We start from the raw sequence: 69563 nt of genomic DNA on the forward strand, positions 1-69563 counted from the left end.
CATGGTCTTCTGGCCTCGTTGCGGCAGGACATGACGTGGTGCTACTATGTCGGCCATGGCGGCACTGTAGCCTCGATGGTGGTTCGTCCGCTGTCCTGTGCAACGCGGTGTCCATCGTGGCCTTCGTCATTGTCTCTAGTTCCTAGGGGCATCGTACCTAAAGTTCATGACCACCCTAGGTCGTCGTTCGCCTGGTGGCTTCGCAGAGCTGAGAGCCACGACCCCGAGCGACGGGGTCGGGGTTCTTTGCTGGTCTAGATGGCCTCTGTGTTGAGACTCTTGCCATGGATCCCATCCCATAGTGGGTGGGATTGTACATGCGTCTGCTCGGCCTATGTTTGGACGGTGGGTATCATACCCATCACCACCGTCGTGTAGTGTTGTCTTGTCGGTGCGATGTGGCACAAGGACGGTGTCTGACTAGACCGAGGTGACTGTTGTCCACTCGGTCCTTGCGGGGTCAGTGCGACATGCTTGCTCTTGTTAGAGCAGGCGCGCCTAGGTGTGCTCGACCTCCCCCCATCCCTTCCGGGGGTTGCGATGGGGAGGGATCGTGCATCTTGCGAGTGTCGTATACTAAGGTGGGTGGAAGAGGTCAAGGATGACCCCGGCCTTGGCGGCTGTCCTGCTCCGCTCGGCTTTCGCTGGGCCTCGATCGTTCGGGTCTTTGTTAGCCATTGTGTTGCGGGCCGCGTGGCCTGTTAGCTAATCGGTGTCTTGAGACACCCCGGGGTTACAACCACGACACCATTACAACCTCGGGGTTCAGACATCCAGATCCAACAATTGCAACATACAAAAGAAGACAGATGAAACACTTGAGACATGCGTGTGAAACACTTACAACATACGTGTACAAAAAAAACAGATAAAACATTAGGGATAGACGCTTGCAACATACGTGTACAACCATTGCAACATATGCAACATCCCGATCTATTTTTGTAACATCCGCATGAAACAATTGAAACATACATATAAAACAACTGAAACACTTGAAATATGGGCTTGCAACATGTCTGAAAAAACATCCAGAAACACTTGAAACACAGCATTGTCGTGCGGCCATGACCTACCTGGTGGGCAATTGCGGTGGCGCAGGCTCGCTGGATGGTGCGCGGTTGCATGCCTGCCATACCCGCTGGCAGCCGAGGGAGAGGTGACACTGCTGGATCTGGGGAGGGCGCCGGCGGCCGGGTAGGGAAGGGTCAGCGGTTTGCTTGGATCTCATCGGGGTGGAGGAGATGGCCACCGGATCCACGGCCGTTAGGGGCTTCCGGTGGATGAGGACGCCGGGGTGGGAGGAGTGGCGCCGCCAGGGTACAGGACGAGGCCACCGGGGTGGGGGAGCGTGCCGCCGCCAGCCAGGGAGGCAACCATGGCCGCGCGTCGGCGTAGGCGCGGGACGCGAGCACAGAAGAAAGGAGGAAGCGAGAGAGTGCGAGAGTCAGTGTTCCGGACGTCTTAACAGGCGTCCCAAACCCGAGTCAGCAATTTTTAGCGGTAGCGGGCCTGTGTTGTTGTTGTAGCCCATCTACACCAATTCAGCTCAAGTCCAGTTAGCCTGCGTTTATCATCAACTCAATCCCGTCTCAGGAACCAGGGAACCCTACCCCTGTCCTATCCTATCCCCATTCATTCGGCCACTCCCCAGGTCCCCAGTCCGCGCAAGGCTGCCGGACGGCGAGGCAAGGGTGCGAGGTGCGAGGCAAGACGGCAACCCCGTCGATTCGAGGCGCGGGCACCGGCAAGTGCCACTCGGCGAGGCACGAACACCGTCAGGGCTGACGCGGTTGCCACAGCCACCCGCGCACCCGCCCGCCCGCCATCATCAGAGTCCAAAATCCAAGCTCTAAACAGGTTCGTCCATGAACAGATAAGCCGCGCCCCACGCCACGCCACGGGCACCACACACGTACATAAGGCGTCAACCCGATCGGCGGGCGGGCATGGGGGCGCTACCCGTCGCCCACAAGCTCGCTCTCACGGCCCCGTTCCTCCCGTGCCACCGCCGGCCCGCGGCCCACGGCCGGCGCGGGCGGCGCCGGCGGTACGGAGCCGTGGTGGCGTACATGGAGCCGAACCCCAACTCGCCGGCGGCCATCGCGGGGCGGCTCATCGGCGCCCTCCCCGTCGTGGGCCTCGTGGCGCGCATCCTCAACGACGAGGGCGGCGTCGGCGGCGACATCATCGACTTCGCCGAGTTCCGCCGCCGCGTCAGCAAGAAGTGCACCGTCATGGACTCCAAGGCCTTCTACGACTTCAACCAGCGCCGCGGAAAGGTACCTTCGCTCTGCTGCTCTGGTATCTATCTATGTGGCTGCGCACAGCTTCTGAATGGAACGGAATGAGAAATCTTTTCGTCGCGTCGTTGGGCAGCCGGGAGATCCCTTCTACGTTCTGCTGTGCTGCTGGCTGGCCGCCATTGGTGCCGGGCTGCTCAAAACAGAGGAGATCTTGGAAGGCGTGGCGCGGCTCCGCATCTCCAACGATATCGAGTTCGAGGAGGAGACGTTCATCGACATGATGAGGGCGGCAAGGGAGGTAATGTTAAGAGCTTTCTGCTCTTGCTCTTGCTGACGGTAACATCATTATGCTATCTGCATTACAACGGCGTATGCTAGAATCAGAGAAGATGAATTGTGTGTGATGACTGATTGATGCAGAAAAGGGCGAAGCTGAAGGCTCCAGCTCCGCAGATACCGATGGAAACGCGGGCGGAGAAGGCCCTGGAAGCCATCTACGTCTGCTGCTTCGGGCAGGACATGGTGGAGGAAGAGGAGGAGAAGTTTCTCCGGACGATACTGAACGCGGTCTTCCCCTCCGTCGGGAGGCCGGCGGTCGAGAGGATGGTGGCGTCCATGGCCAAGCAGGTGGTCTCCGGTGAGAGGAAGCGGGACGAGAGGACCGTGTCCAAGGAAGTGCAGCAGCGGCAGCTCAAGGACCTCGAGTTTCTGAAACAGAATAAGCTGGAGTCGTCGTGAAGCAGCGGCGAGCAGAAACTTGTCGTAGACACTGTAGTCCAAGAAACACAAATCACGCGACGTGCTTCGCCGGTTGCAGGCTTGCTGGGTTGCTTTTGGAACAACGGATTCACGAAGGAATTTTGTAGGGCTAGAACGGATTTCTATATGAATTTGTCCTATGTGTTTTGTGTAGCCCTTTGGAAATTGGAACAAGGAAGTGGCCATACTGAAATCCTACAGCTCCTATGGAATGGCTCAATCCATAGAAATTTCTGAGCTAATCTAACATGACATCCAACCTCCTTTGTGGTTTTGGCTCTCTCCCCTTCTTCTAATTCCTGTATTGTTCTTTTTTCCTATATATTGCTTCCAAACACTATATTAGAAACTTTCCTAGCTTCATAATCTCTGTAGGACAATTGACATTCAACTATAATCCTATGTTTTTCCTATAATATGTTCTATAAATCGTGCGCTCTAATTCATGAGGTGTGCGAAGTGCGATGGGGAAGCGAGTGGAGTCGTCGATGCAGCCATGCCTGGTTGCGAGGTGATGGAGCTCACTGTCACATTGTGAATGTCAATTATAAAAACAAGATCGACCACGGAGCAACAGGCGTTTTCATTAAGAATAAAATGGCCAGCAGTTCCTCTATGAAAGATAATAATATGAGGAACCTTTTTGTTGCCTATGTGGAAAAAAAATAAACAGTACGAATCCATCATAACAAATTGACAATAAATAGCATTGCAAACCGTAGGGTTCATGGGTCAGACGAGTGGCAGCTGACAAGATCATTGCAAGTGGTAAGCATCTTTGGTTAATTTTCCTCGTGGAGGGTTCTGCTGCGACATTTTTCCTGTTAAGAGACCAACATTCAGTGGTTGCAGAGCACAATCTTAGTATGTACAAATCAAGAGCAGGAAAGAAGTGTCGAGCTTCCTAATCGCAGAGAGTGGAGACTGGCGAGTGGTAGAATTTGTGTACGAGTGACGACTGACGAGTGTGTGTTCACGATTGCAACGAGAGAGAGAGAGAGAGAGAGAGAGAGAGAGAGAGAGAGAGAGAGAGAGGAGGAGGAGGAGGAGGAGGGTATGGACTATGAGTATGTATGCGCAGCACACCTGATTGTCGTGTTGGTTGACTGTCTGCACTTCCGATCGATGTGCCCATAGGGAAAGAGTGAAACTGTCACAGCATGATCTAACCATCACTCGCAAGCCTCGCGCAGCAACCCACACCATGACATGTGTGTTTCACTCCATGGTGGATGCTAAGCCAAGCAGCTGTCTTCTCCATGGAGACAAGCACAGGCGCTACACGACGAGCAATGCTGTTGTTAGATCATGCTGGCAGGTTCACTCTTTCTCTTGGGCACTCAACTCACACCATCCCTCCGATCCGGTCGGTTCCATCCGCCGTTCAGAGGGCTCGCGCTCTCGGCCCCCATGGCGCGGCAGCTCAACACACCACACGGCCATCCGCCGCTGCTTATATAGACGGACGGACGGATCGCCGGGCAGAGAGCCAGAGACCGGCCCGGTTGGGGGTCACATGGGGACGGCTGCCGGTCAAGGTGGCGCCCGTGCGTAAACAATCCTCGCCCTGTCGCCGACCCGGCGAGCGCGAAGGGGATCCGATTCCGAGGCCGGCGAACTGCCAATCAGCGCCGAGTCAAACGCGGGGCAGCACATGCACGTCGCGGCGCGTCACGCGGAGGAGGCAAACGTGGCCTCGCTCGCCCTTGCGCTGCCGCCGCGGGAATTAACTGCACGCCCCGCCCTGTCCTCGCCCGCAAACAAATTCCGTCTCGAGAACACAAACCCCCCGACTTTTAAAAACGGGTTTTTTGGACGAAGTAGAAGTGCAGAGGCTGGTCCATTCGGTTCAGAGATGAAGGATAGTCAAACATATCCGAGTGCGTTGCTTAAAATATTCAGCCAAACAAACAAAAATCAGCAGGAGTAATATACACAAAGCTATGTTTTCCAGATCCGTACAGCATGCTACAAGAATCAGCAGGAGATCGAGCATAGCCCAGCTCACATGTGCCTTTGGTCTTTGGAGGAAACATTTACCTCTGGACGATTCCAAAGGGCAAAAGCAACGGTTTAAACACGACAAACAGTGACAATGTAATCACGACACGATTCAGCATAGCCATGGTACAATATTTCTCTCACAACAAAACATCATCAGCCGGCTTATCAGCCGCAAAAACCATCAGCCGAACAGCTGTCAAATTGTTCGGCAGTCTCTGACTGTCAAGAAATGGCACACGATACAGGTTTCAGAAGAGCTCATGCCCAAATAAATAATACAATGCACGTACAGAAGCGAATGCAGCGGTCTAGCAGACAAATGCCTTGGGGCACCAATGACCTAAGTTGATAACTTAAATCCCCATCAAGTGATGATGGCAACAATGCAAAGGGGAAAAGGGGGATGGGGTTACACATACATGATCAGATGACAACTACTACAAGTGGAAGGACCCAGATGCTGTGCCGCTACAAAACTGACTGACTCGGGAGGAGCTCTGGCGACCAAAGCCGCTAGCCTTGGTCCCACTTCTCATGTTCTGCCTGGCTGCACCTGAAGACCAACTTGCTGAGAGCTGTGAAAAGGTCGGGTTAGAGCATCAAACCTCTGAGGCCGGCCAGATGTCATGCCTGCAGAAACCACCTGCCTTGGCCTTCCCCTGCGCTTTACCAATGTCGGTCACGACTTACCACCAAGTTTCTCGTTCATTCAGTATCCAAATGTTCACCTCATGTCGTACCATGTGGGCAAGGAGCACAGTGAGTTGTAAATTTGCTCAGCTTTGGGCCGCTTGGATGCATGTCCTCTGGTACACTGGTAGAAGAGATCTATCAGATGTCTCAGTTTATCTGCATGAGCATCAGATGTGATCCCTAAATTTAGCCTCGTAGCTGGCTCATCCAATGTCCAGAATGCTTCTAATTCCTGAGTTAGCCTTGGCCTCTGTTTCTTCCTCTGAAGAGACGGGATTAGGAAGATGGTTATACATTCATATGTAAACACTAGAGCAACTACAAAAACAGTAATTTGCTTCTGGTATGACAGGGTCTTACCAGTATCAGATCATATATTTCTGAGTCAGGAAGTCCCTGGTAAGGCATCCGAAGAGTAAGCATCTCCAATAGAAAACATCCAAATGACCAGATATCTACTTCCTGCATCCAAGAAACATCTAATCAGCCAACCGAACCTCCTCTTGGGATTTGGTTGGGACAGGGTAGATCTGTAGTAACTAAATAGTTTTGTACAATGTACACAGTTCTTCAGTTCAAATGGATCTCAATTCTAAAATTGAAGTGGATTTGCAATGTGAATCCAACAGACATGCATTCACACAGGTTGCATGATAGTTACAGTGGTCAGAGTAATGTTTTTTTTAAGGTCAGAGTAATGTTTGAAGTACGAATGTCTCCAAAAGATCAGGGCTAAATTTGTTACTGCAAGATGATTGATTCCCAGATCAGAACATAATTTCAAATAGAAGCCACATTCAAAACATTGGTGTATATATATACTTAACGAAACCTTATAATATTTCACAATGCAGGTTGCTGAGAACAAAATAACCACCAAACTCACCAACAAGCATGCACAATAACTCAACAAATATAATGAATAAACAACAAAACCATAATTATCTAACAAATTCTTACCAGCCCATAGTGGTGTTTTTCATGCATGGCCTTAACAATCTCTGGAGCCATCCAACAAGGTGTTCCAACACAAACATTGGGTGGGTGTGTACCAAGGTGAGATATACAGCATGCATGGGATAAAGAATGCAAAGGAACGGATCTGTCAAAATCAGAGAGTTTGACAATGGGTGCACCAGCATTCCTCTTGGAATCCAGATCAATCAAAACATTCTCACTTTTTATGTCCCTGTGAATAACTAGCTTCTTGTGCATCTCCAACAATGCACAAGCAACTTCACGAGCAATGTAAACTGCCAGATCAATGGGGATACACTTCTTGCCCTCCTTCAGTAGCTTTGTCAAATATCCCTGACGAGATATTAACAGGTTCGGTACCAAAAATGAACATCTGAATTAATGTTGAAACAATACAGGAGAAAGTCATAAACATGATAAATGATTTTTACCTTAAGAGAACCTCCATTTACATATTCCATTAAAATTATAGACTGCAATATCCTATATTCTTTATCACCTTCGACTTGAACCCATTTAGATGAAAGTTGGTGTCCATATATGTCCACTATGGATCTGTGCTTCCTTAATGCACCAAGCATTCTTACTTCTCCCAGAAGCTTGTATTCAAAAAGTTTAACTTCATCATTTGAGGCACTGCGAGTATCCAGATATTGTATCTGCAATTGCAACAAAGTCAAGCACACCCAAAAATACCACACAGAAGGCACAAAGAATAAAAGGTAAAAGAACACAAACCTTTGCAGCAGCATCAACAGCACCAATTTTACAGTGATAGACAGAACTAGAATCTGTAACTTCAATTTCTTTGCATGATGAGACAGATGGGAAGGAACACCGAGGAGTATAGCCCTCATCACCGAGTGCAATTTGAAGTCGACTGAGCGGTACATACCTGAAACAGCACGGAGATAATTGGCCAATCAAACATAAGATGATGATCTTGGATTCAGAAAGAAACTGTATGTAGCATGTAATACTTGTGTCAGCGCCTCCCTGAAACAGCAAGACTAATGTGCATGCAACACTAGATCAGCAGACAAGATCCCCTACCATCAGGTGAACAAAATAATAAAGGATTAAAAGAGTATCTACCAGCAATAACTAAATCAAGAATTGAAAATATAAAAATGGGCTCAGTCCCTGCCACAAAGTGACGATATTTTCTTAGCTGTTATAAATTTTCTAAATGAAAATTGTACAGGCAGATGAACAGCTGCACAGGAGAAACTTGTTGGTAGCATCATGGACCATCTCATAAATAGAATGTGACAAAAGGTAGTGAATACAATACAATGTTTTACAATACTGTTCTTTTCAGAATATGATATAAACAGAACCTAAAAACTGGAAATTAGCAGTTTTAGAAATGTGTGATGTGGCATTTTGTAGGTCCTTTATGCCAGACACAATATTAGCATACGCCGAAGCAGTGCTAACGCAATATTGACCATGATAGGGGCAAGCATGGTGCAGTTCTTATTGCAGGTGCTCTCCATGTAAATACAACAGGTAAAAAGAATGGAACAAAAGGGAAGCTACAATGATTTCTGCTTACAAAGAGTATAGGAATATAACATCACAAGCTGCTCACCTGCAAAAGTACTCTGGATCTGTCTCTTCCTTTATGTTGTTGGGGTAACAAGCATCAACAATCATCCTTACCCAGCCATTCCCTTTTCTAACAGGAACAACGTTCCAAGCATGAGGTGTATAGTCAAGATGGCCCCTCACAAGCTCACAAGGAATTGGAGGGTCCGCCCGGTCGCACAAATACTGCAAAGCATATGGTTACAGTGTTCAAACTTCAAAGTGCAAATACAGAATGTCAAAGTACAAATACAGAAAGGAAGCTGGTACAGGGAACAGGGTTACTACCTTCATTAGGACAGCTCGGTGCCTACAAACACCAAATTGCAGTGAACCTATAGGTACAATACCCGAATTTCTTCTTTCCTTGATGAGATGTATTGATCTATTACACAGACCAGTAAAATCAAAGTGCCCAGAAAGAGTATTGGTCTGCTTAGAAGCTTCATTGTTGTCGCCTAAGTTCCCAGCAGAACAAGTACAAACAAAAGGCTGCTCCTTCCTCAAGCTAACAATAGCTCTCCGTGTTCTCCCAAGAGAAGCGCTTCGGTCACAACCACCAAAGCAGTCAGAAACAAACAAAGCGAGCACTGATGCCCTCATTAAATCATGGCCTGCATCTTCCTCCATTTCAAAAGAGCTTGGCCTTGTCAAACTAGATAGCAGCAATTGTGCTGAAGAGGCAATTGTATCCAATTCTTCATCTTGTTCTCTAAGAAAAACAAAAGAATATTAGAACATACAGCATGGAAAAAGAATGTAGATGGCCCCATATGGATAGGAATGGGCACTAACCTGTCCAAGAGAATAACCTCCCGTGCATACAGCCCAAGACTCCTTTCATACTCCTCTAATGACATGAAGGGCATATCTCGGCCTGCGTCATAAAAACCATCTGGTAGATGGTCATCTATGCTGCAAAATGATTCCACACTGTATTTATATGAAAGTTTCGAGCGTTCATCAATTGGTCGAGGGCATTTGCTTGGTTTAGGATTGCTGTCCATATCAGGGTGCCTTTTAGATTTTAAAGCACACTTGGATGTCACTGAAGGATTGTCACGAGCAATCTCACCAACATCATGGGCAGATGAAGCAGTATCATCTAGTTCATTTTCAACGCTGCAGATCCTGCCTCTGCTGAAACAAGCAGGCTCCCCACTGATACAAGAATTGTCATCATCGTAACCTCTCATATTGAATCCAGGTTTCTCCTCGTCATAGTGATCCTGTACCATCATGCCACTATCCTTTGTAAGCCCATCCAAATCATCATCGACTATTGAAGATACATCTTCAGATATAGAACTCGTTTCTTTCAACGAGTCCTGTACTGAGGTTTCTTCGTCAATTGTTCTGATGCCTAGCTTGTTTTCCATATCTTGCAAACTAGAAGGGCAATCATCTTCAGCCATGGTCACAGCCATTTCATCTATGTATTTTTCATTGAGCTTGCTCCTGCTCGACTCCAAACGCTCCTGGCGAGCTCGTTGTTGCAGGCAATCCCGTCTCCTCCAGCCCTTCTTCATTTTCTGTGGGGTATGGTGTTTCAAATTTGGGGAAGCTTCTGGTTGTAAGCATAAAAGGGCAGTGTCGCAAGCACGACTTGAAGTACTAGATTCTGCTAAACTACTCATGTCTGCTACACCTGTGTACTTCAGCTTGCAACCCTTCAAAGCATTTTCAACGTTTCCCCTCATATCACAGCATATCCATGAAGGAATTACATAGGAATGGGAGAGCCTATTAAACTTGAAACAGAAAACAAAAATGTCAATGTATGATATTTATAAATTTATAAACCCAGCATCCACGATATAAAATAAATAGCACCAATTGAGTAATAAGTATATAACATCGTTAGCACAAAACAAGTGACCCCTCCTGCCCCCCATAAAATCAACACATGCTTTATTTTTGGGCTAAATACCTCCTCTAACATATCTGTCCTTAAATTTTCAACACATTTAAATGGATACATATTGTTATATTGAACCACATGAAACAAATATAGCAGAAACACTAGTATAGACAGTGGAATAGATGTTAGAACAATTCGAATATAGCAAATAAAGAAGAAACATGTAATTTTACTCATGAGAAGAGGCATAATAGATAGAGAAAATACCTGAAGGTTTAAATACTGCAGCGTAAGCATAGAAATAAGTTTAACCGAACCAAGAGAAGTCAATCTGTTGTTTGATAAGTCAAGGCTTTCAAGACATCTCAAAGAGGAGATTCCTGAGGGTACATCTACCAACTTATTATTGGTCACTTTGAGGAACTTCAGTGCACTCAACTCAATTATACAGTTAGGCAAGTTCTTCAGTTTGTTGAAAGAGAGGTCAAGCTCTTGGAGCTTCCTGAGGGAACCAATCTCAGGAGGGAGGTACCTGTACATTGTGAGTTTGTGACAAGGATAACAATCAGTCAAAACTCAAAAGAGTAGCTCATACAACAAGGCAATTCAGTTAACTACTCCAATCATTAAAGCAGCACACATCTGACACAATCACGGTCCCCAAAGATCAGCTATGTCCACTGATTTGTAACCTACTAAAACTTTAATGCAGTGGAAGTAATTTCAAATTGAATCTACCTATAAAATTTTCATGTATCCATTCTAAATATTCATAAATGACCAAAGTTTGACTGAAGATATCACAAAATGGCACTATAGAAAGAAAAAAGGGGAAAACCTTAACAAAACTTGGTTCCAACAAAAAAAAAGTATGAGAAAAGCTACATGTAAGTATAATGCATCACAGAATCAAAAGTTTAGCAAAAGCAATTCTACCATTGTGTTCATATCACATAGCACTGGTGCTCATTTAGTAAAGGTGCTGCCTAAACGGCCTAAAACATCAATGTGTTCATAAAACATATCACTGGCATTCAATTAGTAAGGTTGCGTTTGTTTTGGGATGAGGTGGGACAGAATGGTGTCACCCCAGTTTTCTGGGATGGGATGATCTCATCTCTATGTTTGGTTGTGGGGAAGGATTCAACCATGTTTTGTGTTTGGTATGAGGGACAAAAAAGGATAGGGTGGATGGCCGTTTTGCATCTGTTCGCAACTGTCAAGGTGGACCCACGTGTGATACTCATTTTCCCCTTTCTTCCTCCTTTCCTCTCCCAAAACAGAGCACATTCATATATATATAAAAGAACAGAGCAAATCCATGGCCGGATCAGCATCTGTGCCCACCGCTGCCTGCCCTGCTTGGTGAGGCAGCTCCGCCTGGCCCAGCTGCCCTCCCTCACCAGCGCAGAGGCGTGGCTACCACAGAGGCTACCCTCCTTCACAACTGCGGCTCCGCCCGCTGCGTCTGTCCCTGCGCTGTTGTCACAGCGGTGGGGACGTGTGGTGGCATGCGTGCGTGCGCACGTGTGGAGGGGAGCATGGGGGTGGCGCACGGCTGGGCCGCCGATGGCGTGCACGGAGGAAGAACGGCGCGAAGCAGGAGGAAGGAAGGATGCAGTAACGGAGGAGAACAGCGTCGACAGGGAACGGGTTGGTACCTCTGTTTTTGAGTGATGACAGTTGAGGAGAATAGTCTCTCCTGGGGACGGCTCCATTCTATTTCTATCTGTCCCTGAACCAAACACCTGGACTGCCCCGCCCCCACCCCCCAAAAAAAGAACACCAAACACACCCTGGCTAAAAGTTGTACACAACTGGTCTGAAACATCAGCACATCAGTATTTACACTTCAGAAACTAAGAGAACATATGTCCACATCCCACAGATGGATCCAATCCATGGAGCCATTTGATGACCCTAACAGTGATTCCGCAATTTAAAGGTTGCACACCGAACATGGCTGCCATTATATTTTCAGCAATAAGGAAAGTTATAGTTATTCTACAGAAAGCAACGTAATTAAACTCCAACACAAAGCCAATGGGTGCACCACCACCACTGAAGCAATGAAGCGCAATAAATAATGCACATGCATTCTAGTGTATTTGAAATGCGAATAGCAGCTATCCACAATTCAGTAATTTTGTACTGTGATGAATTGAACAGTAAACAAATGGAATTAAAATCATGACAGAAGCAAAGTAAAAAAAAAACACATATGCACGACAACATTCGGTCAACCTACAAGAAATCACGGTTACCAGACGCTACCTAGCACAGAGAAATTCAGTCTAACCAACAGGCATTACTAATCATGGTTACCCATCCAAGCTTAGTCACGCACACCATTTCCCCTACCGTCATGCTACTGAACTGAATTGATCAATTGAATTGAATAATTAGTAGGAAAAAACAGCTGAGAACACAATAAAGCAACCACATTTATGCTTGAAAACGCAAAAAAAAAAGGGGGGGGGGGGGGGGGGGGGGGGGGGGGGGGGGGGGGGGGGGGGGGGGTGGGGGGGCAAGCACAGGGAATTGAATTTGTGGTTTTGCACATACCTTATTGAGAAGTGGCAAATGGTGAGCTTCGTGAGGCACTTGAGCCCGGCAACCTCCGCCAGTATGGAGCACGAGGACGGCCTGGGCGGCACCATTGAGAGCTCGAGCTCCTTGAGAGCCTGCATCCGACGGAGCGGCGCCCCTGAGACCCTGGGCGCGGACACCTTGACCTGGAGGCTCTCGAGCCCGTCCAGCTCGCCCCCGGCATCCGCGGGCAGCACCTCCACATCGTTGCCGAAGAACTTGAGCGACCTGAGGCCGCCGGCTCCGCCGCCGATGGAGCGCGGGACGAGGTTGAACGTGTTGCGGTAGATGTATATCTCGCGGCCGCCGCCGGCGGGGGGCGTGGGGAGGGTCGCGAGGTCCCAGACGTTGCCTGCGACGTCGGAGGCGTCGGATCTGCGGGCCGGGAGGTCTTCTGCGTCAGGGACGGAGAAGGCCGGGGCCATGGGGCGCCGCCGGAGCGGCGCGGCGGCGAGGTTTTGGGCGGCGGAGCCTAGGGTTTCGTACGGGCGAGAGAAAGGGGGGAACGAGCAGGAGAGAGAAAGACAATGGAGGTGGGAATAAAAAGGTTTTGTTTGTAAAAAGAAAAAAAAAAGGAGAGGAGCGCGTGGTGGGACGCGCCGACGCGGAGCCCGAGAAGGGGAAGACGAACCACGAAGACGAGCCTGGCGGGTTCGCACTTCGCAGTCTTCAGACTTGGGACGCGTTTACGTTCGGCACCGCGGTCTGGTGTGCGCTGGACCGCTGGTCCGGTTCGGGAAGTGATACGGGCCGAGCAAACTAGCTGGGCCAGACTCTCAGCCCAAGCCCACTCGTAGGGCTCCACGCTGTTGACACTCAAAATACTCCTATATAAAAAAAGGCACTCAAAATACTCACCTCCCAAAAAAAAAAAGTCAAAACTACTTGTAATTTGGAATAGAGGGAGTAGCTTAGAACAAAACTGAAAGAAGAGAGATAAAGAACTGCTTGAACCAAGAGGATGAAGCCAAACTGTAGATTTGAGTTCACCATGATGGAGCTCTCCACCAAACGATCGAAATAGACATGCATCATGTTCGCTTGATCGTATCAGCCATAATATAGTGTTTTTCTCTCACAATAAAACAGCATCAATCGGCTTATAAGCCACAGAAACGATCAAGCAAACATGGTTGGTCCGATTTAGAGTTCGGATGTGAAAGTTATAGTGGAAATAAAGTAGAATCCATGTCAGACATGTAGATGTTCAGATAGGAGGAATGAAACGGCTTAAAATGATGCATTTCTATACTAGGGTCAAGTGACATGCACCGGCTGACTGAATTTCTATCCCCAATACTTGAGTGTTTGCAACTTAGGGTGAATTTCTACTGTGTCTATGGTTTGTTAGATATCTTTGAGCACATGCACAGTTGCACACATGCAAACAAAACATGTGTAGAGTCCATGCAGTATTGTCCAATGGTTGTCACGGACCGAGCTGGACCCAACAGTCGTATGACCAGTGCCCCAGTTGCCCAACTGCCCCACGGTAACGGTAACCGCCAGGCAGACAGAGCCCAACGTGATCGGGACTATTGGTCGGCGCGCGCGCGCTCGAAGGGTTTCTGACGCGCGCGCACTCAAAAGAATAATACCGCACCCACGTAACCTCAGCTATCATGTTTCTCTCTTCTCATATCTAGTTTTTTTTTACCACTCTAAAATTAGCCCATTAACGTTTCTCCTATCTAGATTATGGGCCAATGGGCCAATTTGAATTCTACGAGCTTTTTATTTCTCTTTCGGGATAGCAGGTATTTGGGAGATGAAAAGGGTGGGGAGATGGTTTGAAAACCAGATAAATACAGAAGTACTACTTTTCAAAATTCATACAATTGTATATAGCCTGTTCGGTTGGCTGGTTCATATCGTTGCTGGTTCGTGAAGAAGTTTGTGTGAGAGAAAAATATTGTTCCGGCTGAAAATTTACGATCGTTTACGACAAGCCACAGCCAAACGAACGGGCTTATTCCATAATACTTCGTCTAGGATTAATGATTCAACTGATATATAAAAATAAAAAAATGATTCATTAAAGACATGCAAGGTTACCGGCACAAAAAAACTAAAAAAAAAGAGTATATCTTATTTATTGAGATATATATATCTTTAAAGATAGCTAATATAAAGCTTGGCTTCTGTTTTCAGTGCTAAATAGTTGCCATTGATACCCTGAAAAAAAAGACAAGGTACTCGGATTAAAAATGCATGAAGTTATGTTAACTTTTACGTTTGTGTATGTAAAAAAATTATGAATACTGCAAAATTGTAAAATTGATTCTAGACTTCCATTATAAACTTTGTATTGTTAGGTTCAAAACTTTAACATGTTATATTATAAACTTTGTACCGCTAGGTTCAAAACTTTACATCTAAAATTTATAAATTTTGAACTATCATATTACAATCTTTATACTGCTAGTTTCAAAACTTTGAACTATCAATTATAAACTTTCTACTAATAGGTTCAAAACTTTACACTCTAAATTTATAAACTTTGAACTATGACATTACAAACTTTGTACTCCTATGTTCAAAACTTTAAACTATCACGTTATAAACACTGTACTAGTTCAAAAATTTACAGTGAGAAATTATAAGCTATGAACTTTCACATTACAAACTTTGTACTGTTAGATTCAATATTTTGATCTGTCACATTATAAACTTTATACTACTAGGTTAAAAACTTTAATCGATAATTTTGTACTACTAGGTCCAAAACTTTACACTTAGAATTTATAAACTTTGAACTATGACATTACAAACTTTATACTATTAGGTTCAAAACTTTGAACTATCACATTATAAACTTTGTACTGCTAGGTTCAAAACTTTATACTCAGAATTTATAAGCTTTGAACTATGATATTACAAACTTTATACTGCTAGGTTCAAAAACTTTGAACTATCACGTTATAAACATTGTATTGCCAGGTTCAAAATTTTACACTCAGAATTTATAAACTTTGAACTATCACATTACAAATTTTGTACTGTTAGATTTAATACTTTGATCTATCACGTTAAAAACTTTATAGTAATAGGTTCATAACTTTACACTCAGAATTTATAAACTTAGAACTATGACATTACAAACTTAGTACTGCTAAGTACAAAACTTTACACTCAGAATTTATAAACTTTAAACTATCAAATTACAAATATTGCATTGCTAGGTTCAAAAAATTGAACTATCACATTATAAACTTTGTACTGTTAGATTCAAAACTTTACACTTAAAATTTATAAACTTTGGACTGTCAATTATAAACTTTGTACTAGCACATTTAAAACTTTATACTATAAGATTTAAAACTTTGTAATTTCAAACTTTATTTTTAAAATTCAAAAACTTTATACTAGCGCACTTAAAAGTGTGTACTTTAAGATTTAAAACTTTATAATTTTAATCTTTATTTTTAAAAATTCAAGAATTTTATACTATCACATTTAAAACTTCGTAATTTCAAACTTTACATTTTAAATTCAGGAACTATATACTATCACGTTTAGAACTTTATAATTTAAGATTCAAAACTTTGTAATGTAAAACATTACTTTTGAAATTCAGAAACTTTATAGTAGCAAATTTAAAACTTTGTACTAGGACATTTGAAACATTGTACTTTAAGATTCACAACTTTGTAATTCTAAACTTTGCACTTCAAGTTTCCGAACTTTGTTGTAACATATTTCTAACTTTATATTACTATATCCAAAACTTTATAATTAGATACTAATAATATGGTATTTAATTGATGTACAAATGCTTGCTTGGTGCAGCCACAAAAGTTCAGTAAGAATAAAAACAAGCTCCACTGCACATCACGAACCCTCCGTATTTTAGGCGTATAACATGTAAAAATGAGCCGACCATACAACAACAACGAGATAATGCATACCTTTGCAAGGAGCTGCTCCATATTTGCCTCCATTCGAACAATGTTAGTCTTCATCATGTGGAAAAAAAAAATCACAGATATATAGCAATACACGTTACAACTATAAAAAAATAATAGCACTTGTACATCAAACTCATTAACAGAAGAAGTCTGAGCTACCAGTAACAAAATAGCGTCACCCTCTTTTTCATAGTGTCAGTTGCACTAATAAACTTGTTATAATTCTCATACACTATAAATCTGTGTCTAGGTTCTTGATCTCAGTAGCCATCTTCACATGCCCTTGTAGAAGACCTTCCAGATTGGATTGTTGCACCTGAAAACCATGTAAGTAGTGAGCATCCTACTCTTAATTATCGGGACTAATAAACTAAACATGTTATTATGTCATACTAATTTACGCTTTCAACAAAGGCTATTTCACTAGCAAATAGCATATTAGGGTATATAGTTTGGGCCCCAAAAAATCTAGCCAATTTTCAGTAAAGGCCTACGTTTAAATGTTTGGAAAGACATTCAAGTGAAAATGGCAAGACATGCAACAATTATATACAGAAAAAAGTCATTCAAGTGATAGGTCATGCTAAAGTTCATATAATCAGAATGCGAGTAAACTATGTACTGAACATAGAAAGTAAAAAGGGCGTACCCAGTGCAAAGAGCTCCCGCTCTGTGCGGGGTCTGGGGAAGGGTGTCAATGGCAAGCCTTACCCTCGCCTGTGCAATGCGAGAAGACCGCGACTTGAACCCGGGACCTTCCGGTCACAGGCGGTAAGACTCTACCACCAGGCCCGCCCTTCATGTACTGAACATAGAAAGTGATAATGTAAAAAGGGAATACTTGTGTAAACTATGTACCATAAGCAAATTGAAACTATAAAAAAGTAATGCTACTACAAGTAGTCTAACTCTAACTACATAAGTAGAATGACAATAAATTTAATCTTCCTGATTCACGTCATTCATGTCTGATCCCAAATTCCAAGGATACTTATGCAGCATAACTAAAATATGCTGCATGGAAATCTCCTAGTTAAAATAAATTTTATTGAGTATTTAATTAAAAACAATCTATGCATGCATGCAAAAGTCAATATTGTAGTTACGCAACAAGGACACTATGTAAATACTGATAGAAGTGCTCTAAGTAAAATGAACAACCATGAACCATAATTTAAATATTTTCCTAAGGTCACCTAGGCATCACCTTCAACTAGTTGCAGGCACCCTACAGGTCAAACATAAGCACATCTAGAAAGTGAACAATAACCCTGACTAGAAGAAGCCAGTGGTCAAGCCACAACTTGTATACCTAAACACACACTGGCACCATTTTCTCTGGTGATCTACACCATCCAAGTAAGTACAAGATGACTTAGGATTAACCATTTTTTTCCTAGCTATAGCACTTGAGGTGCACAGACACATAATGCAACATTCGTGCAAGACTGACCATACTGTTGAAAAAGGAAAACAACATTTCCACCTCGAAATGCCCAAAACAATAAAATAGTGAGATCAATTATGTTTTCCAGTAGAAAGTTCAGTCTATTCTAGCTAGATAGGTAAGCCAAATGAGTCGTCAGGACAACCAGCATGAATATGTGGTGTTCAAGATTCTTGGTGATGATATGATATGATAAATATATATACATGGAATCTGGTTTGGTAGGTTCATTGCCGAAGATAGTTTTCGCAAATGCCCCACCCTCCATCAGGTTGACCCTATTGATAACATCTCCCATAGCCCATATGGAATCAAATACGGTACGAGAATACTCATCAACCTAGCACAAAATTGTTGCAAAAGCACCAAAGATTATAGAGCGACAAACAAAATGTGATAAACTTGCGCCTCTCATCTAGATACAACCGTAGTATTTGTTCATGAACAAACACAAACCAACACCACACACACTCACACACACACCACACTCACACCCTATGTACACAAACAGATCCTACAACTACACCTAGATTTTAAGATCGCGTCCTTGAGGAGATCATCGAAACCATTCAAGGCTCGTAGGCGACGGGCGCGCCGCAATCCCTTTGTGGCTCCACGCGAGAGAGGCTGCACCTGTTAAAATGGGGAAAACCCCACGACCGGCCGCTGCACCACCTGCAGTGTTGCCACTCGAGCTACGGCTCGTTCCCAAAATGTGATAAACCTGGCACCAGTTATTGTAATAACCTACCAATATCGCACCGTTCTTATCCATTTCGACTCCCACCTGTTCCAATCCAAGGTTCTACAAGGATTGAAACTATGTCAGGAATTAGAATATGAGTCACTATGCACAAAATCTCAAGAACTGCAAGTGCTCTGTGTTACTACCTTTGTATTTGGTCTGCAACCTGTTGCAAACATTACATGTGAGAACCCACCAAAAATTTCTTTATTGGTCTTCAGAGATAACAGACCAGCATTTGATTTAGTTATAGCTTGGGGGGTCTATTCTGTATGAAATGTGATGTCCTTAAAGACATTTATTCAGCGATGAAATCTCTAACCTGTGCATCCAAAACAGGACAAAAAATAAACAAAGAAGCAACACATTTTATCTATTACCAACGCTATCTTTGCTCTTCTAAATATATGCTCACATCTTCATAAAATCCCCTTAAAACTTCCTGCTGCTGAATAAACACATGGACCTCACTTTTAAGCTATTGAAAATGGCAGCAAACTCCAAAGCAATATACCCACCTCCCACTATTGCAATTTTCTCGGGTTTTGAAGGCAAATCTAGTGCGACATATGAATGTATAACATGCTCTATACCAGGGAATATCTGGCATCGATGGTCGGCCACCAACACCAACTAGTATGTGCTTAGCAGTGTAGAGGTTACCATTCACACTAACAGTATGAGGATCTACTATCTGCATTAAGAAAAAGAATACATGAGGAAACACACCTTTTTATACAGTATTCATTTTAGAGAACAGTCTTATCCAAAACATAACCTGATATACAAATATCACCCAACCTTTATCCACGGCTTATATTACTGTAAATGCTAACTAGGTGCTGCAACTCTGTATTTTTATTGGCTTGCTCCAATCATGCTTTCGATCAGTCTCGTATGTCCATCCAAAGCCACGATACTCTTCAAACTCGTGAGAGTATTTGGATCCATACACTAGCAATTTCTTTGGAACACATCTACGAAGCACACATCTGTGGTGCGAAAAAAAGTTATTATGCTATATAATCAAAAGTCAACAACTAAAGCATATTTCAAGGCTAAAAACTGCTAAGTACTAAACAGATTTCATGAATAGACAGGCTAAAGCATATTAGTTTGGAATATAAATCAATAGCAGACACAGAATAGACAGGGTAAAGGATATTCATAGACAGATGTTTTCCCATCTTACCGGTAAAAGTTTAGGCTGGTTTTATAAGATTTGAATATAATTTATTTATTTGTCAAAAAATGGGACTCTGAGCAGAACCAAGGAAAGTATCATCAGATTTTTTCCTATCTGAGTCTGAACTCCGTAGCCTGAGCAGACCAGCAGAGGCAGCAGCAGCAGGTCAGAAACGCAATACGCCCCAGCCCCCAACCGCACAACCCCTGGCTCCTCCCGCCACCGCCAAAGCACGTCGAGATGCCAAAGCCAGTGGCCTCCCATCGTCTCCCTCCTCTCGCAGGGCAACGGTGGTCACCAATGGATGCCGTACAGCTCGCACGCAGGCCTAGCGGGAGCAGAGGGGCGAAGAGCGGGGAAGGGCAGGCGGACGAGGCGGCGCGTACATGGAGGAGCTAGAGTCGTCGGAGGCCATCGTCGGTGACAACGTCGACGTCCTGCACCGGTGCGGTCGGCAGTCGCGTCGTAGTAGGGTTTTGTAACACCCCTGGTATTACGAACTCGTTTAGCACCACGATTTAAGCCTAAGTAAAATTTTTGAAACGAGTTTCTCGAATTTTAGATATTTAGCTTATGTTTTAAATGCCATTTTTAGCAAACTATACCGAGCCAAGCAATTAAATAGCGCTTAAATATTTTGTCTCTATGGGTTAGTGCGAAGTACGAACTTTTGCGTGAAATAATTATTAGTGGGAGTTAATCGGATCGGACGATGCATAAACACATAATGTGATGAGACAAAGCACAGTATTCATTTAATTTTTTTACGTGACTTGGTTGGGTCTCTTGAGACGTACTGTCATGCTAGACTAGAAGTGTCTGCACTAGTGTAGTGTAGTACGTGTTCTATATATAATATGTAACTGTACTGTACTCATGTCATTATCACCCTATCTCCGGTCTATCCACCCGGCTCCTTTCCTGGCAGTAAAAATTTTACAAGTGGCGGCAGTGGTTTGCAGCGTCAACAGCCATCACGTCCTCTGCTCATCCTGGCCTTGCCCATCTCTGCTGTTTGCCCCTTGGATGCCCTGATGGCCGACCCGTGTAATGTCGTCGTCCCGCGTTTTCTCTATCTCACTCTCTCGGTGACTGCCCTGTCTTGTCTCTGTCTGTCCTCTATGCTGCTGCCTTTCTTTTAATCAATGTCGCTGTCTATCGTGTCTCCTGCCGTCCTTCTTTGCTTTCCTTTTTCTTCTACCAGGCCAGCAGCCGGAGCCATCCTACCAACCGAGCATCTTGTTTTTCTTCCCTCCTCGGTTCCTGCCTCGCGCCCGCAATCGCTGCGCCCCTAGCCGTAACCGCCCGCGCCTTCCCCACGAGCGAGCCCCGGCCTACGCTGGTCTGCTGCCGCAGCACGCGCCGCCGCCACGCTGGACGCGACCCCAGTCCCTGCGCCTCCCTCCAGCCGGTACCGGCCCTCCCGGCGCGCAGCTTTGCCCGCTGCTCCGCGGCACTTTCCCTCCAGTCGTGCCATGGCTGCGCGCCGAGCCGCCGCGACATCTGCTGCCCCGCTGGGAACCACACCGTCCCGGAGCCGTCCGCGTCGCCCCCATGCGCCGCTCCATTCCCGACCCCGCTCGGCACCCCGGCGTCCACGCCGTCCATCTCCATGCTTGGCCAGCGCCTCTGTCGCTCAGGCCGAGCATCGCCGTGCCTCGTGGCCGTGCCGGTGCTCCGCCCTCGGCGCCCTGGACACCCGCACCCCGCCATGCGCGAGTGCGCGAGCCTCGCCGTGCTGGACCGCTCCACCGCACAGCCGCGCTCCCTCTCCCTCTGCTGGCCATCGCAAGCGCAGGCGCACCCACGCCACCGACGCCTCCTCCGCAGTCACCAGCGCTCCTCGGCGCCAGCACGCGCGTCTCTACCCGCGCTCGGCCATGCCGTAGCGCCCCGGCGTCAGCTGCGCCATGTCCACCGGCGTCGACGGCCCGCCCTCGCCAGCCGTCGCTGCCCCGCGCCGTCTCCCCACCGACCGGCGGAATACATCCCCACGGCGTGCTCTGTTTTGAGGTAGAAGAGGGACCATAACGTAAATAGCACTTGTTACTGTGTTCATTTTGTAATAGTGCGAGACTCAGAGATTCGCAAGTAGGGCCTTAGTTAATTCGCGGATAGTTCACGGGTTTTAGTGCAAAACTGCCTTCGCTTTTGGGCTTGGCTGTGGGCCACACCGCTCTGCTGGGCCACTGCGCCCCGTTGGGCTGGTCGGTCTCTAGCCACCTGGGCCGTTCGCGCGCGTTGGGCCGGCTGTGCCGCCCGCGCTTGCTACCGACGCGCCTGGGCCAGGCGTGCGTGGATTTTCGAGTTGGGCCGAATAGACAGCCGCTGGCCCTTTTCGTTATATAGACATTGTCTAATTAAGTCTCGGAAATAAGCTTGTAAAATTCGTAGAAAATCATAGAAAAATCATAAAAATGCCAAACCAGTTTTGTTAGTCTCCTAAAATCATAACCTACCTATTAGTGTAATTCGTTCACATAGTTTGATGATATTTTTAGGAGCTATATAATTAAAATGGGATACTTAATATTGTAAAATATAAGCTTATAGGGATTGTTGTGATCAATTGGTAATAGTATTGGATCTGAAATCTTTACAGTAGGTTCCTAGCAATATTAGCTGCTCACCATAATTTGTAGCTCTAGAATAATTAGTTGCTAGATAAATAATAATGTCCTATTGCGAATAAAGAAACACCTTGGTTTGTATAACTAAAAACAGTTGTTGGGAAATAACGTCTTGTTCGATAACATGGGTATATAGCCTAAGTACAGTCGTCGTTAGACCTAGCTCGTTAACTTGAGCGGCGTAAAGCGTATTTATACGAGTCACGATTTCAGTTGATTAATTACATCTTTGCATTTCATCGCATGCATAGCATATAGGTACGTCGGTGGATCACGGAGTCATCGGGAGTTGCTGGAGGAATGGTGCTTTTGGAGATCATGTCGCCATGATGGAAAGCTAACTTCTGATTATATTTTCCCAGGCAAGCCCCGGTGCATAACCCCTACTTTCTGCAGTTTAAATTATATTTGTGCATTAAGTTTTAAGGAGTTGAATGGAACCCACTTGCATACACATCTTTATTCCTATGAGTCTTACTAGTATGACAGGATCGTGTAGATTGCTATGCTACAGGACTCCGGTAGAAGTCGAGTGATTGACTGTCACTCGCGAGAGATAGGAAATATATTATTGGATTACTATCACTTGGAAAATATGAAAATGGTGGAAAGGAAAATGGTGACCAGGCAGGGATATGGTTTGGGTATTGGTGGGTGTAAGAAGTTGTGTCGCCGCGGAGGCGGGTCATAGCTTGGTTACACCGTTTCTCCCTGTCTGGTCGATTAAGGACCGATCGTGCATATGACTCTAGGCAGGTCACAGACTTATTATCCCGAGCACATACTTGTGTATGGGCGCTTGGAAAGCTTGTTGCTCTCTTGTCGCGGATCCGGCTCTTTCTGGACCGACTGTTAGGGTTTGTTTTGGTGGAGGAGGTCCTTGCACCGCACTGAGTCCGGGACTCAGGGGCGGGGGCTTGGAGTCGCAGTTTGGACGGGGACCTGGACACCCGGGACAGGAGAGTGACGGGTTGGTCTGGCTTGTGCCTGGGGCACAAGCGGGGCGTGTGTTTTCGGGGTACCCAGCTGGGGGCATTGATTCGCGAATCGCCAGGCTATCCGGTACGGCTTGTCTATGGTTTAGCATCGTAGTAAGAACTGAAGATGAAAGATGGAAGATGGACAAAAGGAAATCTGATTGCTTACCACCTGCTTGAAAGTAGTACAGGTGCTTACATAGAATGGTTAGTTAATGAACCAATGCGGCTATTATTAAAAATCAAAGATAAGGACGCACGCTTAGTAATGCTTCCTGCAAATACAACCCACAAACCAGATAGCCTTGCATATCCTTGGAGTCTTTTCTTTTCTCCTATCGGGTAAGTCTTGCTGAGTACAATTGAGTACTCAGAGTTTTATTCCCCCTGTTGCAGGTGACAGGTTGATGCTAGAGCTGACCCTTGTGTGTGGATTCCTCCTGGTGGGCTCAGCGAGGATTCCTTTACGTCGCGATCGTAGTTGTTATTTATAACTCTCACCAAATGCTTTTATAAATGGAAGTTTAATAATCTGTTGTCGTAGTTTATATATCAATACCTCATCATGTCGTTAATAGAGGTTTATTTCCGCTGTAACTCTGATCACATGTTTATATTCCGCTGTTCAGTTAAATTGTTTATAACTCTGATAATATGATTTCATTCCGCTGTTATGTTAATAATTATTATACTCTGATGTTGTATTAAAAGTGGTGTAAGAAATGGTTCAGAATGATGTAAGCTTTATTCTCTCATTTGTGATCCTGATGGCAAAAATGTGGATTTTCGGGTTCTCCCCTGGGGTGTGCCCGACGGAACCGAGTAATTTAGTGTTCTTCCTCGAGTGCTTAGTGTCTAATAGAAGACAAGCACTCCTGTGAGGCATTAGATTAGGCGGTTCTGCCACAGGTGGTATCAGAGCATAAATGAGGAAATAAAGCTTCGAAAATCTTTTCTAAACTAAAATTGGACAACCCATTGTTGCAAAAAGTTAGGACGTTGCATGCGAAGTTATATAAGTAGCCCTATTACTATGGTTATGTATCCAGGATAGATGGCACTCTGCTGACTTAGATAGGCTTAATCAAGTTTTCTGCAGGTACACTGACTCGAGCATAGTTTGATAGTATCGACTAGTTACAGGGAGAGAACGATGTGCCAAAATTCTGAGAACGATTGCCCTATATGTGGCAATAGTGAAAGGACGTATAGGACGTGCATTCATGCATATCCTGCCTGTGCATTGTAGTACTCGTATTACTTGCAGATATGTCATCCATAGGTGTCACGCGTGTCGTATTGTGCACGACTGACTCGTCCGGTTCTAGAGTTAGGTCTGAACTATGGCTTCGTGTTTCGCGTTCGCCCGTGGTTCGCGCCGGTCGTGACCCACATCTCCCCGTACCCCTTTCTGCACTCTTGTCGGACCCTTGCCCTGTAGTCGTACTAGTCAGTAATGGCATCGCACGTCGCTCGCCTCGAACGCGCGGAAATTTGGTCGATCCGTCGTAGTGACCCCGCGCGGGAACCCTGGTGAACCGTGCCCGGATCACTGAACGCTCTGCCTTTATAAGTAGGGCCTGGTTTAGCCATTGGTACCACCACTCAGCGCACTTTAGCTCGCTTAGCTTTTCCTTTGAGCCAGCTTTTCGCTCAGCCTTCCTTGCAACCACCGCCAAAGATGGCAGGAGCCTGGGTTAGTACCTACTGCCTGAACGTTGAGGGTTTTCCCAGAATCCTACATGCCACCCTGCAAAAGCTCGGAGTCAAGGATCGTCCTGAGTATGAGGGCCGTGAGTATGAGGAGCATGGCACTGAGCGGTGTGAGGTTACCATCTATATCGGGAAGAGTGAAGAGTTCCCCGACCTCACTGAAGCCTAGAGTGTGACCGCAACCGGGTTTCGCTTCGTCGACACCTACCAGGTTGTGGCCCGCAAAGCCTTGCGGTACCTCTGCCAGATCTATGAAGAACCCATTGCCCGTACCCCCATACGGTTCTTTCCTCCTTTGGACAAGAATCGGCGGGCATGGAGGGCCCGCATGGAGGCTTTGCAAGGACGAGATGTGCAAGAGGACAGTCCCACCGTGGTGCACTTGACCACGTACCTGCTCGCTTTGGATGAGCAGTACGACCATCAAGCCTTGGAGCTGAGGGCGTGCCTTCGGCGTGCCGAGGAAGCCGAGATCTTCAACCGGATGCTCTAGGTGCAGCTCGCCGATGCGCATGCTAGCGCTGCAGCTGCTGAGAGCCGAGAGGCTGCCATGTTGGAAGCCCTGAAGGAAGCCGAAGATCGGCATGTTCATCAGCTGCGGGTGGCCTATCTTGTCACCAGGGCCGAACGGAGGACGTTGGCTGCTGGAAGGCAGGATGCCCCGATCTTAGAGGGGATCCCTATCCAACCGCCCGAGAGGAGAACCGATGTCGTAGTACCGCCAGCACCTCCACCCTCGGAAGTGTCAGATGAAGAGCCCTTGGTTCCCCACTCAGTCGTTGCCCCGTGAGGATGTAGACTAGTTGCTTTGGGACGTTGTGCCGTAGTAGTAGTGTTTTTCGTTGCTGTCCCCCTGTATTGTACTCTTGCTGTTGTTGTCATCCGTAGTGTCGAGATCGCCCGATCGTAGGTAAATGCTATGTCATGAAAGGGAGAATGAGTGTCTGTACATTGTACCCGTATAAGATCGTTGGAACGTGCATTTTAATTATTTCGCTGTGTTTATTGCGTTCATTTACTTTAAAGCCTCGTTAGACATGCTCCAAGTTTTCAAGGGCGATATTAAGCGGGTTACAAGAGAAGTTGTCATTCAGATACCAGCAGATCAGCCGTGATTGGGTGTTATTGGACACTGTATCGACTAATTGTGGATGTCCCAACAGAACACTTGAATCTTTTTAAAACAAATCCGTCGTTGGATTTAAATTCCTTGTCCCTTGTTGTGAAGGGAAACCTTTGTTGTTGATTTTTTTCCCTTGCGATACCCCCTTACTCTGTGGTCTACGACCCCACTACCTTCATGGCGTGTAAGTTGGTGATAGTTACCTAGTTAAAAGCTTATGGTGCTGCGACGAAACCGAGGGCTCCCTGTGGAACAGCTGCCACATGGTGATGCTGCTCGGCACGTGCTGGTATCGAGGTTGTTGACCAAGTACCTTTACCAAGTTACATCGCCGTACCGTTTTGTTTTAAAATTTTCTCCTTGGAAATATTCGGGTGTTCAAACGAGAAATCCACAACGGGTGATGCAAAAGTGTTCTCTCCAGGTACACAAGAGGTGGTTTGGAGAAAGAAAGTATGACATGATCTGGTTTACAGAAAAGACGGATGTGGTCAAGGAAGGTTAGCAGTGGGTAGTCGGGAGTAATTGCAAAAGTCAGAGTGGACGTCTTGTCCTAAGCCTTGTGCTTAGTTGACCGCGCTACGCATGCTGGGTCATTTCGCTACATGCCCTGCAAACGCCGCCTGTATTGGGTCTTTAGCTCTCTGTGTTTCGTGTGGTCGCAGCGTCGTGCCGCACTCATCGTCCTTGTTCACTATGCGCTTTTCCTTTTCCTGGTGTCCGGTCGGCTCCCTACCCCGCACCGTCATTCCCCGTGCCGGACCCCCCATTCCCCTTCCTTTTCTTTCTTCTTTTGGTGACACCGCCCGCACGCCGGCCTCGTCGAGCGGACCCCTCCCCTCCTTTATTTCCCCCTCCGCCGCTCGCACAGGAAGCGCACCATATCCCCGACCTTATCTCCACAGCATGCACCATCTGTGTACCCCAGCCCCGCCGCATCCGCCTCTGGTGTGTTGCTTTCCCCTCTCCGTCCGCCTATTTAAGGTACCATTGGTCCTTGCTCTTCTTCTTCATCCCATTCCCCTTGCATTCACCGTAGAGCTACGAAATCCAGTTATCGTTGTGAAGCTAGGTTCGACAGTCTGAGGTGATAGTGTGATCTGAGAAGAAGGAAGGATCCGATTCGTCGAAGAAGTTCAAGTTCCCTTTTTGGGTAGTCAATCTTAGGGTTCACGATGTTTTACTTCTCAGTCGACTGTTTCTGGATCTGTTGGTGCTACGCCATGTTTTGGATAATCATTATCTTGTTGTTTCTCCATTGTCCTCATTTATCTCGACTTCTGGATTAGGTCTCGAATGTACCAGGTTGCTCTTAACCATGTATCCCTAGATCCCCGTGTGGTTTAGTATTCGAAGTCGTGTAATCTGTCGTGTAATCCCTGATCTACGAAATGTGATCACGTTTGCCCCTTCTGGTCCTCGCTTCGAATCTCGGGACAAGATTCTTTTTAAGGGGGGTTGGTTGTAACACCCCTGGTGTTACGAACTCGTTTAGCACCGCGATTTAAGCCTAAGTAAAATTTTTGAAACGAGTTTCTCGAATTTTAGATATTTAGCTTATGTTTTAAATGCCATTTTTAGCAAACTATACCGAGCCAAGCAATTAAATAGCGCTTAAATATTTTGTCTCTATGGGTTAGTGCGAAGTACGAACTTTTGCGTGAAATAATTATTGGTGGGAGTTAATCGGATCGGACGATGCATAAACACATAACGTGATGAGACAAAGCACAGTATTCATTTAATTTTTTTACATGACTTGGTTGGGTCTCCTGAGACGTACTGTCATGCTAGACTAGAAGTGTCTGCACTAGTGTAGTGTAGTACGTGTTCTATATATAATATGTAACTGTACTGTACTCATGTCATTATCACCCTATCTCTGGTCTATCCACCCGGCTCCTTTCCTGGCAGTAAAAATTTTACAAGTGGCGGCAGTGGTTTGCAGCGTCAACAGCCATCACGTCCTCTGCTCATCCCGGCCTTGCCCATCTCTGCTGTTTGCCCCTTGGATGCCCTGATGGCCGACCCGTGTAATGTCGTCGTCCCACGTTTTCTCTATCTCACTCTCTCGGTGACTGCCCTGTCTTGTCTCTGTCTGTCCTCTGTGCTGCTGCCTTTCTTTTAATCAATGTCGTTGTCTATCGTGTCTCCTGCCGTCCTTCTTTGCTTTCCTTTTTCTTCTACCAGGCCAGCAGCCGGAGCCGTCCTACCAACCGAGCATCTTGTTTTTCTTCCCTCCTCGGTTCCTGCCTCGCGCCCGCAATCGCTGCGCCCCTAGCCGTAACCGCCCGCGCCTTCCCCGTGAGCGAGCCCCGGCCTACGCTGGTCTGCTGCCGCAGCACGCGCCGCCGCCGCGCTGGACGCGACCCCAGTCCCTGCGCCTCCCTCCAGCCGGTACCGGCCCTCCCGGCGCGCAGCTTTGCCCGCTGCTCCGCGGCACTTTCCCTCCAGTCGTGCCATGGCTGCGCGCCGAGCCGCCGCGACATCTGCTACCCCGCTGGGAACCGCACCATCCCGGAGCCGTCCGTGTCGCCCCCATGCGCCGCTCCATTCCCGACCCCGCTCGGCACCCCCGCGTCCACGCCGTCCATCTCCATGCTTGGCCAGCGCCTCTGTCGCTCAGGCCGAGCATCGCCGTGCCTCGTGGCCGTGCCGGTGCTCCGCCCTCAGCGCCCTGGACACCCGCACTCCGCCATGCGCGAGTGCACGAGCCTCGCCGTGCTGGACCGCTCCACCGCACAGCCGTGCTCCCTCTCCCTCTGCTGGCCATCGCAAGCGCAGGCGCACCCACGCCACCGACGCCTCCTCCGCAGTCACCAGCGCTCCTCGGCGCCAGCACGCGCGTCTCTACCCACGCTCGGCCATGCCGTAGCGCCCCGGCGTCAGCTGCGCCATGTCCACCGGCGTCGATGGCCCGCCCTCGCCAGCCGTCGCTGCCCCGCGCCGTCTCCCCACCGATCGGCGGAATACATCCCCACGGCGTGCTCTGTTTTGAGGTAGAAGAGGGACCATAACGTAAATAGCACTTGTTACTATGTTCATTTTGTAATAGTGCGAGACTCAGAGATTCGCAAGTAGGGCCTTAGTTAATTCGCGGATAGTTCACGGGTTTTAGTGCAAAACTGCCTTCGCTTTTGGGCTTGGCTGTGGGCCACACCGCTCTGCTGGGCCGCTGTGCCCCGTTGGGCCGGTCGGTCTCTGGCCACCTGGGCCGTCCGCGCGCGTTGGGCCGGCTGTGCCGCCCGCGCTTGCTGCCGACGCGCCTGGGCCAGGCGTGCGTGGATTTTCGAGTTGGGCCGAATAGACAGCCGCTGGCCCTTTTCGTTATATAGACATTGTCTAATTAAGTCTCGGAAATAAGCTTGTAAAATTCATAGAAAATCATAGAAAAATCATAAAAATGCCAAACCAGTTTTGTTAGTCTCCTAAAATCATAACCTACCTATTAGTGTAATTCGTTCACATAGTTTGATGATATTTTTAGGAGATATATAATTAAAATGGGATACTTAATATTGTAAAATATAAGCTTATAGGGATTGTTGTGATCAATTGGTAATGGTATTGGATCTGAAATCTTTACAGTAGGTTCCTAGCAATATTAGCTGCTCACCATAATTTGTAGCTCTAGAATAATTAGTTGCTAGATAAATAATAATGTCCTATTGCGAATAAAGAAACACCTTGGTTTGTATAACTAAAAACAGTTGTTGGGAAATAACGTCTTGTTCGATAACATGGGTATGTAGCCTAAGTACAGTCGTCGTTAGACCTAGCTCGTTAACTTGAGCGGCGTAAAGCGTATTTATACAAGTCACGATTTCAGTTGATTAATTACATCTTTGCATTTCATCGCATGCATAGCATATAGGTACGTCGGTGGATCACGGAGTCATCGGGAGTTGCTGGAGGAATGGTGCTTTTGGAGATCATGTCGCCATGATGGAAAGCTAACTTCTGATTATATTTTCCCAGGCAAGCCCCGGTGCATAACCCCTACTTTCTGCAGTTTAAATTATATTTGTGCATTAAGTTTTAAGGAGTTGAATGGAACCCACTTGCATACACATCTTTATTCCTATGAGTCTTACTAGTATGACAGGATCGTGTAGATTGCTATGCTACAGGACTCCGGTAGAAGTCGAGTGATTGCCTGTCACTCGCGAGAGATAGGAAATATATTATTGGATTACTATCACTTGGAAAATATGAAAATGGTGAAAGGAAAATGGTGACCGGGCAGGGATATGGTTTGGGTATTGGTGGGTGTAAGAAGTTGTGTCGCCGCGGAGGCGGGTCATAGCTTGGTTACACCGTTTCTCCCTGTCTGGTCGATTAAGGACCGATCATGCATATGACTCTAGGCAGGTCACAGACTTATTATCCCGAGCACATACTTGTGTATGGGCGCTTGGAAAGCTTGTTGCTCTCTTGTCGTGGATCCGGCTCTTTCCGGACCGACTGTTAGGGTTTGTTTTGGTGGAGGAGGTCCTTGCACCGCACTGAGTCTGGGACTCAGGGGCGGGGGCTTGGAGTCCCAGTTTGGACGGGGACCTGGACACCCGGGACAGCAGAGTGACGGGTTGGTCCGGCTTGTGCCTGGGGCACAAGCGGGGCGTGTGTTTTCGGGGTACCCAGCTGGGGGCATTGATTCGTGAATCGCCGGGCTATCCGGTACGGCTTGTCTACGGTTTAGCATCGTAGTAAGAACTGAAGATGAAAGATGGAAGATGGACAAAAGGAAATCTGATTGCTTACCACCTGCTTGAAAGTAGTACAGGTGCTTACATAGAATGGTTAGTTAATGAACCAATGCGGCTATTATTAAAAATCAAAGATAAGGACGCACGCTTAGTAATGCTTCCTGCAAATACAACCCACAAACCAGATAGCCTTGCATATCCTTGGAGTCTTTTCTTTTCTCCTATCGGGTAAGTCTTACTGAGTACAATTGAGTACTCAGGGTTTTATTCCCCCTGTTGCAGGTGACAGGTTGATGCTAGAGCTGACCCTTGTGTGTGGATTCCTCCTGGTGGGCTCAGCGAGGATTCCTTTACGTCGCGATCGTAGTTGTTATTTATAACTCTCACCAAATGCTTTTATAAATAGAAGTTTAATAATCTGTTGTCGTAGTTTATATATCAATACCTCATCATGTCGTTAATAGAGGTTTATTTCCGCTGTAACTCTGATCACATGTTTATATTCCGTTGTTCAGTTAAATTGTTTACAACTCTGATAATATGATTTCATTCCGCTGTTATGTTAATAATTATTATACTCTGATGTTGTATTAAAAGTGGTGTAAGAAATGGTTCAGAATGATGTAAGCTTTATTCTCTCATTTGTGATCCTGATGGCAAAAATGTGGATTTTCGGGTTCTCCCCTGGGGTGTGCCCGACGGAACCGAGTAATTTAGTGTTCTCCCTCGAGTGCTTAGTGTCTAATGGAAGACAAGCACTCCTGTGAGGCATTAGATTAGGCGGTTCTGCCACAGGTTTGGATCCTTCCTCCCGGTCTTGTTTGCAGCCGCCGGATCTCGACGGGCGGTGGATTCGTCGGGGGCCCTCGCTTCTCAGCCCTCAACCAGCTTGAATCCACCTCGAATCGAGGCAGCACTCATGAATTCGCCCTAAATCGAGGCCGCGCTGACTACGATAGACCTTCACTTCCACGTCGACGGGGGCTGCACCGGCGTCGACGACGCTTCTGCCTCCATGTTGACAGGGGAGGTCAGCGGGTGCCACCCCAAATCGGGGCTTTTTACATATTTACCATTATCAGATCGCCACGTACAGGAATCGCACTCTTAGAATGATGCTTATAAATTTAGCCGTTTTAGTTCGCGCTCCTTTTATTTTTACCACTTTCGCCTATGTGGCACGCCAGCTCATGCTGACACGCTGGCACCGGCACGGAAAATGACCCCGCTGCCCCTGGCCATCTTTCAATTAGACGCGCCGTTGCCCTCTCCCTTTTCCCCCTCCCCATTTCGTTCGCCGCCGCCTCCTTCCTCTGCCCGCCCGCCGCCCCCATCCTGCTCGTCTCCACCGCCACACCCACCATGGATGGCAACCTTGGTGTTCTTCGGCATATCCATCATCGACGGATCGAAGATATGTGCCCTACTTCGTAACTGGGACACAGAGCCCGCGCCGAGTAGGGTTAGGGATTAGGTTAATGTTCGCTGATTTTGTCTTGCTCTGCTATTTTCTTCATAGGCGATTGATGTAGTACGTCTCTATCTGATCCGTGTCGCAATGGCCACTGGTGATTGCCCTCCTTGGTAAGCACTTTACCACAGTAGGTGTGTAGTACTTAGTCTGTACTTGCTCATGTTTTTCCATGTCTATGATGATGCCAGGATCGATCCTGGCAGTGCATTTAGGCTAGTTGTTAAGGTTGGTCCATATGTTGCTGATGAATATGGTCCAGTGGACATGGTAGAGCAGCAACATGACATCTGGTTTGATAGGAACGATCAGTATTCTCTTGCTAAATTCCATGATAATTTATCAACAAAGACTATCTGGGGGCCTTCTCAAACACTTGCAGTCTGGGTTGTAGACCAAGAGACTGGCTCTGAGTGGAAGCTTAGGAGGGATGAACATGTGCAGCAAATGATTAAGGACCACTAGGATGAGAGGGTGGCTTTTCTTACAGTTGATGTTGTCAAGAAAGGTGTGTGTAATGACAATGCTAGTTCATCTGCTTCTAGAGCTAGATGTGTCTCTGGTGTGACTAATGAACATAGTGCAGAGCCTAATTATGTTGAAGGCTGTGGTGATACTTGTAGCACCCCCCCCCATGATGAACAACCTATAGTAGTAGTTGATTGGAGCATTCTAACCATTCAAGAGAACCCTAAAGATGATGGTGCTGCTACACAGCTTGTTGATGAGGATCAGATATATGAGGCTATGGGATTCAAGGAAGCTGAGGTAAGAGAGGAAGAACATGGTACACAAGAGGTGCCAATTCTAGCTATGTCAGCACAGATGCATGAAGACATGAATGCAGCAGCTGTTGATGTTGATGACATTGCTCATGAAGAGCCACTGTATGAATGGGACAGGGACAATCCTAATATGAGTGTAGGCACTGTGTATCCCAGCATGGAGGAGCTTAGGCTAGCAATTAAACAATATGTTATAAAAAGGGAGTTTGAGCTTGTTACTGAGCATTTAGACACAGAAAGATACAGGGTCTGCTGTGGTGCTCTAGGCTGCCCATGGAAACTTAGAGCCAGAACCCAACATGATGGCAGTGTCAGGGTACATTTTCTGATTTTATACACATGTTTGTTGTAGTTTTTGTTTGCATTGCATCTTCTCCATTGAACTGGTGGTTTAAAGCCTTTAAATTATACTTATGTATGGCTTTTTTTTGTACATGCAGATTTAAATAAATAAACAAGATCATAAGTGTGCATCTACACAAAGGGTTGAAGACAACACTATGGCCTCAATAAAATGGGTGGTAGAGAGAGCAGTTCAATTCTTAAAGAAGAATGCATCAATGGGGGCTACAGAGATGAAAAAAGAGTTGAAATTCAAATATGGTATTGACATCCCCTACCAGACAGTGTACAATGGGACTAGGAGAGCATCTGAAAAGCTTTTTGGTAAGTGGAATGATTCTTTCGATTGGTTGTATAGGATAAAGGCTGAGATAGAACTGAGATCACCTGGTAGTGTGGTAGAGATAGACACTATCACAGATGATGAAGGCAAAGTTAGGTTTAGCAGATTCTTCTGTGCATTCAAAGCAAGTATAGATGGTTTTTTGAATGGCTGTAGGCCTTATATCAGTGTAGACTCCACTGCTCTGAATGAGTCCTGGAATGGCCACATGCCAGCAGCCTTAACTCTAGATGGCCATAACTGGTTGTTTCCTTTAGCATTTGGCTTCTTTGACTCTGAGACAAAAGACAATTGGGTTTGGTTTATGAAACAACTTAGGAAAGCAATTGGACCCATGGAGCACTTAGCAATCTGCACAGATGCATGCAAGGGTTTGGAGTCAGCTGTAAAAAGTGTGTTTCCAGATGTAGAGTGGAGAGAATGTTTTAGGCATTTGATGGAGAATATGAAGAGGTACTACACAGGTGATGTGTATGGCAAGAATGTGTGGCCTGTAGCTAGAGCATATTCCCCACATAAGTTCAAGTACTTCTTTGACAAAGTGTTGCCAGCTAGTCCAGAGGTGCAGAAATGGCTTGATGAGCACCATCCATTTCTTTGGGCAAGAAGCAAGTTCTCTGCTGATATCAAGTGTGACTACATAAACAACAATCTAGCAGAATCTTGGAATGCTTGGATCAAAGAGCACAAAGACCTGCCTGTGCACTGCATGGTAGATGCCATTAGAGAGCAGATAATGATCTTGTTTGCCAAAAGAAGGAAGATTTCTATAGCATTGCCTCCTGGTATATTGCCTGATGTCATCTATCAGCTCAATGCTACCTCCAGGCGTGTCTAATTGAAAGATGGCCGGGGGCAGCGGGGTTATTTCCCGTGCCGGTGCCAGCATGTCAGCACGAGCTGGCGTGCCACATAGGCAAAAGTGGTAAAAATGAAAGGAGCGCGAACTAAAACGGCTAAATTTGTAAGCGTCATTCTAAGAGTGCCATTTCTGTAAGTGGCGATCGTAATAATGATAAATATGTAAAAAGCCCCCCAAATCAAGGCCGGGCCACAACGACGGAGAAGATGAATCGAGCAGGGAGAAGGGGGAAAAGGAACGGCGCATTGTTTTGATTTTTTTAATGGACCATCGTGGCCCAATGTTTCCGAGTTAGGACAGAGCACGACAAAAATGACAGGAATGGAAGGACACCGGACACAGCTGCTGGAAAAGGGAACCGTGCGTCGTGAGCTCACGCGGCGCACGCGCGCTGAATAAGATTTGGGCAACGCGATGCTTTCTGGTAATGAAATGCAGTACAGGAGAACGAGAAGAATAAGAAAAGGATGCAATAAAAAATTAAAAACCGACTCAAAAGTACTCTTATTAGCATCACAAATCCACAGAACCAAATCGAGCCTCTTATTCAGCTTTATTGAAACACACGGGAGATAGATTCTGCAGTACATCTACCACCACCTGGAATACTCCGTATGATTAGTATATCAGTTACACGATAGCATAGATAACGCGACGTGAGAATCTCACGGCGTTCGACAAGTGTGCAAGAAACGTAGCAGAAATCGTCTCAAGGATTCATCAGATACACAGCTCGGCACCTCGTAGCAGCCGGGGTAATGGCTAATGGGTACCAAGAAGATAGTGGACAAAGCCGGACGATCAGAACTGGTTGGACCAGTCGGCGGCACTGCCCACGCGGGGGATGCTAGCGTCCTGCTTCTTCTTGCTCTCGCTGTCGACCTTGAAGGTGGAGCCGCACATCTGGCCTTGGCTGTCCACGCGTGGCACCGCCTTGACCTCGTGCAGCGGGTGCTCGAAGCTCTGCAGCCCACCGGAGGTGGTGTAGAAGCAACCTGAGGGGTGGACATGTATAGTAAGTAGAATGAAAGGCATGTTCGTGAAAAAAAATGGCAAGTACTACATAGATGATTGAGCATAAAGGATGACTGGAAAAGAAATGGTGTTCTGTTGTTGTAGTTACCTTTGGGGAATGGCGCATACGAGTTGCCGCAGCCTGTCTTGAGGAGCCCAGCATCGTCAGAAAACACAAGGTGATTCTCGGAGTCGACACCCCAGAAGAAAGGGATGCTGCCATCAGCGTCCTGCATTTAAACATTGGCATTGCAACAAGGCTCAAGCCACATTCAACAAGGTACGGTTGAGGAAAGAAGTGATGGCTGAATTACAATAGGTGAACTTACAGCAGCGACAAAGGTGGACTTTGACAGGGTGTCATACAGGATGAACGCGAACTTCCCACCGAGGTCTCTCACAACCTGGCTGGCTGGGACCGGACCCCTGTCCCTCAGGGTCCTGTAGGCCTCTATGAGGATAGTCACCTCATTCGCAGTCTTGCTCAAGCCATAATGCTGCTTCAGGTTGGCAATGTTCTCAATGTGCCCTTGGAACAGGCAGAAGATGTCATTCACAGCACCAAACAACCTGGACAGGAGAACAAGGCGCAGAATCAGCTAAATGTAATTCGGTCAACTGTAGGGATATACCAAATACCAAATAACAAAAGAACTCCCAGGATCAATCACGATTCGAGATAAGTGTGTATGTGTTGCGATGCATCTTTTTTCGTGTCAAAATGATCTTGTTTAAAAGAAATTCCATGCAATGCAGTTGACCAAATCCTGCAAGCCTAAAACGAGTCTGAGAGATTTCCTTCCAGAGATTGACTTTCTCAGCACCAATAGCATGATGCTTCAAATAAAGCAGACTTGCTATCATGCTGTTTTCATATTTGGATGCCATCAATGCTAATTCTGTTTTGTATTGTGCAAAACTGAGCAGGCTAATAATAGGTTAACATACAATGCACTTTCATTTTGTTTAAAGGGACTCAACTTCCAACAGGTCCACAACCATTTTCAATTGTTGGAACTATGTGTTACTACCTAATAATAAACATCACCTGTCACCATCATCCCTGTTTGGGTTGACAAGGAACAAATGCTTACAAGTGCCAAATTGACATGTAATTCAGTTGTGTCAACAAGACATGGCCATGCTATTGGCCATCCTAGCCCATCATTCTCTTGTGAAATATTTACAGTACCAGTGACAGATATTCAAATAACATATGTAACATAGAGAGCGTGCAAAAGAGAGTAGCAATACAGAAGGTTCAACCAAAGTTATCATACCCATACCCGTACCCAACTCCACACAATAATTGGAAGTCTCTTTATATTGGATAACAATCATATATGCCTGTTAAGATGATTGGACTTGAAACTAGAGTTCATAGATATATAGGACTAGATGGCTCAGGATAAGGTGAAAAAACATCAACTGTAAATGTACTCTGAACTAGGAATGCTCTTTCTTCCTTCCCTAATTGCTGTAAGATGGATTGTCAAATTTCATTTTAGAACCAATAGCATCCCTTAAGTAAAGTGATTCCAGGTATTACTTGAAAACAATCCGATCTAGCAGTCAATATTACCTGATAAACAGCACTACTGTAAATACAAGCAGACTTAAAAATGGAGGACACTAAATCAGGTGTAGCGTGTAGAGGTGTAGATGTGTGTGAATCAATGCATTCATGAATCCACAAACTCAACTCACAGTAGTCATGAACCAACAATACATATAACAACCCCAATGGAGTTTATAGTCATGAACCAACAATACATATAACAACCCCAATGTTCAAAATCGTACAACGCACCGCGTTCATCACAAACGTGTTGATTTGGCCTGGAAAAACATCGCGGTGCAGACTCTACCAACTTATGGAGAAGATCTAGACAACTAGAAGAGCATGACCAACTACGCCACAGAAGCGCCCCAAGTTTATACCCACAAGACAAGACCATCACGAAAACAAAATCTGTACATAAAAACGGAAGAAATCTCTCCTCGAATCGGCATGGGAAGCATCTGCAGCCCTGATCGAAGCCCACATCGTTCGCTAGCCTCAAGAATCTAAAGAAAAATAAGACCACACATCGGGAACCTCAAAAAGTTTCACCCCGTTCCAATCCAACCTCCAGGAAGCGATTGTTAGATGATCTCCACCAATTGGTCCAGGCCCTTGGATCCGCGCTCTGATCGGGGACGCCCAACCCTACATGGTTGGTGGGCCTCCGTCACACCGCGCTATAAAAACAGAGGTGGGGGCCGGCGGCTCTTTTCACGAGGTTCACCGTGAGCAGCCAAAAGTCGCCCTAATCCGATCTAGAGGGTGCGCAGCCAGTGACGGGAAGCTCCACTGCCTCGCCGCCACTGGACTGCGTCACCGTCTTCACCGCCGGGACGCGACACCGCCACTGGACCACTTCACCGCCCCGGACGCCACTGTCCTCACTGCACCGACCATGGACGGCTCCCGCTCCTCCGCCAAATCCTCCGATGGTCGGTGACGTCTCACCCTCTCCTCTCTGTTTCTCTAGTTTTCAGGATGAACTACATCTTTTATCACAAGTAGAAGAGGTTGTACCCGCTAGATCTATGCATCCTACAGATCCTATCAGCGATCACATAACCGAATCTCAGCCGAAGCACACAAACACGAACCATTTTCGCATCACGCAGAGGCGTCACATCACACAAGCACATATTCGGCAAGCGAGCGAGCACGGGCCGGGGAGCACAACAGCACCTTGGGACGAGGGGGTTCTGGTTGGCCGCCGAGTAGGCCAGCGCACCGGAGGGGCCCAGGCTGACGGTGACGGCGCCGTCGTGCGAGTCGGAGAAGCCCTTCATCAGCGCCCCCGCGCCGGCTCCGCCTGCTGCAGCGGCCGCTCCGGCGACCGGCGGGCTGCGGAGGCCCTCCGGGCACTTGGCCACCGTGGGATCGAACACCGCCAGCATCTCGCCGCCGTCCGATGCGACCTCTCTGTCTCTCCTCCCCTCGCTTTCCGTGCGCTGTCCTCTTCCGCTAGTCTCCCCCACTCTCTCTTGTCTGTTTGCTACGGCAAAGGAAACGCTCTGAATGCCACAAGCCCACACAAGTCAACATATATAGGCTTTTTCGTTTCCCATTTTACCCTTTGGTCGGTTGGTAGATAAAACCATATTTGCGATTATTTATTTCCGGGGAGATTACGGAGGAATTTGGATAAGCTGCATCATAGTAAAAGGCAATATGGTTTATGACCCGTCAACAGAGATTTGATCAGGATATTGTGAACTACTTCTTCCGTCCTAAAATTCCTAGAATGCACTATATTATATGATACAAAGAGTAGAGGCTGTATCACATGGAATATTTTTTTTATCAAAATATCATGGAATATTTTGATGCAAGACAACTTGTATTCTAGGGGTAGTTTGGTAAGTTTCTTGCTTATCCATATCCAGTTTTAGTTTTAAGATTCCACCACATGCTGACGTGGAAAAAGGTAAAATGGCCTCTATTATTATCCTATATAAACCATGGTAGATTAACCATAGCCAGCTGGAGTTTTGATTAGCACATGCGGAGAGAAAACCACGGTTTCTGAAAGTTATCAGGTCATTGTTCGCGTCCAGAATTCCAGATCTATCGTGGAAGAATTGTCATCGAGTTCTCAAATCGAGACGCCGACCACTGGATTGATGCTTTCCCTAATTGATTCTCTCTCCTAATCATCATGCTGGCGCTGTCCTTAGTACTACTGCATGATGATGGGTTTCTTCGTGAAGAAATCAGGTCTAACTTTTTACGCAAGCAAAAAAAAACGCCATGAAATCGCATTGAGAAGAACCCCCCAGTTCTAGGGAGGCGTGTTGGTCGTACTTCCATTAGAAAGATGTTCAAGAGCACTGTATGCGTTGTCTGGGATAGTCGAGAGCTAGAAAAGTAAAAAAATTATCTTTCACCATAGAAACATAGCATACTTGTCAAACAAACCGTATGTTTTTTCTATAGCTATCCTATGTTCGTTAGAAATCTCCTAGTTTCTTTGCGTCATCCACCGCCGACGTGTAAGAAGAGGTAGGACTCGCGTATTATCATGTATACACCAAACTAGGCTACGCATAACCAGCTGTGCAAGTTTTAATAAGCAGATGCTGAGAGAAGTACTACTCGTACGCGTGTGGATAGCTGGAGGCCTTTCATACTTTGACTGATCATGCCCTCTCAGGCTCTCACCAAAACGTGAAGCCGGACCCGGTTGTCGGTTGAAGCGATGCTTTCAACAGCTGGCCATTGCACCTCGTGCCTATCTAGCCTTTGCCACCTGTCCAGCTGAAAAACACTGTGGCAGTGCGATTGGGGCCTCCATCTCCACCTGTTTTGGTGCGAAGAGCGAAGAACAGAATTGAGACATCTGCGACTTTGTGCCAAGAACAGAGTTGAGACATCTGCGATTTTGTGCCTCGCAAGTCTTGTACCCCATCCGTTCCAAGTTCTAAATTATGTCTAGATAAGTAACAAAATCAATTTACCAAAAAAAATAACGGCAACTTAAAATCTAAAATGAAGAGAGTAGATGGCTACAAAATTATCACGGGATCATAGGCAAATTCTAGATAAATCTACCAGTTACCAGCCAATGGAGAATCCTAGAGACAACAGCTTGTTCGCTTGTCTTAAATTTGGCTTGTTCGGCTTATTTTTTCAGCCGGAACAGTGTTTTTCTCTCACAACAATTCAGCCGAAACAGTATTTTTCAGCCAGTTTCAGCCAAAATTCAGACCAGCGAACGGGGCCGTATCGAGAGGATACGACTGCCGGCGCAGCCAGTCAGATCCGAGGTGTCGGTCCTCAAAAGCGAAACGATTGGGAATGTATCTTACCCGCTTGTTAATCTGTGATGAAAAAAAGGAGCGCGGCTACACTTAATTAGTGTTGCGTCACGAATGTGCGAAATGGTGGCTGGATGTACACACATTAAACCTTCCCCAAGTTCCAGACACTTGACTTCAAATAAGACTTCCAATCGAACCATGGAACTATGGAAGGGGGCTCGTCGCTTTGTTCAGCAAAACTCTTGCATGTATGTGCAAATTGACTTACTGAACACAAGGGTGCTCAAATTACACCCAGTCAAAGAATGAACAACACTTCTAGGGGGGGGGGGGGGGGGGGGGGGAGGAGAGAAATGAACCTAACACCTCTTTCCTTACTTCCGCAACCCCAAACAAAACATCGAGACAGTGCATCATCATCGTCCACCTCAACCGGCACCACCAAAATTACCCTGTACAGACTTTACAAACACATGCCACCTACAGCCCACATGATTCCTTTTCTCCTCAAAAAAACAAGAGAAGGTACAACCATCTGATAATTCACAGTATAAGATTATGATGTCAGCGCAGCGACACCTCGATCGCCTCGTCCACTTCATCCTTTCAATGTGTCTGTTGTATTCTTTCTCCTGCCCGGACTGCTGTATGGCCCAGGCATGGGGCATCCAGGGAACATTTCATATACCATGTAGAAGCTTGCTGATCTGAGCTCTTGTCAATGCACGCCAATGCTCAGTTCTGGACGAGGAAGAAATCAGTGGTATAATTTAATCAGTGTTCTCTATATGTGCAGCTGAATCCCTATATTCCTCTGTGCTATGAACCCTTGAAACTGTCGTCTTTCAATGACCATGAGAGAAAGTGACCACTGGCATCCCCACTTAGAAGCTGCTTCAAGTCCGATGGTATACAAAGCGCAGTGACAGGGTGTTTATGTGACTTGAGCACCTTCTGCAGAAGTAGCCTATACTCTGGTGTTTGGCCGTTCAGGCTAAGCCCACCAGAAGATACCGCAGGCGATTTGCTGTTGTTATTTACTGCTTCATCAGACGAGCAGTGCACCATCTTCCATACCTTTACTGCACCGCTTTGATGACCTGTCACGTACCAGTTTGTGTCCTGCCAGTCTGAGTGTATCGTGCTTGTCACAGACAAGATGAGGTCAGAAGGAAGCTGGGAGGTGTTCACCACAGCAAGGCAGTCCCCATTGATGCTCCAAACAGCAAAAAGAACACCAGCACCAGTCAGAATCTCACCAGTGAGGTTGTTCACATGTAGCGCAGATACTGAGGCTGGGAATGTTGGTAGCTGCTTCACAAAGACTAGTCTTGTCAGGTCCCACAAGATAACAGAACAGTCATCAGAGCCCGAGACAATTAGTGAGTAAGGTTGGCTGACAGAGACGCAAGTTATCTTGCCCGTGTGAGCACACAAAGCCTTCTCCATTCTCAGGAGACGGCGGATGCCATCCTTCACAAATCTCCACACTGCAACAACTGCCATCATCACCACCAGTGGTGAGAATGTTGCCATCATGGCTCACTCCAGTGCACTGAATTTGACTACCACCATGAAGGTTTTCATGTGTAGACAAAAGTCTATCCTGATCATATGTTAATATTCTCAAGCTTCGGTCAGGGAATCCCCAGGAAATGTATTCATTGTAAGTTAGCGGCTTGAGCAAGCAGTTAACTGCAGCAGTTAGGATTTTATCATTGTAGGAGACAATCTGGGACACCGAAGATGCAGTCTTGCGAATCTCCTGCTGTGTTAGATAGGAGCTGTACCGTAGAGGATGAGGAGGGACTTTCCTGTCAGTCCGCCTCTGTGGATGTGGTTTCTGGAATAACTGTTTTGGGGTCTGACCAAAATGGTTTATTTGTGCTAGTATTGAAGCCTTCATGGTAGGATCTGATACTGCGTCTATGTCAACATTGCCTTCGTATGTGTAGTGATAGAAAACATTGACGGCATCTTCAGCTGCCTACCATATATAATAAATAATAAAAGAACATAAATATCAGAAATCATGTTAGTAAATGAGAGATACTACCAAATGAAGTACTCCCTCCGTTCAAAAGTATTAGTCACTTGACTTTTTCGGTACATCAATTTTGCTATGTATCTAGATATAACGTATGTGATACATAGCAAAATCTATGTACCAAAAAAGTCAAAGTGACTTTATAATTTGGAACTTAGGGAGCTCACAAAAGCTAAAAAAATATTCCCAGCATAATATATAGAAATTGTTGGTCAAGATTACATCTGAGTTGTGAAGTAAAATGGAGAACATAATAAGAAGCAGATTGGTTCATTAACTCATAATCCTGCTATCCCTAGGATGAAAGCAAAACTATGCATTATTTAATAACTAGTCAGATGGCACAAAATAATGAATCAGTAGAAGACTAGAAGACACTTTAATAAAAAGGCAAATTAATAGCTCACTTTGTGCTCAGAAATCCTGTATGTTCAAGAGTAAAAAGAAGACACCATCCTTATTTCAAACCGAAACATATTTGTGCCTATGATGATTACACATTACAGCAACACTGCTTGGGATAAAATGCAAATGTAGAGATAGAGAAATGATTAATACCTTTCCTCTCTGCTTATATCCAAAAATAAGATCAATCCAATGATGCAGATTCTCAGATACGTAATCTGATTCCAGTGCTTCCCGATGCTTCCTAATGAATTCTCTTGCACTGCCTTTAGCCCAAGGTGGCAAAACAACATCACCAACCTGAAAGCATCATTTAAAGAAGTTACGTGTTTGCCCCCAACTGAAGACTTTCTAGACTAGTGCAAAGATTTGCACGCAATTTAAAAGTATACCTTCTCTCCTGATTGTTTCTCGCCCAGGTCCAGATTAAAACAGGTTCTCCAAAAATTCAGGCAAATAATAGAACTCAGGAATTAGTTCTTTCACATCTGATGTGTTACTTTTGCCCGCAGCGCTTGCCCATGTATCCCTCACACTGTTGAATAAACGGTCTGCATGGTCAAATTGTCCCACCCTGCAATTTCTGATTTTCTGTGCTAAAAGGAGGCAACCTTAAGAGATAGAAAAGGACAATTCCAGCACTTGAATAATGAGAGCCATAATGGAACTTTGGTACATCAGGGTCATCCCAGCTATCGTATCTGAAAGGAACAAAACAAAGAATTCCAACTCAGTTATGTGGATCCCTAGCGTTTAGCAAAACTAAAGATGTTAGTTTTTCTAGTTGAAAGTTGAAAGGGAAACAAAAGCATACAAATGGATGCTAAATGAACCAACCTCTTGCGGAATTCCTCTTCTCCTTCCTCCGTTTGGCATCCCATGGGTTTATCAAGCCTGCGAAATGTCTGTGGATTCCTCAGATCTAAAGCATCGCTCTCATAATCTGCCGAGAACCCATGGAAATACTGGGTACTGTGTGAGATCACTGTACCCTCGACCGGCAAGTGTATTTAGATGCATGAGATATTGGAAGTTCGTAATTTCTCCACTTTGCCATCTTTTCGAAAATGACTTTTGCCATGCCTTTAAAAAGACGGCTCCCCTCACCACTCTCCTGTTTAGAGGATGCTGATATGGTTGTGTCCAACCTGTGGAAAGGCGTATTTTCTTCAATTGTTAACAAAGGCACAAAGCTCCTATGCCAAATCTAATGATAAGTAATAGCAAGAAAATGCCAGGTCCTACAAGTTCCAATAGTTCATAGAATGCACAACAACAACAACAAAGCCTTTAAGTCCCAAACAAGTTGGGGTAGGCTAGAGTTGAAACCCAGCAGAAGCAATAAGGTTCAGGCACGTGAATAGTTGTTTTCCAAGCACTCCTATCTAAGGCTAAGTCTTTAGGTATATTCCATCCTTTCAAGTCTCCTTTTATTGCCTCTACCCAAGTCAACTTCGGTCTTCCTCTGCCTCTCTTCACGTTACTATCCTAGGCTTAGGATTCCACTACGCACCGGTACCTCTGGAGGTCTCCGTTGGACATGTTCAAACCATCTCAACAGGTGTTGGACAAGCTTTTCTTCAATTGGTGCTACCCCTAACCTATCACGTATATCATCGTTCCGAACTCGATCCCTTCTTGTATGACCGCAAATCCAACACAACATACGCATTTCCACGACACTTATCTGTTGAACATGTCGTCTTTTCGTAGGCCAACATTCTGCACCATACAACATAGCAGGTCTAATCGCCGTCCTATAAAACTTGTCCTTTTAGCTTCTGTGGTACAGTTCATAGAATGCACAAGATAACGAAAACATCCTAAACTATTAACTGAACGAGGCAAAAGGAAGAATAGATAGCAAACGTAACAATACAGCACTAGTAAAATGGCATAATCGATATCTTAGTTTCTCGTGAAAATAGACAGCTCTTCCCAGCAATATCAAGCTTGACAATTCTAGTAAAAAAAAACTACCGGGCAAAGAAAAAAGAAGGTGTGAGACATGAACCTTCTGGGAATTAGGACAGTATACTTGTGGTTTCGAAACTATAGATCCTAAATACCAGAACTTATGACAATAAAAAATTGACAGTCGCATGTTTAACATGCAATCTGCTGACAAAAAAAGTAACTTCCCTCAGAATGAAATACGAATGTTAATTCCTCTGAAGCACAAAGTCATGAATTGGTACATATTACTCCCTCCATTCCAAATTATAAGACGTTTTGCCTTTTCTAGCTACATAGATTTTGCTATGCACTTAGATTTACACTATGTCTAGATACATAGTAAAAGAAATGTATCTAGAAAAGGCAAAACGTCGTATCATTTGGAATGGAGGGAGTACCTTTCATCACACGATAATTATATAGACAGGTAGTTAAGTGTTTTGAATTCATTTTAATTCTAGTAAGAAGTCATATCAAGTCTTAATGCTACGCATGCACATGGTAACTACTAGGCATCTAGAGTTGCAAAGGATTAAGAATCCATACATGCTATTCCGCGGGAGATTCATGGCGATCAGATTTTTGAAAACTTCCTCTCTCTCCTTTTTGTGGAAAACTAGAAGCTCATTGCAACCATCCATGCTGAAAATTTCAATTGCAACAGGGCGGAGCTGGTAATCACGTTTCAGCAACTCATGAACACTATCAAGCTTCCACATATGCCATGGATGAGGCAGGTTGCTGCTGCTGCAAAGCTTCTCCTTTCCCCAAGCACCTCCGTTATATGCCCATGCTCTGCCACCAAGCAAGACCTTTGCTAGTCCCACCCCAAGTGGAAGGTGATTTCAACTGAGATTCACTGCTTCCCATTATATCCTTGTTCACACCTAAAGCTTGATCGATGACAGAGAGCTCATCTTCACTGCCCTTTTCACAAATGCAATTGGAATCATCAATGTAGAAGTTCTCGATAATGTATAAGCAAAGTTCTCCAATTAGAAATATTCCATCGTGCTTATCAAGACCAGCAACCCGTTCACAGTTGTATTTATGCCTTATTTTCTCATAGGGCTCCAGATAAGGCCTGATAAGATACTCACCATTGTCAAGCAATTCCTTTTCTGATTTATCCTCTGAGGTTCTTGCATCAGTACCTTTGACTGAAGGTGCCCTCCTTGGTGAACTAAGTTCAGATTTACCCTGGTGACTCTCAGTCATGTGAAAAGAATGGGAACTTGATTTTGCTCCAAATTCCGTCGCAGAATGAAGGCTTTGTTCATTAATGCTGCTTTTATCATCAGTCCATCCAATTGGAGCTGAAATTGTGCTTCCTCCTTTGAATATGTCATCTTCATCTTTGAATGACGAAAACTCAACAGCATCAAGATCCTTCTGCTCAGTGTCATAGGTCAAAAGATTCAAGCCTGACATTGTATCTGACCCAGATGTCATCAACAATTCTCCATCCTCTTTATTGATCATCTTAGCACCATTTGATCCAAGGTTGCTGGTTAGAACATTCTGAATAGTATCTATCTTAAATTTGGAGTGCTCAAGTTTCTTCCTCATTCTATATGGTCCTTCAACAGCACACAGCTGCCACTCAGGTTCTGTGGATGATTGCCGCATGGGAAAAATACCTCTCTCATGAACAAGTTCTTGGAGCTGGCTTTGCCACTCACTTTCTCCGTGCAGTATCCATCCGTATTTGTCTTGACGAATTGCTCTTAGCTCTGTAGACATCACATCACGAACCAAATCAAGATTATACCTCCGCTCATTTATCTGCTCCCAGTGCCTGGCATCTAGTTTTGCAGATTCGCGAAATTTCCGTCCCATCTCTTTCTTGCGCCTGACCTCCATTCCTTTTATTCTCACGCCAGGAAATTTTGCTGAGCCGGTAATATATTGAACCCACATTATTAGAGCACACTGGTCCAGCACTTTACTTATTGTTTGCTGGGAACTTTGTAGCCATTCAAAAAACATTGATGTACTTCCAGTGAGCAATTTATCAAGTCCTCCATGCAGGATGTCCAGTTGCTGTCCTTGATTAGGCTTGCAAACTAGCAGGTCCTCAAGAGATTGGCGACGATGCACTACCAAGTATTTAAGTAAATCAACCACCAAGTTTTGAGCAGTTACTCTCTTGTCATGGAGAAGTGCCATTAAATTTATGCAGAAACAACATATTAGATCTGTATCAACATTGCTTGGGCAGAGCACCAATCTCTTGTTGGCAATTAGTAGCTGGAGAATTGTACAAATATCAATAGAATAATCTTCCTGATAAGGTTTAGAAGCTAAACTCCTCCCAGTTTCCGTCAGGAATGCAAGATTTGCAAGTAGATCATCTTCCCCCATACTTTTAAGGAATGTTGGGAGGAAGCAGTACATTATCATCCGGTTTGTGTTCTTCAATATTGCGTAGGATGTAAGGATCAAGTTGCTTGCTTCCTCGAGCAATGGACAAGATACCTTTACCTGGAGGCACAGCATCTTCAACACGGCCATCTTTATTAGCAAGCTGTAACATGGACATTAAGAATTCTAGTGTTTGTAGTACCCTGAGTGGGGTTGGAAAGCAGCCCATGTACACACGATCAACAATCATCCAGCAAAGTGGGTCCAAATTGACAGACCAGCGGCTCTTGTCAAGTTTCTTCCCAGCTTCTTCATCGTCAAGGAAGAGCTTTCTTTCAAGGAAGTTCATCAATCTGCTTAGGCACAAGCCTTGAAAAACCAGAGCAGAGTCAATATCAACAAACAAAGGCACGGACTCCAAAATGTTCTCAACAAAGAGTGCTGCTTTAAGCTGATCTGAGATAGTGTCAGCAAGGATTTGAGCAACAAAATCTAGAACAGCTGTAGCTCCTGCAGAGCATGGACCACCCCCATAACCTAAATCATCTATGTCAAGCAAAAGCTTGGAATTGATTGGGAAAAGGGTATTCACAGCAGATGATCCCTGAATATTTGTCCTCAGATCAGGGGACGAGTCCAGGTCTATCCCAGATATAGATGAAGCCATGGATGGAGAAGCTGTCAGGTGTCTACCATCACTATACGATCCTACACTGCCAGGCCAAGATGTGAATGGGGCCATTGGAGATGCGGTAGGGGTACTAGCTGCTCTGTGGGTTGACCTCTCGGATAAAACAGGAGATCCAACATTATTCATAGCAACCGAGTTGGGTGAATCAGTTGCATGGTGGGATTCAGCAATGCCATTTGCACTGGAAGCTGTGATCTGCCCTTGATCATGAGCATTATTAAACATTTGGTTTGATTCTCCATTTAAAATCTTAGTGCTGAGCTCCTGATTCGAAAAATCATCTGCTTTGGCTTCAGCAGTTTCAAAAGAGTTTGGCATGCCAGTACTTTCTGAACTGGAACTTTTCTGCTCCTGAGGAAAACTTGTGACACTCAACGTTTTGGTAGATTGCTCCTGATCATGTGGTAAACTTGAAAAGGCATCCTTTGAACTTCCATTATCATCATCATGTACATTCCTCTCATCAGTTGCAGCAGTTGTAAGATCTTTTGCCATCCTCAGGGCACAATCAGACCTACATAACCAAAACAAGGTTTAATATAAACATTTAAAGCACCAAGTAACATGATATATGCACATTGATACATTGTACAAACCTCACACAAGAGAAATAGAGATCAACACAGCTCTCTAGGAAATAATGCCGCCTGCAAACAGCAGAGAATGGTGGGCACATCTTTGCCAGATCAACCATGAACCTCAATATTGAAGTAGCAACAGCAGGTGCTGCTGCTTCACCACCCATTAACCTTGCTGCATATGTCTTATGCATCAGAGCATCTCCTTGAAGATCACCTCCCATGTCCGATGTCGCCTCAACAAGATCCGCGACCAAGGTGCCATTAAGATGTGAAAGATTGTTATTCTCATGTGCAAGCATAGATTTCATAATCAAGGAATCAAATGTAGCTTTTGCCATTGCAATTATAGTATCCAATAGATCCACAAACTTCAATTCTCCATAGTTTCCATCGCTGGGCATGAGAGCATGGAAATCAAGCATGCGGACCTCTGGCACTCGAGGATAAACAGGCTTCCCAAACACCAAACAGAACAATATATAGTATATTTCTGGAGAATCGTGAAAGCTTGGAAGCACATGATTCAATCCTTGAAAACCTCCATTTGTACGGAACTTCAATGCAAATGTAGTTGATGACGTAAGGCAAACTCCTAAAAGAGTCGTGATCCATCTCATACTAGTTGGATGTACCGCTTCATCAAGGAAATATGTGACTAATCTGGATGAAACAACTTTATGCCATTGCTCCAGCAATTCTTCAGCATTTATGGTTACTTGTAGATCAATAAGCATTTCCAATAACATGTTCCTCACAATAACATGCTTTCCCATAGCCTCCCGCACAATCTGGCGGTTCGGTGTAAGCTCTGGAGGATCAAATGTCATGATTATGAATCTTACAACAAGCTCCAGCTCAGAAGTTAGAAAACCATCCTCCAGGATGACACCTAGAAGCACAACTAGCTTCTCCAGCACGGGAATTTCAACATCACCACGTTGTAAAGTAACAAGAAGATGTTGAACAAGATTAATTCGGCGCAGTATTGTAAGGTTGTGACTTTCTGAACCAATGTATGGACACCATCCTCTCAAGAAACCCAAGAAGAGTTATTTGCACTGATATAGGAGCAGCAACCCATATAGTCCAGTCCAAAAGAATGTGTTCAACCATATCGGCATTTGACAAGACTATAAATTCAGAAGTCTCACCAGCTAGGCCAGCATTCTCCAGCTCAGACAGGTGGCTAAATGAATCCTTTTGAGCTGAAAAGTCATCTAGATCCCCATGTGATCCCCCAGAAGACATATCATCGCCAAACTTGGGTAAGGTAAGATCATCAAGGCTAGCCTCTGGGGACATTCCAGATGCATAGCTTGCTGTTCGATTTATCTTTGATTTCTGTGGCTCAGGAAAGGAAGCCTCACAGGCAGCAATACGAAAGAAAATGTCAAGAGATTGCATATCAAATAGTGACATTCTCCTATGAAGAAAAAGCGCAAGAAGATGATAACCCCTCAAGGCCTGCATGTTTTTCACATTTTGATGACTCTGCTGAAGAGATAGTGCAAGCAGCTCCAGCGCCATATGCAGCATATCCCTACTTTCAGCAGCTTCAACAAGGGCAAGTACAACAGGCATCCCACCGACTGTCTGAACAGTGTCACCAATTGTGCATTGATTACAAATGTAAACATCACCGCTTAGACGCCCATATCTTGGTATACCTGTTAACATAACTAGTTGAATTCTGGCATATCCAATTCAAAAACAGAAAATGTAAATTCAATAGCTAGATGACATTACACACCTCCTATAGGGGATGCAGCAGCAGAAGTTGGATCGACAAGGTTCAGCAGCGAAAGAGTCCCAGATGCTCGAAAAGCAGTCTGATGAAGTCCCATCAAATGCAAATATAAGCTTCTTCCCAGACAATTGTAAGGAGAGATTTCTTAAGCGTTCCATGTCCCAAACAATTCCACTGCTCTCAAGTCTAGAGCTCCCTTGTTTCATTGAACTGTCAACACGCTGGCTGCTTGAAGGTGCAGGAACTTCCACTTCTAACGAATCCAGAATTGCCATTACCTCCCCACCACAGGCCCAGTTTGGGACAAATCTCAGAAGGTCAGTGTCCTGGAACAACCCCCGATACCCTTGTCCAAGAATGTACATAAAACAAATGCTCCCTGGTGTCAAGACCTCTTCAAAAAGATAGCAACACCGGAGCCGCCATGACAAGTCAGAAACTTTCCCACGGATAGTAGGCGTACCAAGTGTTACTTGCAAAGATTTACCAAATGGGGATGGCGAGTATCCAAGCTTGCCAGTGTGCCTCAGCTTTCCATCAAGATACAGGCTAGCCACACTTGCTTGGAAAAGGCCAGCTAGTGCATTTGGCTTACTATGAACAACAGCAAGATGATGCCATTTTCCTTCTTCCATTTCAATGCCTGGAAATGACAATGAACTTGAACTGCCTGTAGATATAGTAAAAACACCATTGTCATGGAGATAAAGTTCAGCAAACAGAGTGTTAGCATCGTCCACTGCACCCACAGAAAATATGCGCAAAACATGCCCACTCTTCTTGCTATATGCCCCTTTTGACGCTTTTTCTGCTTCCTTCGGTTGGCATTTAAAGAAGTCCTGAAATTGGAACCAGCAAACAAAGGAGTACCCAGAAACAGGTGGCCATGTTCTTTCTCCTAATGAAACCTGAATAGATGCATGACCGGCTTTGCTCATGTCCATTTCAATGAAAGGAGCTAGAGAAACATGTCCTTGTCTGACATCTTCCATTTGAATTAACTTGTCCATCATATTAACAAAAAGATGACCTGAACGCTTCACTTTCAGCTGAAGAATATATCTCACAAGAAGCCTTAGCTCAGACGAAGACAACCTGGACAAGACAAGAGTAACCATGTACTGTGAAACAATGAAACAAAATTGTTGCAACGGAACGCATGGAATTTTATGAGATATGACGAACCTGTAAGAACCTAGCAGTTCAACAACTCTCAAGGCATGATTAAGAATAGGAGAGGAACCCTCCAAAAATGGGCTGATTGTCTCAAGTAGAAGGCCAACACATCCTATGTAATAAAAGAGTAACAAAAACATAAGGTGCCATGTCAAAATAAGTCAAAAGAAAAGAGTAGCAAGAATATCTTTTGACCATACCAACACAAGTTAAATTCTCCTGGTTGAAGGGACCAGCAATTGCTAGCTTCTCAATGAATCTCAGCAACTCAAGTTGAACTTTAGGTGTAAATACCAGCAAAGAACGGATCAGCACAACAACTGCACTAGCATTGTACACACGCTCCTTGTCAAGCCTTGAAAGTCCAAACGATGTTGCAGACAACAAGCTCGATTCATCCTCCGAGGTTTCAGAACAAATGCTCTCTACCTGCAGGTTACTAGTGGGCGGGAGAACAATCTCAAGTGCAAGCTCAAGCAAAAGCAAAATAACGTGTTTTTCACAATCCACACAAAGCAACCCAGACTCAGAGAGGAGATCATAGAAAGTGTTCGACGACAGGATTGTATGCAGCCTTATCCTATTGACAGAATTGTTGCATACTGCAGCTGTCATTGCTCGCAATAGAAAACCAAAGATCTTCGTATGAGTATGCAAAGATGATTCAGTCCCTTCATTTTCACTGTCATTCTGGAAACTATGCAGCGTCGTCAGCAGCAGGGAAAATCCAGTGGCTTCTCCAAATATTCTTTGTGCTGAGCTGTTTGCCCCAAGAATCCGCCACAAAGCACCAAATGTATCACACTTTGCATCATTTTCAAGCTTAAATTGAGAACCATATGAGGTTGATACCATCCCACTCTTCAAGATTTCAATCAATGACCCTATTTCTTCTGGATGAGCCTGAAAACAGTACTCATGTCAAAATTAAGTCAAGTTCGCAAGCATGACAATAGTTCGTATTTACAGAACAAAAATGGTTTCTATTTTCATGGAATAGTCAGCTACAAACACAAACCTGAAGAGAATCTTCAATTATTAGGCATGACAATAGACGCAATACACCAGATCTGTGGCTTTCAGATACCAAGAAAGGAAGAATGATGTTGACACCATTGGATGATCGAAATGATTGCTGGTTAGGCTCAGCTCTTTTCAGCAGATAAAAAAGGCAATCCCAAGCAACAGTAATTGTCCCTTCATCTTCAAACATGAAAAATTTTGCAGAACTAGAAGCCATTAACTTTGGCGAAAGAATTGCATCTTTGTTGTCCGCCGTCCTCTGAAAGTTAGTTGCATTAGACATCCTCTCTGTAGAGTCAAAGGCCTTATTTTGCTGCTCATCTCCAAAAAAAAGCTTGTTTTGCTTCAAGTCATCTAACAATACCCCCAGGACACCAACTTCTCTAAGAACTTTCTTGTACTGCTGATCAAAGGAAAGTAGCTTTACAAAGAACGAAAGCACTGTATGCTTAAGACTGGTAGAAATTGGTTGTTGCAATAAGCAACAAAGTGACAACAACTCCTTGCTCTGGAATGCAGTTTACTACAGTGACAGCATATTCCAATATTTTTAAGATGACCTCTTGTAGTGCTGCAGGGAAGCTGCCCATGTTTAGGATAAAAAGAGGAACAGTACGTAGTTGTTGGCATAGCTTGTAATTTTCAAGATGGCTCGAGAAAATCTTGAACATTCTATTGAGAACTTCGGCCTGCACTTCCAAGTTGTCTGCCTTCAGAAAAATATCTTGTAGCATCTGAATGGCGTCAAGATCTTTTACCTTGGGGCTACTAACTTCCATCATGTCGTCAAACTTGTCAGCAGAAGGAGTTCGGCTTCTGCTGTGCCCCGTTCCTTTCGCATGAGAAGATTTTGAACTCTTACCACCACCATTTTCTGAGGGGCCAATTTGTGACAAATTTACAAGAACATCAAGCAACCTAGACAACTGAGGTGAAAGGTCACATGAGAATATATCTTGTTCTAATCTGTGAGAAGGAACGGATGCATCCTCTTCAGATGCTAACTTGGATGAGGATTGGAGAGTCTGATTTTTGTGTAAGCTACAAAGCGTAAGAGCAAACTGAACAAGGAACTGGTAACCATGAGCATTATGTATGTCTTCCCTGAGCCTTATGGACCCAGACTCTGTAAAGTAAACCAGATATTAAGATATTAGGCGCACGACAATAGTGATCATTCAATTTGTATGGCAACAAAGTATTTAATCCCAAGCAAGGATAAGCTAGAGGTGGAAACACGACCAGAACCACACAAACAAAAGGAAGTTATTTAATAATTTGTAAACATTGAAAAATATTGAATCAAAGCATCTTACTCAGAAGAAATACATGAGCGGCAAAGGTCATCAATACTAACCAGGCCTGTAAGACAGCTCAACACATTCCAGTAATAAATCCACAATGCCCATGGTGTAAGCAGCATCACCGCTCTGAGGATTGAAATCTTTCACAGCCATAAGGAGTACTTTAATCTAAAAGACATGGTGGAGAAAGGGTTAACAAGATTGAATAGAAATATATGCAAAAGAATAGGTGTTCCAGTAAATAATACAAGGAAACTGCTACAATATGCCCAACACCCCAGCGGGATGGGGTTGAACCCTGCATGCCACCAGTGACTCTTCTAAAAAGAGATGAGCAAAGGGAGAGAAAACAGAACTTTGGTAAATGGTAGCACAGTTACCAGGATTTAGCTGGGGGCCCAAAAAGGATGTCTATGTCAGAAGAAAAGGCCTAAATGAAATACCAAGATGCTTCAGTGAAGATTTTCCCACTCTTCAAAACTTTATGTTCTAAACTTCTAATGTTAGCCAAGTGAAAACAGCTATTCTTTGTGAAGATTGAATAACTAAGAACACATTGCTATGTGCTATTTAGTACTTCAGTGTGACGAAATCCTAACTAGACCCAAGAACAGGACAACATTTCATCCACAATAAAGAACAGATAGTAATGTACCAGCTGGTGCTTCCTGATGTACTTTGCAGAAGTCCCATTGTCATTTGCAAGAAGAAGACCAAGGACCTGTTCAGTAATGAACTCAATATATTTAGCAACTATTGGTGCAGCAGAAACATGACCCTCCAAAACATAATGTTACATAGTTTCAAATTACCTGCATCGCATGGCGATGGAGCTGAATTGTGTGAAGGGGAACAATACCATCCCTGAACTGTGAAAACACAGATAGTGAACCATTTGCAACCATGTGGAAAAGAACTTGTAAGGCATCATCTTCAATTAAACTTGGTGCAGCAGATTGATGGCTCGCCAGTGCTTTCATTATATGTATTACGCTTCCCTCGATCTCCATAGAACAGAAAAAAGAATAAAAATCAAAACCCAAGTTGACCAAGAGAAAATGAAGGGAAGAAATATAGTAACCATATAACATATATGAACAAAAAGCAAAATACATGTAATAATACAGACAAAGCAGCAACCTTATGTTAAACAATTTCTGATTTTGTGTATGACAACAGTGCATCTTGCAAATAAGGCCCTGTTTCTATGAGAACCAGAAGATTGAGATTACCTCAAGCCATCGTGATTGCATAGGATCCAAATTTTTGTTTTTTTCAATTCTGGATCCTTCTTGGTGAACATGCGAGGTATTTGTGGAGTTCTCATTGGCACTCAATAGAGAATTCAGGATATATATCAGGCAGCACAAAATACCAGAGTCCAACAGAGGTTGCTTATCATTTGTCTGTAACCATGAAATTAAACATGACAAGAGATGCTTGTTAGTTTAAACATTTGGTAAACTGTGTAATTGTGTTTCATATTGGATACGCAATATAATATCAGCAAGCAAGTCCATAGCTAAGTAAATTTTTATCGATGAACCACCAGACACCCCCAACACACTTGGATATCAATTGTGTAGAATTCAGAAAACAGATGCCTCTTGCTTCTTTGTACTATTAATTGCATGCTTTAATAAACGTTGCAATAACAGACAGTATACTGCATGAAAATAGACTCCTTTTTGTCATATTATAGCAATTTCACTAACCTCTGTCACAAGAACTTTGACTGCGTACAACAAATTTGATCCTGGACATATACCAAGCTGGATCATGGAACCAATGAGTTAAGAGAGTGTATGGCGACCTGGAATCCAGAAATTGCACTAGATAAACAATATAAGAACAAACCTCTGTGATATCTGAAAAGAAGCCAATAACATTAGCCACATGCAGTGATCTTCCTTTGCTGTGGATTCTTAGTTTCTCCACATCAGTAACAAAAGCTCTTCCAATAACAAAAGAAAAAACATGTCCTTCTACTAACCTGTAGAAATTATGAAGGGAAGAAACAGAAGACCATTATTCAGTTTTCTAAAATAGAGAGTAGACATGAACTCACTGAAATAAATGCAATGTAACAGCATAATTTACTGAAAGTAGTGTGTGCAATTGTAAAGAGTCATACTTTGTAACTAATTGAGCTACACTAGAATATTGCTTCACTAGACTACAGAAGACATCTACAGCCAAATTTAAGGCCCTTTCTTTCTCCTGCAGAGGGAAAAAACAGAATACAATGTCAAGGCAAGAACCAGCTCACAAGGTCTTACTATTGATTTATGGTGAAAAAAAATAAAACAAGTGTCAGGGTACCTTTTCAGAGCTGGAAGAGCGAAATTCTTCCCATAATCTCCTAAAATCCGACTCCAATTCATTTTTCCCCCTGAGTACAAGAGAAATAATGTTAAGATTAGGGATGTAAGTCCCACATGTTTTGGGTCAACCCAAACTTGCTAAAATGAACTAGAATCGCATGCCACATAATTAATTTAAGGGAGACATGAACTCAGCTAGCTGACCCACAAAGCATCATTGGAGACCCATTTGCATCCTTGGTTAAGATGGAGAACATGAAGATTTTTTGCAGAAGCAAATATCATTCACTTAAAATAGCAGAACCAAATTCCCAATCAATATTTGAAATGGACATAAATTCTTTATTTAATTGTTGAAAGCTAGAATACAGGAACTTAACCTTATACTACCATGTGATGTGAGAATGCAATCTATACACGTACATTAGTTAGCTTGAAGAGATTGGCAGAAAAAAAAAAGTAAATAGAAACTTATAAGAGGTACAGACTCTTGTTATCAGGTCCGAGTGCTATACAGTGTTCAAGAAAAGATAGCTGGTAACATACTTAACGAACAATCATGACCATAGTATTTGTTCCTTTACCAACTGATTATATAGTTAGTTAGGCAAAGGATAGTATAATGGCAAGTGCATGAATAAGTCACTGTTCTTTCATGGTGCTGTAATGCTATTTAACAAACACTGCAGCAATGGCAAACCCTAATTTCCAGACCAAAAGCTAAGCATGTATGGTTTACAAGTCTCCATTCCCCAGTAAACTAGATATCTTCTCTTTTATATATACAATCTCTGTGATAAGGGTCCAAAGCAGCTAAATCATGTTTAATCACAGATTGATGACATAGCAACCCTCGTCAGCTACTGTCCAGCCAATACGAGTGACTGTGCAGCAGAAGGGGGGTCACAGAGAATATGACAGTAGTAGCAACAACCATCATTAGAAGTATCTAACACAGGAAATCTAACAAAAAAAAATCAATGAAGGAGCGTATCCCTAGCAGCGTGGGTAACAGTCAACCGAATTTCACACCACCTTAGAATGGCATGTGCCACAATAATCTTACAACATCCGAGTTCAAACATAAACCAGACAAATCAAGCAAACCAGACTATAAAGTTGACCCCAATCAAGATTGCTAAAAGTTCCACTTTCTTTGCTACGAGAAATGCAAAAACACATTAGCCCCGTCGTTCTACGAAAGCACAACAAACAAAAGGACAAGGGCCGTGGCCTTCACTCCTTCAGGCATGGCATACAGATCATAAAATTGACTATGCAGCTACCGACTCGCCCAACCACCGTCCTAGTCCGGCATCATTTCTCTCCAAGGCACCATCCTAGTCCAGCATCATTTCCTCTGAAAACACCGTCATCGTCCATCATCGACATAAGAGCAAAACCAAAATAACTGCAGCACTATCACCAAGCTCGAGCTAAAAAAACATTTCACTGATATCAACCCTACGAGTCAAAACGTTAATACAACACATAGTCCCGCATCTTGCCAACTAAATCACCAAACAGCCAAAGACGGGAAGATGAAACGGAAAAGCAAGCATCTACGATCGAACCCTCTCCGAATCTAAATCCGATTGTCATTGCTAAACCCGGAAAAAGGGAGTAACGGGGTCGCATCGGAGCTGGCCATGCATCACCAGACACAGGATTTGATTCAGGCAACGCGAGACCAGTATAGAGGCGTTTGACTCGGCTGGGGGACCCACCTGACAGGGGACGCGGCGGCAGAGGGCGAGCTCCCGGCCGCCGCGTCGAAGCCGCCCTCGTCCCCGCCGGTGGAGGCGGAGCTGAGCCTCGGGGTGGCGAGGTCCTGGACCGCCTGCTGGCGGTGGAACGGCGACCCCGGCGGCGGGGGCGGCGGCGGGGGGGGCGGCTGCTGCTCCTGCTGCTGGCCGGCGGCGAAGACGACCTTACTGAGCAATGTGGACCATTTCATGGTGCCGACCCCTCATCCGGCGCGCAGATCCCGGCCGGATCCCGCCGATTCGCCGGAATTCCGACGCGATTCCCCAGCTTCCCTTGTTTCTCCGAATAAACCTTTATTCACGTTGTTCCTCGCCTCCGCCTCTCGCTCGTCGCCTCCGACCTCCTATTTTTGTTGTCGTCTGTTTGCTTGTGTTTTCTCTGCCTCGCTCGTTTTCTTTTTTGTTTCCTCTTTTTTACCCACGCACCTTCACCCCCTCTATCTCTCTCTCCTCTCTTCCACTTCCACCTCGCCGCGACGCCGCCTCTCTCCTCTAGCTGCTCTGCTCCGTCTATGCGGCCTCGCGCCTGTGAATGTGTCCTCTGCTCTCTGCCTCTCTCTATTCGGTTGTTGGCTTGAGCCCCTCTTGCCTGGTTGCTTGCTACGCTTCCCTAGTATTTTCTTTTCTCCTTTTTATCTTTATTTTTTTGTTTCTTGTAGGTAACAATACTATGACCTTGTCTTTGTTCGTGCGTGTTTACATTCTATATTTACGACTTTGACAGAGGAGAGCTATTGGTTATTTGGTTCCTGTCTCTAAAGCGTGATGAAATCTCCCTTTTCGTCGGGATGACTATTCGGTGTTTGGTGAATGATAATTGAGGGGAACTTTCAATGGACAAAATAGTTTATTTCCCTTTTGCTCTTCTATATATTATAGTACTTCCTCACGATAAATATCATGTTTAGTATAAGTGGTCGAAATAGATAAATATTTATTTATAAAATAAATAGACTTTGGAGGGTGGTTCAATCATACCTTTTTGTCAGGTCCAATTATAGCAAAGTAATCTAGCTCTGTAATGCCAAAAAGAGGCAAGATCACAGAGACCTTATATTTTCACCATCGTCTTAAACCTTAGATCATTAGAGGCTTGTCAAACATGGACGGTAGAAAAAGCAAAACATTCGTTACCTAGCCTTATATTAGCGCTCTTTCAACATTAGATCTAGATTGGCTAGAATTGCTCTTTGATCTTAAACCTAGTTGAGGATTCAGTCACCTAAGACAAGAATTGAGTAATAGTGGCACCGTAAATCACAAGAGGAAAGGAGTTGTTTGATGGTACTCCAAGGCAGGAATCATATATTAGATTGTTGTAGATCCATAAGGCATGAAGTGGAGTTAAAGCAATAAGGTCGGCGTTTAACATTGGCATAGGAACATATGGAGCTCGCAATAAGGTCGGCGTTTAACATTGGCATAGGAACGTATGGAGCTCGGTAGCAAAGACGGGAAATAATTGACGTCAAACCCTAGCATAGCAAGGCACATGTATAGGAAATGGTTTCAAAAGTTACATAAGATGACGTGGTGCATGATATATATTGATGCTAGGAGACATAAGGTGGCGGTGTGACTAGTTAAATATAAGATTGATGATCTAGGCATATTCCTAGAAAATATGAAAGAGTAGCATTGTACGTCTATTAGGACAAGAGACGTCATACAAATAGACAAGCACGCTTGTTTCTTAGGTTGCCTAAAAATACAGTTACAAATATGACACTATTCATGTATGATTCTTGAGTGACCATTCTTAATATTATTATTCAAATAACGTTATTGCAAATATTTTGAAGAAAGCTTTCCCACGTAGATGGTTGATCTTGATATTAACAAAGTTAGCATAGATGTTTTGTTGTTGACAACAATATCCACCACAAATCTACAATTAATATTGGCATTGATGTCCTTAATCATCATCTATTGAAATCTATCTTCATGTGCCACTGCTTAAGATAAGTTATTTTTCATCGTACATGTGTTGTTTTGTCTTGACCGTTAAAGTTAACTCCCTTAAAAGGCAGTGGCACACACGGAATGAACGAATAAAATTTATAGGACACGAGGGATGAGAAAAATTTCAATGACAAAGAGTAATAATCTTGGTAACTTTTGAGGACATATAGGAAGTTCACCCCAAATATTTAGTGGCACTAAGGAATTACCACAAATACTTACTGCCCACTTCTTCCTCGATATAAGGTATTCTAGCAAAAAATCTTAAGATAGTAATATAAATAAATAAATAAATAAATAAATAACGTATGTAACCCTCTATTTATAGAGAAATTCTTGTATCTCATCATATTTTAAGTCTGTTAGTAGATACTAATGGCAGGTATACATATGATTGGTGGTTTGGGGAGAAAGTTCATTCACCTAGAATACCTTATTATTTAATATAAATTTTAAATACTTCAATAACTTATGTTTTAAGATGGAAGGAGTACTCATTTTGTACCGTGATGAGACAAGAAAATCCGTTTGATGTGCAAATAGAAAGTTGAACATGCATCACTAGAAAGTCATTTACTGTTAGAGATTCTATGCAAATCTTGTCTAAACTTTCTTATGATATCCCAACCCATTAATAAACATTCAAGTTTCTACGAACCAGTGGGCAAATTGATTTCCCTTTATCCCTTACGGAGTATTAAAAAAAAGAACAGGCCGCCTTGTACCCCGGGCGTCCTGTTCCCGGCCGCTGACCACGTCGGATCATTAGCCTCTCCCACGTGGCGCCGTCAGGGTCAAACGTGCGAGCCTCTTCTTCGCACACCGCCAAGCGGGCCCTACCGACCACCCGCTCATCGGCCCCACGAGTACTTCGCGCAGACGGCGCAGACCCCGCTCCCCCGGGGCGCCCCCACCGGATCTTATCCACCGCGACGCTCCCGCTCGCAAGTCGCAAATCGCAAAGCGCGCGGTGGGGCGCTCCTCCGTGGACCGTGGCCTGGTAGCGCGCGCCGACGCTGTTCTGCCGCGGCGCAGGGGATCGGTGATTCGGTGAACCCGCCCCGTGACATCGCAGGCGTGGAGACGAAGGCTGGCGGTGGCCCGTGGGTCCCGGCGGTCCGTGTCATCAGTGTCACGCGAAGGTGTCTCGCCGATTTTGAATGCCCCAGATTAAGCTGGGCGCGAGGCTGCCGATTAGCCGATAAATTACTCTCAGCCGGTGGCCGTCGCCGTCGGGAGACTCCGGCAAACACGGACAGAGATGTTTCCTAGTGGAGTAGTACCACGTAAGTGCGTAACAAGCATTGATCCCGTCCTCCGTGCTGCTTCTTGCCATGTTCGCCCCTTCTGTTCACCTGCGACTAATGATATTATAGACCTTATAAATAAAGTACTTCGTAAAATTACATTTTTCTTCCATTATTAAATAAAATAAGTTTCACGTGCACGTATTACTTTTCATCCGTGGTTTCAGAGATCCTCGGGGTACGTTTATAAACGTAGCGTTAATTTTATTTCGCGTTTAATTTCACTCCTATATATGAGGTTCTGTAAACTTGGGATCATTTTTTATTTACGACGACACCGTCGGCATGTGTCCATGATTCCGCGCGGTGGTTGGCGAGGCCGGAATGTTACCGCGCGCCGTCCCGTGCGGCGGTGCGTGCGCACATGGCGGCAATAATTTTGCAGTGACGGTTAAGCGAGCACTACACGCACACGCCTAACTCACGCTCTCGGAACGCCTGGTCGAGCGTAAACCCAGCAATCCAGCATGATGACTTGCAGCCTGTCGTGAGGGAGTAGCAATAATTCCGAGCCGTGACCCCGATCGAGTAGCTGAGGACCCTGACCGACCGGTTTTTTTTTTAATTTTAACCTTTTTTTAATATAATTTTAAATCTAACATCGACGATTTTTTTTTAAACTAACACTTTTGGCCGCGCCTATTGCCCTGGCGCGGCCAAATACCTGTGCCGCGTCATGCATGGTGACGCGGTACAGGGCTGACGTGGCGTGGGGCGGCCGGGGGGCTACTGACCTGGCCGGTCCTGCCGCGCCACCCATCATGGCGCGGCAGTGCCGTGCCCTGATCTGTGGCACGGCAGAACCAGATATATACCCCGCGGGACCCGCCCGCCCGCACGCACCCTATCTTGCCCGCCCGCCCGACGCCTGAACGCCGCCGCCGCCGCCGCCAGCCGTTGCACGCGCTCGTGCCCGCCCGGCCTCGCCTCGCCCCGCCCGCGCCCGCACGGCCCGGCCTCGGCCGCTCGCCCACGTCGTGCCCGGCCACTCCCGCCGTGCAGCACCCTAGCCGGCCGCACCACGAACGCCGGCGCGTCAAGGCCGCCCGCTCCTAAGGTACCTCCCTCTCAATTTCATATTTTTTTTGTTATTTTATATAGTTAGTATTTTTTATATCTACTGTTAGTGTCTTTGACCAAATTTATATAATAGCGTACTAATATTTATGATACTTTCGTAATAAACTTATTAGGAGATAGAAATATTGATACTCGAGAAGCAAGATGTGTATTTATTTTGAGATGGAGATAGAAATAATGATACCGTTTTTTTAGTTTTGATCAAACTTAAACATATTTGATTATTCGAGAAGCCAGATGTGTATTTATTTTGAGACGGAGAGATTACTTATAATTTTAGAACCAAAGTTTTATATGGATGGATTATGTATTTATTATCTAGTATACTTAGGATTTTGGGTTTAGAGATTTAAGCTAGTTAGGTTAGTGAATTTGTTTGTGAACTTAGTAATGTTAACTTGAATTTTATTAATTTTAATACTATAACGCTTTGTTTATCAATTTGTAACAGGATGGCCTCTCTCACGCAGCATCCATTATACCCCATTCTGGAGGTGGAGTACGACGATCAGCACCGAACACACATCTTAAGTGACAACGACGCAGAGATGTCATTGCCTCCTTTGAGGTCCCGCACTCACACCAGGGCGCATCAGTGGGACGAGCGTTATACGCCGTTCATACGGCGTGCCGGCTTCCTCGAGCTTGTCCTTGTTGTCAACCACGATTTTCCGCCCCTTGATCCAGCACCACTTACTGCAGCTGTAGACAGGTGCGAGTGCATTCTTTATATGTAAACTTTCTTGTAGCAAATTGGAGACAACTAACAGTCGTTCTATTCTTATAACAGGTGGAGGCCTGAGACCCACACGTTCCACCTATCTTGTGGCGAGATGACCTTGACGTTGTAGGACGTGAAGGCTATTTTAGGCCTTCGGTTGGGGAGACTTCCAGTGACAGGGATAGTTGACAACGATCACTGGAGGGAGCTGGTGGCTCAGTTTACTGGTTTTCTTCCACCGGACGACGATGCTTTCAAGAAAAATAAGTGAGTAATTCAAGCCTATTTAATACTTGCATTGCTTTACAGCTGGCATCAGGTCTCATTTTCTTTGATCAATTACAGGAAAAGTTCCGGTGTTTCGTCGTCCTAGATCACAGAGCACTTTGAGTACTTGGACCCACAAGCTGAGGAGGCACAGATCGACAGGTTCGCTCGAGTGTGGCTCTGGCACTTTCTTGGTGCTTTCCTCTTTCCAGACGCCTCGGGCAACACCATCAGCTAGATCTTTCTTGACATACTTCACCAGCCGTAGAAAAACATAGCGGGGTACAGCTGGGGCAGCGTAGTCCTAGTATGGACATATCGATAGCTATGCGTTGCCTGCCGTCGCACCTCAGGACATGCGAACCTTGGAGGTTGCTCCTACCTACTCCAGGTTTGGTGTTGGGAACGATTGCGGGTTGGAAGGCCCCTTAATAATGTTTTACTAGTAAGTACTTCGGTTCATTATATTCTTTTAGGCAGTTAGATATGATGAGATTATTTGTTGCTAATTCATTATCGTGTTCAGTGCAGCAATGGAACGGGCATGATACACTCTCTACAGCTTTGTATATCTGGACGGAAGCACTGTTAGTTAGAAGGAATGCGTGGCGCAAGTACAGGAAGTATACGGACGGTCTCGATGTCCTGACACAGCACCATATTACGCTCTCTATACTATCATAGCAGTGTCTTCTTCGATGTACACTGTATCACAACCTAACACAATTATGAAATTTCAGGTGTTTTAGTGTCCTTGGGATTCTCCGGAGCTCTAGGACTATCTGAGTCCTGTCACTAGGGACGAGTCACACGAGTATCGCTGCGATGTCTCTCTTATTTTCTTCCATGTGGTCGAGATTCACTTGCCCATCCGGATCTACAGACAGTTTGAAAGAATGACAGGCTGCCCACCACCGCTTTACTCCACCAATTAAGTATTGCACGGGTGCGTTATCGATTAATAACAATGCTACAATTCATATATGTGTTTGATATAACTAATATCGTTTTGTTACAGGTTTGACCGTAAAAAGATGTACAAGACCAAGGATTGACGCGTGACACATAGCTCGTACATCCATTTGTGGCAGACCAGGGTACCACATGCGGTCCTTGCGGGTCCTCCACACAACCAGCACACCTTCGATGAGTATCTGTGGTGGCTTCACAGGTCTGCGAGGACACATATCAAGCCTCCGTACACTGACGTGGCGATTGACGAGGACTCGGTGGAAGATGTCATCAAAGATGTGTACGACGTCACCACTAGGGAGGACACACAGCTACAGAGAGCACCGTTTCAAAGATACGTGGTAAGATACTTGAATGGTATAATTTGTTATCCTTTTGATATTAAGTATGTGTACTAAAACTGTCCAACCGCGTTTCTGTACCCAGATAACACAATTGTCAAGGCTGTCCAACGAAGCAGCGTTCCGGCTTCACGAGTCTAGAGGGCAGGGGTCAGGCGTTCTCGCGGTTTTTGTGGAGGTAAACATAAACTTGTCCGCTTCGAAAATATTTCTTTATTGTATATGCGTTTGGCTAATGAACTAACTTTAACATTTATTTATGCAGAAGGTGAAAAAGAGCTGCAGGAAGCTAGCTCAGAAGTTGAGCTACATGGACACTCCTTATGAGGAACCGCCACTCCCCGCGCGGTCGGGTGGCACGTCTTCAACCTCTTTGAGGACACTAGCCGGCTTTTCTCAGACGATGACGCAGGGTGCCACTTCCGCGGTACGTACACCACCACATCATAGTGTTAGGAAAGACCCTGCAACCGAGGACGACGATGACGAACCCCTGGGCTTCCGCGGACAGCACGGCTAGTGGGACAAATGGCCACAGGACGAGATCGGCATGTCTCAGCTAGGTGGTGCCCCGTTTGGCACCCAAAGGAGCCTCACAGGTACTAACAAAGATAGTTTGTTTCAGTATGTAGGCTCCATAAACTAACGATCATAAAGAATTATAAGTAATCGTGCGTATCATATACCTGCAGGGTACGAGCCGTACGCACCGTCGACGCGACCATACCGACGTTGGCTACACTCACAATGTGTTGCCAACAAATTCGAAGAGACAGAGGCATCCGAGGGATCCTTACACTCCTAAGTCTTAGTTTGTTTAGGACTTTAGGTCAAACGAATATTGACATCCGAAACTTGCGGGGTTATTTGATTATGTTATGTCAAACTTATGTCAAAATAATGAATATGTTATGTGACAGCTTGTCAACTTGCTTCTTATTCGTTTCGTTGAGTCGCGGCAGCACTGTCGGCGACATTAAGTACCCTGCGTTCGTAATTGATTAGTTAAAATGGTATCTGGACACCGGTGATAATTTTTCGTAATTGATTAGTTAAAATGGTGTATAACCGTATTATGAAAGACGAAAAACTAATCATTGGCTTATCAAATTTTCTATTCGGCTGTGAAAAAACTCAACAATATATTGGCGCGACGTGTTTCGATTCTACTATCCAGGTAGCCCGGGCCGGCGGCGGGCGTAGCGGCCAGGTGGTGTGGCTGCTCGTGTTGTATGTTTGGTCCAGCCGCGCCACGCAATACGGCGCGGCACTGCCGTGCCAGGGTCGGTGGCGCGGCAAGACCAGCCACGTCAACCCTGTGCCGCGCCACCATGCATGACGCGACACAGGCATTTGGCCGCGCCAGGACAATAGGCGTGGCCAAAAGTGTTAGTTTAAAAAAAATCATCATTATTAGATTTAAAATTATATTAAAAAAATGTTAAAATTAAAAAAAAATCACCGACCGCCGCGACCGGGGAAACAAAAGCCGTGTGAACCCACGGTGCGTCGGTGCGTGAGCATGCAGGCAGCGACGACGAGTCGACGACGCCGGTTGGTGCGGCCGCGCGCGTAGATAGACGTACAGTGCTCGTGCTGTCGACGCAAGATCGCGACAACGTCTGAATTTCTACTAGTAGTACGCAATCAAGCATGCATATCCGATCCAGGACGATGGATGCCTCGTCCCGGGTCTTGACACGGTTCATCGTCAAGAGTACCGACCTCTCCCGGCCGGTTGACTTGATCATCGACTCGACCAATTAACAACGCATACTCTTTTTTTTTTTGTTTGTTTCTTATTTGTTTGAACGGATCGCATAAACTGGGATTGGGACCGGACGTACGTATGCGTGCAAATCTTTAACAGGGGAGCGTTATTCCTGCGTCGATGATTGGAAACTGGTTGATCGATTGATCAGGAAAACAGATGGAGGAATCCTACTCGCGACCGACGAGGAGCTAACAAGGTTGGCTTTCGTTGGGTACGTGCTTGCACGGACCGTGTCCGCCTCTCGCTCGTTCGCGCATGACATGTTCCACTACTCCGAGCTAGGAAACGAACGGGCTGACCGCGCGAGCAAGTCATGGCCTGGCCTCAATTGAAGTCTATTAACGGCCCACCAGACAATTCTTTTTTTTTTCTTTTTGCCTATAGATCATGCTGTAGTCCTCCATACACGTTAGAGACAGGCAGACACCATGCATCATGCCTAATCTAAATCTGCAAGCGGCATGTGAGTCGTTATCTGAAGACTGGAATCAAAGCCACATTTTGTCTCATGAAAATAACAAATAGAAAAGGCAACTGAAATATAACGGTAATGCTATAAACAAGACGTCCGACGTCAGCGACTCCCTCCAGACGGACGCATGGCGTGATATGCACCGTAACTTTGTTCTTTTTTTTTTCCCTGCTCATTTCTATGTCACTTATCTGGACGCCGTGTTTCACTCCGCTCGTTGTTGCGGGGTTCTCCCACCACGTCCCGATCCTGTGCTGCTCATTGGTGAGCGAAAAAAAGAGATCTTTCTCAAAAACACATTTTTTTCTGCTCCGCCACGTTTTGTACGGAGAAAAGAGATCTTTCTCAAAACACAATTTTTTTCGAAACTCTGTCAAAATACATGAGCGTTCGCAACAAAGAGCAATCGTGCGGATCATCGATGCTTTGATTTGGTGACCGGTTCCAAATTTGACTCGTCACGATTGACCGGGCACTAAAAAAGACTAAAAGTTGAACTAATCTACTCGTGAGCCAAATCATTACGGCAATTGCTTCTTCTAACTTTCTTTCACAGGAGGATTTAACTTTCCGTGCCATGGAACGTTTGGACAAGGTGAGGCACAAATTAGCCAACTTTCATCTGCACGCAGCAAATCTGGCAGTCAAAATCCAACACCTAAGCATTAATATGTGTCCGCCAGACAAGTTTGTCTAGTGTCAAGCTAAACAAGTCCTTATAGAGCAAGAACAATGTGTCCTTTTCTTTCCAAAATCGTGGTTCATCGAAGCATCTCCAAACAAAAGTGCCAAAGAAAGGTTGGAAAATATGGTTTTGATGCTTGCAATTTGCACAGATATATTATGCAAGAAAATGGTTCTTTCAAGAGTGTCCTATTTTTCTAAAAAAAAGCCTTTTTTAAAAAATCTGCCACATCCACAAAACACGGAGAAAGTTCCTACGATTTAAATAAGCTCCGTATGGCTGTATTCTATAAAGTTTCGATACTCAACTCTCTTAACAAGAATATAATCGAGAATTCGAAGTACACATGCCGAGGGTATAATGACTTGTGGGGCCAGTCTGGTGGGCTCCAATAATCACTGTCACCTTCCGGTACAATGGCCCTGTTCGCTGGTCTGAAACTTGGCTGAAAAACACTGTTCCGGCTGAATTGTTGTGAGAGAAAAATACTATTGGTGGATTTTTATAAACAGTGAAATAAGAGGGGATCAGCCGGCTGGCTGGTTCAGACCAGACCAGCGAACTGCCCCAATGTTGCTTGTATGTAACTTTGCGATCGGCACTTTAGCAATTTTTTCCTTTTGCATTATTATGCTCCTATATACGTACGTTGGTCCCAGTTAGACACGTTAAAAGGTTTGTTGAATCCATCATCGTTTGTGTTTCTTCCAAGGGCCCACAACGCTAGTGGAGTTTGCCTTTCAGCTTGTGGAGTTTGCCTTTCAGCATCGATCAGGGTCACTGTGACGACCCAGGTTATTATCACTTTAAATAATAACCCTAGCATATGATTTATCATCCAACCGATATAAAATTTGTCGAATAATAAACTATAACAAAGTTAGCAACAGAGAATAGCTAGAGGGTATCAATTATTATTATAATACCATTCTACGCATTTAAGTCTTTAAAGAAGCGTCGTATGTTTGCGCATTATTACAAGCCCGATATATAGAGGTACAGACTAGATTACTAAGTGAGCAACAAGGCACATTGCTCCTGACAATGACATACATAACTGAATTAAGGGGATTATTTATTCATATCATCCACCATAGGAGATGGCAACAGCTCGACTAGCTTCCTCATAGTCATCCCAATCTGCATAGACATAGCCATTATCTAGAGACCCTCACACTCTTGAGGATTCTCTGAAGAGAGAGAGTTAACAAGAGTGAGCAAGCATATATATATATATATATATATATATATATATATATATATAGTATTTCTATAGGTTACCCTGGCTACCAACTAATATTGAGTACCTGAGTCCGTCCTCGCGCACCCATTCCACGGCCCCGGTCCATGGCTGACCCAGCAGCAGCCAGCACGCACCACCCCCTCCGCTCCACCACGGGTCACCGTTATTCCCGATAAAAAAGAAGGGAAAATTGGTTCTGTAGCATCTAAAGATCGCGACTTCCGTAAAATACAACTGAAAGACATCAGTCCCGTAAAATACCACTGAAAGGTGCACACATTAACTGAAAGTCGCACTCCGTCGCATTTTTTCACCGAAAACTCATTTTTGGACCCTTTTCAGCACATCACGTGAACTGGAATGACCTTTGTACCCTTGGTATTTGAAGGTGCAGTTGAGCACAGAGAGTGTTTTAGACACCTCATGCAAAACTTTAGGAAACATTTCGAAGGAGAAGTATTGAAGTACATGTGGCCTTGTGCTTGGGCATGTACTACTCGAAGGCATCAATGGTTATGGGATAGAATTGTTGAAAACTGTCCAAATGCAGTTCCTTACTTGGAAG

General features: G+C 45.0%; 5 protein-coding genes and 1 pseudogene across 5 annotated transcripts; 2 read left to right on the forward strand and 4 right to left on the reverse strand.

The window, feature by feature from the left end:
* The first annotated feature begins 1564 nt into the window (after positions 1–1564).
* LOC136538059 (photosystem I assembly factor PSA3, chloroplastic-like) lies at positions 1565–3285 on the forward strand. Its single transcript, XM_066530050.1, has 3 exons — positions 1565–2282; positions 2380–2544; positions 2667–3285. Exons 1-3 carry the CDS (start codon positions 1950–1952, stop codon positions 2982–2984), a joined length of 816 nt encoding a protein of 271 aa, XP_066386147.1. The 5' UTR covers positions 1565–1949; the 3' UTR covers positions 2985–3285.
* A 1812-nt stretch (positions 3286–5097) lies between these two features.
* LOC136518693 (uncharacterized) lies at positions 5098–13280 on the reverse strand. Its single transcript, XM_066512381.1, has 10 exons — positions 12697–13280; positions 10399–10663; positions 9066–10021; positions 8559–8982; positions 8275–8456; positions 7419–7575; positions 7112–7339; positions 6663–7013; positions 6063–6164; positions 5098–5964 (listed from the first exon to the last, which is right to left on the reverse strand). The coding sequence occupies exons 1-10, from the start codon at positions 13143–13145 to the stop codon at positions 5734–5736; spliced, it is 3345 nt and encodes a 1114-aa protein (XP_066368478.1). The 5' UTR covers positions 13146–13280; the 3' UTR covers positions 5098–5733.
* Positions 13281–17837: 4557 nt separating this feature from the next.
* On the reverse strand, positions 17838–20477 carry LOC136536159 (glutathione reductase, chloroplastic-like; annotated as a pseudogene).
* A 13494-nt stretch (positions 20478–33971) lies between these two features.
* LOC136536160 (uncharacterized) lies at positions 33972–34934 on the forward strand. The gene has a single exon (XM_066528542.1). It carries the CDS (start codon positions 33972–33974, stop codon positions 34932–34934), a length of 963 nt encoding a protein of 320 aa, XP_066384639.1.
* A 550-nt stretch (positions 34935–35484) lies between these two features.
* On the reverse strand, positions 35485–39044 carry LOC136518703 (stem-specific protein TSJT1-like). Its single transcript, XM_066512393.1, has 4 exons — positions 38716–39044; positions 36302–36542; positions 36082–36202; positions 35485–35953 (listed from the first exon to the last, which is right to left on the reverse strand). The coding sequence occupies exons 1-4, from the start codon at positions 38925–38927 to the stop codon at positions 35760–35762; spliced, it is 768 nt and encodes a 255-aa protein (XP_066368490.1). The 5' UTR covers positions 38928–39044; the 3' UTR covers positions 35485–35759.
* A 2125-nt stretch (positions 39045–41169) lies between these two features.
* LOC136518713 (protein SPIRRIG-like) lies at positions 41170–58828 on the reverse strand. The gene is given in 29 exon segments (XM_066512403.1): positions 41170–42290; positions 42292–42777; positions 43396–43542; positions 43635–43673; positions 43675–43812; positions 43814–43943; positions 44080–44189; positions 44191–44316; positions 44318–44390; positions 45745–46016; positions 46018–47628; positions 47630–48767; positions 48850–49835; positions 49837–50501; positions 50585–50660; positions 50662–51676; positions 51767–51869; positions 51958–52660; positions 52776–53282; positions 53284–53906; positions 54138–54252; positions 54740–54805; positions 54897–55088; positions 55317–55490; positions 55800–55856; positions 55942–56077; positions 56219–56304; positions 56407–56476; positions 58136–58828. Coding segments are annotated over 29 exon segments (10755 nt in total). The 5' UTR covers positions 58366–58828; the 3' UTR covers positions 41170–41609.
* Between the last annotated feature and the right edge of the window lie 10735 nt (positions 58829–69563).

This window comes from Miscanthus floridulus, chromosome 2 (genome assembly GCF_019320115.1).
Source record: "Miscanthus floridulus cultivar M001 chromosome 2, ASM1932011v1, whole genome shotgun sequence".
In the NCBI taxonomy this organism is placed as follows: Eukaryota; Viridiplantae; Streptophyta; class Magnoliopsida; order Poales; family Poaceae; genus Miscanthus; species Miscanthus floridulus.

What these genes read in the sequence shown, in the direction of transcription:
- LOC136538059 (XM_066530050.1), top strand. Translation starts at nt 1,950, where the DNA reads ATGGGGGCGCTACCCGTCGCCCACAAGCTCGCTCTCACGGCCCCGTTC. An exon ending in TCAACCAGCGCCGCGGAAAG is followed by an intron (nt 2,283 to 2,379) that starts GTACCTTCGCTC and finishes GTCGTTGGGCAG; the next exon opens with CCGGGAGATCCCTTCTACGT. An exon ending in TGATGAGGGCGGCAAGGGAG is followed by an intron (nt 2,545 to 2,666) that starts GTAATGTTAAGA and finishes TGATTGATGCAG; the next exon opens with AAAAGGGCGAAGCTGAAGGC.
- LOC136518693 (XM_066512381.1), bottom strand. Translation starts at nt 13,145, where the DNA reads ATGGCCCCGGCCTTCTCCGTCCCTGACGCAGAAGACCTCCCGGCCCGC. An exon ending in ATTTGCCACTTCTCAATAAG is followed by an intron (nt 10,664 to 12,696) that starts GTATGTGCAAAA and finishes CACAATGTACAG; the next exon opens with GTACCTCCCTCCTGAGATTG. An exon ending in ACCGAGCTGTCCTAATGAAG is followed by an intron (nt 8,457 to 8,558) that starts GTAGTAACCCTG and finishes TATGCTTTGCAG; the next exon opens with TATTTGTGCGACCGGGCGGA.
- LOC136536160 (XM_066528542.1), top strand. Translation starts at nt 33,972, where the DNA reads ATGGGGGCTACAGAGATGAAAAAAGAGTTGAAATTCAAATATGGTATT.
- LOC136518703 (XM_066512393.1), bottom strand. Translation starts at nt 38,927, where the DNA reads ATGCTGGCGGTGTTCGATCCCACGGTGGCCAAGTGCCCGGAGGGCCTC. An exon ending in CAGAACCCCCTCGTCCCAAG is followed by an intron (nt 36,543 to 38,715) that starts GTGCTGTTGTGC and finishes TCTCCTGTCCAG; the next exon opens with GTTGTTTGGTGCTGTGAATG. An exon ending in AGTCCACCTTTGTCGCTGCT is followed by an intron (nt 36,203 to 36,301) that starts GTAAGTTCACCT and finishes GTTTAAATGCAG; the next exon opens with GACGCTGATGGCAGCATCCC.